Source organism: Mirounga angustirostris, unplaced genomic scaffold (assembly GCF_029215605.1).
Source record: "Mirounga angustirostris isolate CCGP_5_RB_7025 unplaced genomic scaffold, mMirAng1.0.hap1 SCAF_15, whole genome shotgun sequence".
Lineage (NCBI taxonomy): Eukaryota > Metazoa > Chordata > Mammalia > Carnivora > Phocidae > Mirounga > Mirounga angustirostris.
The window spans coordinates 38,080,246-38,152,334 of NW_026991723.1; the positions used below are offsets into that span (position 1 = coordinate 38,080,246).

Below are 72,089 nucleotides of genomic sequence, written 5' to 3' on the forward strand. Positions count from 1 at the left end.
ATATCTGTTGATTGATGCTGTTATTGAGTTTAACTATTTCCTTATGGATACTCGACCTGCTGGATCAGTCCATTTCTGATAAGCTGGTGTTAAGTTTACACCCTAATAGTAGATTCACTTATTTCTTCTCAAAGTTCTATGCACCCAGTTTTTGCCTCACATATTTTGACACTCTTGTTAGGTGCATATATTTCAAAGGTGTTAGGTGCATATACTTCAATGTCTTTTTGGAGATTTGATGTCCTTACCATTATGTGGTGCTCCTCTTTTCCTGGTAACTTTTCTTTCTTTGAAGTTGCTATATCTGAAATTAATAGAGCTATTTCCACTTCCTTTTGGTTAGTATTAAAATGATATATTTTTCTCCTTCCACTTACTTTTTTATCTTATATTACTTGATAGTGTTTTGTTTTTGTTTGTTTTTTGTAAACAACATACATTTGGGTCTTGATTTTAGATCCATTCTAACAATCTCTGTCTTTTAATTGCACACTTACGTCATTGATGTTCAAAAGTTATTGATATAGTTGGATAAATAACTACAGCATTTATTATATATTTTTTAATTTGTTGCCTTTGCTCTTTGTTCTTTTAATTATCTTCCTTTTTTTAAGTCTTTTGTGACTATAATCAAATATTTAATATGATTCCATTTCCTCTCCTTTCATAGCCTATATGTTACACTTAAAAAAAAAAAAAAAACTTTTTCAGTGGTTGCCTAGAGTTATCAATATAATGTTTACAATTTGTCCAACTCCAATTTCAAATAGCCAGACATGATGTACTGGGTAAAAGGAACTACTGTAAATAGCCTTTGTAATGTGGAAATGAGGTGTCAGAGTTGGAAATGTTCTGTATTACTATTGATTAGGTCTTAGTCTTTAAGTGAACCGGTCCTCTGGACTATAAGCTTCATATATGCTTATGAGGTTTTTCCCCCCCTTCCTTTCCTTCAGTGGAACAGGTTGGCTAGAGTAGGCTGGAGTTGGGTATTTCCCTTCCCTCATATAGAAGGCTAGAAGGGGGGCTGAAGTAGGGCACTTCTATTTCTCTATGTAGAAGGTTAGCCACATATAGTTGGATAATTCCCCTCCCCCTGACCAATTAGGCTCTGATAATAACCCAGTAGGCACAGGTTAATTAGTCTCCTCTGAAGGCTTCTTATTGAGAAGAACGGAATAATTGAACATTTTAAATGGTTCATTTTCCCTTCCATATGCTGGAAAAATCTGGAGGTGATTTTTCTCATATTTGGGCTATGATAACTGGTTAGAGCTCCATGAGGTAAAATTCAACAAAGTGTGGAGGGTCCCCGTGGATTTTTTAACACTTAGATGAATCTACTCTGAGCCTCTAGCTACTTGTCAATTATAGTCTGGTTTCCCTTCCTAGCACTGGTTATGGGATGTTTCTTCTCTGGTAAGCTGTGATTATCTATATTTGCCTGTCTGGCTCTCCAATTATATAGTCAGTGGTTTGCTTTGTGACCTCCCTTCTTTTAAAACTAAGGTGAGTTATTGATTTTCAATCTGTTCAGCTTCTTATTTGTTGTTAAGACAGCTTGGCAACCTCAAAGCTTCCTATGGGCCTGGCATATAATCTTTTTAAATTGACAAATTTTATTAAAATAAGTATAAATAACAATGAGGGCCAGAGAGGACCAAAACTCAGTATTCTCATTTTCTCCTTATTTAATACTTTGAATATATTTGAGAGTTGCATATAATTTGAGAGGTGGGAAAGGATTTGGCAGTAATAGACGCTCATTGTCATAACAATTTATTTTCTTTCATGTTTCAGATATAATACATTAATATAAAATATGTTACATTTTTATTATATTCCATTATTATTCCATTTCCCAAATTGGAATTTGGGAAATGTTCATACATTAAAATAAGAGTCTCACACATAGGCTCACACACACACACACACACACACACACAAGAACATGCAAATCAGGTAAAGATGAAACACTGTCAAAATCTTCTTAATAAGTAGAAAGCCTTTGGAAATCTAAGTTTCTCATCTTATTAAAATTAACTGATATTCATAAAGTCCAATGGAGATTGTTAAAGTAGCAGCAGTACCATTGAGATAGAAAATTTTTTAAAGAAAATCTGGGTGGCTCAGCTGGTTAAGCATTTGCCTTTGGCTTGGGTCATGATCCCAGAGTCCTGGGATTGAATCCCCCATTGGGCTTCTTGCTCAATGGGGAGCCTGTTTCCCTCTCTGCCTGCCACTCCCCCTGCTTGTGCTCTCTCCCTCTCTCTGACAAATAAATAAATAAAATCTTTAATTTTTTTTAAGATTTATTTATTTTAGACAGAGAGAGCATGAATGGGGGTGGTAGAGAGAGAGAGTGAGAGAATCTCAAGCAGACTTCATGCTCAGCATGGAGCCTCACATGGGGCTGAATCCCATGACCCTAAGATCATGACCTGAGCTGAAACCAAGAGTCGAACACTCAACTGACTGAGCTACCCAGGTACCCCAAGACAGAAACTTTTAATAAATGTCTGCTCTTCTAAAACCAACTTAAATTTTAACATCAATAGGTTAATAGGACAGAAAGAGTGGAAAAGCATGTTCAGGATTGGAAGGACTACTGATGATTCCTCTCCATATTCTACCTTTACACATTAAGAGAAGAGATTCCTGTTAAGACTCTATCTTGTTAACTCATCCTCCCCAAAGGAGAAAGTATGTAACCTGATTAATTGGTATATGACCTTTAATAAAATATCACCTTTTATTAATTTGTTTCAAAGAAGGATCCAGAAAAATTTTATAACCTCTTTCACTCAAATGCAATATTCTATCTTCCTCTCTCTTCCAGGTCTAGACACAATCTTCCCTGCCAATATTCATAACATTCCACAGGCACAAGGTGAAAACTTTGATCTATTTTTCTAAGAGCTCTTGACAATTCAAAGGCAAAATTTATGATGAGGATTTAGGCAAAGTAAAGGACTTAATCTGCCTCATCCAACTGAATTTTTAGTATTATGTCTTTCATAGAAGCATACATTTTTTACATAGATTAATAGAACTGATAATTATGTATTTGGATTATCAGTGCTTCATTAGCAAAAATTTTGAGGAATCAGTGGTGACTTTTCAGAACACCCGATATTTCTAGTTGGGAGGATTCTATGAATGAAAGTACAAAAATAATACATCAAATTTGCTTTTGTAAGACAATATTTATATGTATGTTTATTGCAGTTGTTAGTTATAATTGGATTATATCTAAATATAATATTGAGGTTATGCTACTGTAGTTCATATATTTGTTTTTCAATGCAAAGTTGATATTATTTATTACATAAGTAAAATAATATTAATAATTTAATTAAAAATTATGCTTGTTTGTATTTAACTTTTCCCCTCAGTGCTCACAAGTTTCTTAATATTTCTACTGGAAATTTAATTATACACACCTGTTTATCAGCAACATTTGTCTTAACACATACTATGTCTCCATTTCTTTCTGATTGCCTCAAGTGGGATGCATATAGAAAATGTCAAATATGTCTTAAGAGCTATCTCCAAATATTTTGGATTCTTCTGTATTCCTTAAGTGATGTATTTTTGTTTGTTTGTTTATCATAGCTCAAGTTTTCTCAAAGAGTACAGTTCAAGCTACAGAGATGCTTTTATCATTAAAGTCACCATTACAGTCCCATAAAAAAACTTGTAAACTATTTATTTTTCCAAATATTCATGATAGTGTGTCAATAACATGAAAATTGTTATTCACACATTTCTTTATATTTGAATTTTAAATAAAAAAAAAAACCCACGATAGAATTCATCAACCTAAAATAGCTTGAGATGAAGAAATTAAAAAAATAGCCCACTCATGGTTTTGTGATTACCCAAGTATTTTTGAAGCTTTTATGTTACAAAAGGGAAGAAAAGTGAGGAAAAGATGAAGGAAATGAATCTATGATGTCTATTAGCATTAATTTAATGAAACAAGAACAGGTGTCACATCAAAAGTGTGATATAACTATTAGTATATTTCCCTTCATCCCCTAAACTAGAGAGCTTATTTTTCATGGAGACTGACTATATTGTCAGCTTTGAGTTTTGCTTGAAATTGCTTAAAATGCTACTCAGAAATATTCACACAAAAGAGAAAAAATGCATAGGTAACATTAAATGCACAAAGCTTGAATCACCGAAATAGAGCCAGGTATGAGAAGTTTTTTTTTGTTTGTTTGTTTTGTTTTATTTTGTTTTGTGTTTGTTTTTATTTTTTTCTAATATTGTGTCTTTAAATTGAAAAATGATTTGAGGTTTGTGTTAAATGATGAAAGCCAAACTAATGTTGATAGGCAACTGAAAAAAAAAAAAAAAAGATTGCACTTATTCATGATTCTATAAGCCTCAATAAGGAAACTGCAAATTTTTAAAATGTTTGAAGTTTTTGCTTTATGAGTGTTAACCTGAAACAGAAATGCTAAGCCACCTCATAAGAAGGGAAAACTTTCAAATAATATTGAACTGATTATAATCAAAACAAATATAGAAGACCAGCACAAACCCCTTCCCACACCATGTCTTCAAACCATAGAGTTCTGCAGGGCCAGTGTTCTGGTGGAGTTGGTGTCAGGTCTCATTTCACAAGCAGAACAGAGCACACCTAGTTAAAACACACCACATTCAGACTAGGGACCTAACACTGCACACAGAAGGCAAGGAGAACCTCTGCAGATGACTGGCCTGAAGGATAGACCAACCACAACATAGTAGCATAATGAATGTTGTACGCACTGGAGACACTGCCTGAAGCACCAGGCCCAGGGCACTACATGACTTCTTCATGAGGCCATTACTTTCTGGGTCAGGAGACATAACTACCTTTTCTAACACAGAGAAGAATAGAGACTTAGACAAAATGCCAAGAGGAATTTATCCCAAATGAAAGAACAAGATGAGGCCACAGCCAGAGTTCTAAGCAAAACAGATATGAGTAACAGGCCTGATGGAAAATTTAAAGCAACAATCATAAGAATACTCACTGGGCTTGAAAAGAATAGAAGACATGGGGAGACCTTTACAACAGAGATAAAAAGTAAAAAAGAATCACAAATGAGGAATGAAATAAATGAGATTGGAAACAAGCTTGATGCAATGAACAGCAGGCTGAAAGAAGCAGAGGAAAGAAATAGTGACCTAGAAGACAAAATAATGGAAATTAATGAAGCTGAAAAAAGGAGAGAAGAAATATGCAACATGATAATAGACATAGGGAACTCAGTGACTCCATTAAATATATTAACATTCGTATTACAGGAGTCCCAGAAGAAGAAGAGAGAGAAGGAGCAGCAAATTTAATGAGGAAATAATAGCGGAAAACATCCTTAATCTGGAGAAAGAAACAGACATCCAGATACAAGAGATACAGAGAACTCCCACTAAAATCAACAAAAGCAGGCCAACACCTGTATTGTAGCTAACTTTCCAAAATATACTGAGAAAGAAAAAATCTTAAAAGCAGCAAGATGAAAGAAGTCCTTAACTTAGAAGGGAAAACCCATAAGGCAAGCTTGAGATTTTTCAAAAGAAATTTGGCAACCCAGAAGAAAGAGGCATGATATAGTCAAAGTTCTGAATGGAAAAGATCTGTAGCCAGGAATACTTTATCCAACAAGGCTATCTCATTCAGAATCAAAAGGGAGATAAAGAGTTTTGTTTTGTTTTTCCCAAACAAAAACTAAAAGAATTCATGACCACTAAACCAGCCTTGTAGGAAATATCAAAGGCGCTTCTTTGAGTGCAAAGGAGAGACCAAAAGGGACAAAGACAGGAAAGGATAAGAGAAAATGTCCAGAAACAACAACAGAACAAGTAATAAAATGGCAATAAATACATGCTTATCAATAATTACTTTGAATGTGAATGGCCTAAATGTTTCAATCAAAAGACATAGTGAATTAGAATGTATCTAAAAAGAAAAAAAAAATTTTTTTTCATCTATATCCTGCCCAAAAGAGACTCATTTGAGACCTAAAGACATCTGCAGATTGAAAGAGAGGGGGTGGAGAAACATTTATCATGCAAATGATGTCAAAAGAAAGCCAGAGTAGCAATACTTTTTTTTCGGACAAACCACGCTTTTAAACAAAGACTGAAAAGAGGTGCCTGAGTGTCTCAGTTGGTTAAATGTCCAACACTTGGGTTTGGCTCAGGTCAGGATTTCAGGGTCATGAGATTGAACCCCACATTGGGCTTCACCCTCAGTGGGAAGTCTGCTTTACTCTCCCTCACCCTCTCCCTCCCTCTCCCTCTGCATTGCCTGCTCATGCTCCCTCTTTCTAAAATAAATCTTTAAAAGAAAAAAAAAAAAAGACTATAAAAAGAGACAAGGACATTATATAATCATGAAGGGGAAAATTCAAAAAGAAGATGTAAGAATTGCAAATATTTATGCCCCCTACATGGGAGCACCTAAATATGTAAAATAATGACAAACATAAAGGAATTCATTGATATTAACACCCCATATACATTAATGGGTAGATCATCTAAACAGAAAATCATCAAGGAAACAATGGACCAGATGGACTTAACAGACTTATTCAGAACATTCCATGCAAAAACAGCAGAATACACATTATTTTCACATGAGACATGCACATGAGACATTCTCCAGAATAGATCACATATTAGGTCACAAAACAGACCTCAACAAATACAAAAAGATTGAGATCACACCACGCACCTTTTCTGACTACAGTGCTCTGAAAATGAAGCCAACTACAGGAAAAATTTAGAAACACCACAAATATGTCAAAGTTAAAGAATATGCTACTAAAGAATTAATGGATCAACCAGGAAGTCAAAGAAGAAATTAAAAAAAACAAAACAAACATGGAAACAAATGGAAATGAAAACAGGACAGTCCAAAACCTTTGGAATGAAGCAAAAGTGGTCCTAAAAGGGAATTATATAACAATACAGTCCTACTTCAAGGAGCAAGAAAAATCTCAAATAAACAACTTAAGCTTACACTTAAAATGGCTAGAAAAACAACAACAAACCAAGCCTAAAACCATCAGTAGAAGGGAAATAAAATTAGAGCAGAAATAAATGATATAGAAACTTAAAAAAAAAAAAAAACAGATCAATGAAACCAGGAGCTGTTTATTTCAAAAAAATCAATAAAATTGATAACCCCCTAGCCAGAGTTATCAAAAAGAAAAGAGAAAGGACCCAAAATAAATAAAATCACAAATGAGAGAGGAGAAATAACAACCAATACCATAAAAATACAAACGATTATAAGAGAAGATTATGAAAAACTATATGCCAACAATTTGGACAACCTGGAAGAAATGGATAAATTCCTAGAAGTATATAACCTACCAAAATGGAAACAGGAAGAAATAGAAAACTTGAACAGACCAATAATGAGCAAAGAAATTGAATCAGCAATCAAAAATCTCCCAACAAACTGAAGTCCAGGGCCAGATGGCTTCACAGGTAAATTCTACCAAACATTTAAAGAAGAATTAATACTTACCATTAGACTATTCCAAAAGTAGAAATGGAAAGAAAACTTCCATATTCATTCTATGAGGCCGGCATTACCCTGATACCAAAACCAGACAAAGACTTTGCTAAAAAAAACAAACTACAGGCCAAGATCTCTGATGACCATGGAAGCAAAAATTCCCAATAAAATACTTGCAAATCAAATATGATAGTACATTAGAAGGATCATTTTCTACGATCAAGTGGGATTTATTCCTGGGCTGCAAGGTCGTTCAATATTCACATATCAATCAAAGTGATACACCACATTAATAAAAGAAAGATAAGAACCATATTATCTTCTCAATAGATGCAGAAAAAGCATTTGGCAAAGTACAACATGTATTCATGATAAAAGCACTCAACAAAGTCGAAATAAAGGGAACATACCTCAACAAAACAAAGTCCATATATGAAAACCTCAGAGCTAATATCATCCTCAATGGAGAAAAACTGAGAGCTTTTTCTCTATGGTCAGGAACAAGACAAGGATATACCCATTCACCAATGTTATTGATTGATTTAATTTTTATTTTTTAAAATTATATTTCTTTTTTTTTAAAGATTTTATTTATTTGACAGAGAGAGAGAGACAGCAGAAGCAGGGGGAGGGGCAGAGGGAGAAGGAGACTGAGTGGGGAGCTGAGTGGGGAGCCCTACGCAGGACTTGATCCCAGGACTCTGGGATCATGACCTGAGCCAAAGGCAGACACTTAACTGATCCGAGCCACCCAGGCGCCCTCACAGCTGTTATTTAACATAGTACTGGAAGACCTAGCCACAGCAATCAGACAACAAAAAACAATAAAAAGTGTTATATGCAAACAATGAATCATGGAACACTACATCAAAAACCAATGATGTAATGTATGGTGATTAACATAACGTAATAAGATAAAAACAATTTTTAAAAAAAGCATCCAAATTGGCAAGGGAGAATTCAAACTTTCACTATTTGCAGATGACATGATACTCTATGAGAAAACCCAAAAGACTCCACCAAAAAATTGTTAGAACTGATACATGAATCCAGTAAAGTCACAGGATACAAAATTAATGTAAAGAAATCTGTTACGGGCACCTGGGGGGCTCAGTCAGTGGCATCTGTGTTTGGCTCAGGTCATGATCTCGGGGTCCTGGGATCAAGCCCTGTGTTGGGCTCTTTGCTCAGCAGGGAGTCTGCTTCTCCCTCTCCTCCCTGCTCATGCTCTCTTTCACTATCTCTATCTCTCTCTCAAATAAATTAATAAAATCTTAAAAAAAAAAAAAGAAATCTGTTACATTTCTATACACCAGTAATGAAGCAGCAAAAGAGAAATCAAGGAATCAATCCCATTTGCAATTGCACCAAAAACCATAAGATACCTAGGAATAAACCTAACTAAAGAGGTAAAAGATCTGTACTCTTCAAACTATAAAACACTGATGAAAGAAATTGAAGATGACACAAAGAAGTGGAAAACCATTCCATGTTCATGGCTGGAAGAACAAATATTGTTAAAACGTCTCTACTGCCCAAAGAAATTTACACACTTAATACAATCCCTATCAAAATACCAATAGGATTTTTCATACAGTTAGAATAAGCCATCCTAAAATTGTTGGGAACCAGAAAAGCCCCCAAATAACCAAAGCAATCTTTGCTATTAGCAAAGCAAAGCTGGGGGCATCACACTTCTGGCCTTCAAGTTATATTTCAAAGCTGTAGTGATCAGGAGAGTATAATGCTGACACAAACACAGACACATAGATCAATGGAACAGAAAAGAAAACCAGAAATGAACCCACAACCATATGGTCAATTCATCTTTGACAAAGCAGGAAAGAATATCTAAAGGAAAAAAGTCTCTTCAACAAATGGTGTAGGGAAAACTGGACAGCAACATGTGGAAGAATGAAATGACCACTTTCTTACACCATACACAAAAAGTAAATTCAAAATGGATTAAAGACCTAAGTGTGAGACTTCAGAACATAAAAATCCTAGAGGAAAACACAGGCAGTAACCTCTTTGATATCAGCATAGCAACATCTTTCTAGATATTCTCCTGAGGCAAGGGAAACAAAAGCAAAAATAAACTATTGGGATTTCATCAAAATAAAAAGCTTCTGCACAGCAAAGGACAAGAAAATCAACAAAACTGAAAAGCAACCTATGGAATGGGAAAAGATATTTGCAAATGACATATCTGATAAAGGGTTAGTGTCCAAAATCTATAAAGAACTTATAAAACTCAACATCCCCAAAACAAATAATCCCATTAAGTAATAGGCAAAAGACATGGATAGACATTTTTCCAAAGAAGACATCCAGATGGCCAACAGACACATGAAAAGATGCTCAATGTCACTGATCGTCAGAGAAATACGAATCAAAACTACAATGAGATATCACCTCACACCTGTCTGAATGGCTCAGATCAATAATACATGAAACAACAGGTTCTGGTGAGGATGCGGAGAAAGGGGAACCCTCTTACACTGTTGGTGGGAAAACAAATTGGTGCAGTCACTGTGGAAAAGTATATGGAGGTTCCTCAGAAAGTTAAAAACTACCCTATGATCCAGCAATTTCCCAATTATGTATTTACCCCCAAAATGCAAAAATACTAATTTAGAAGGATATATGCAGGCCGATGATTTAGCAACATTATCTACTTTAGCTAAATTATGCAAACAGCCCAAGTGTCCATCAACTGATGAATGCATAAAGAAGATGTTGTATATGTGAACAATGGATTATTACTCAGACATAAAAAAGAATGAAATATTGCCATTGCAATGACATGGACAGAGCTGGAGAGGAATACACTAAGCAAAATAAGTCAGAGAAAGACAAATACAATATGATATCACTCATATGTGGAATTTAAGAAACAAATGAGCAAATAGGGAAAAAAAGAGACAGGCAAATCAAGAAACAAACCCTTAACTATAGAGAACAAACTGATGGTTACCAGAGGGGAGGTGGGATAGGGGATGGGTGAAATGGGTGATGGGTATTAATGAGTGCACTTGTTGTGATGAGCACCAGGTGTTGTATGCAAGTGTAGAATCACTATTTTGAACACCTGAAAGTGATATTACATTGTATGTTAACTAACAAGATGTATTTATTTTAGAGAAAGATATTGCTGGTGGGAGAGCAGAAGGAGAGTGAGAGAGAGTATCTCACGCAGACTCCTCACTGAGCTGAGAACCTGCTGTGGGCAAATCTCATGACTGTCAGATCATGACCTGAGCCGAAATCAAGAGTCAGATGCTCAACTGAGCCACCCAGGCACCCCTATCTAACTGGAATTTAAATAAAAACTTAATAAATAAATATATCGGGCGCCTGGGTGGCTCAGTTGGTTAAGCGACTGCCTTTGGCTCAGGTCATGATCCTGGAGTCCCTGGATCAAGTCCCGCATCGGGCTCCCTGCTTGGCAGGGAGCCTGCTTCTGCCTCTGACCCTCCCCCCTCTCATGTGCTCTCTCTCTCTCATTCTCTCTGTCTCAAATAAATAAATAAAATCTTTAAAAATATATATATATAAATAAATAAATAGATATATCATGCAAACATGCAATAACTTTCACCCTCTGAAGCAAAAGAAAGAAAGTTTGTCAGAACAAAAACTGGATGGGTATTAAAGAGGGCACATATTGAATGGAGCACTGGGTGTTATATGCAAACAATGAGTCATGGAACACTACATCAAAAACTAATGATGTAATGTATGGTGATTAACATAACATAATAAAAAAAAACTGGTTGGAATAGAACATCAGCCTCTAGTTCTAAAGCCTCTATAGTTCTATTTCACAGATTTTTCTCACTTGGGAAGAGTAGATCTTGTATGTGGGGCAGATTATTTTATATTAAGACTTCCTCTGCTATCTTGACTGGCTTCTATTAAATATACAATTCTTTAATTTTCTTACTTAGCTAACAAAAGCAAGTGATCTAATCAACATGATCTAATCAACACCAGTGCATGTACAAGAACAAACTGCTGACATTTTTTCCCCCAATCGAATATTTTTTTTCTAGTTTTATTGAGCTAAAATTGACATACAACATTGTGTAAGTTTAAGGTATGTAATATGATGATGCATGTACATATTGCAAAATTATTAGCACCCTAAGGTTGGTTAGTTAATATCTCCATCACCTCACATAATTACCTCTTTTTGGTGTGTGTAGGGGGAGGGCATTTAAGATCTACTCTGATAGCAATTTTCAAATATATAATTCAGTCCTGTTATCTATCATGACTATAAAATAATAAAGAGCAAACATACAAACTTGAAGAAAACAATGAAATTACTTATGGTATTCATGGAGTGTATTCTGAAGTAAAAGGAGAAAACCTCTTCACAAGTTCTATTGTTTTATTTGTAATTGCTAGAATGAGGAAACAATGATAATGTTCATACTATCCTCAAGCAAAGAAGATGTAACATCCATTTCATTATTGATGTAGATTTACATACCTCATGTTTCTTCACTTGAATTTGTTATTGTACCAAAACTACACAGACATACTATTAGTAGGTGTTTCCATTGGTTTTTCTTCCCTGTCATGTATACCTGTATCCTGGAGGTTGTTTTACAGCCACTTCTTTTGGTATATTAATCCCATCTCTTGATAACACATTTATACTTTTATTGCTTTATATTTTAGATTTAGGCATTATCCTGGCATTTACCATTACTAAGGTTGAAAATATAACTTTTTTGTGTGCAAAGAAGGCCATTTTATGAAAGCATGGGGACAGGACCATGGGCAGAAAGAGCAGCAATGGGGTTGGGAAGAGTGAGTGATTATATACTTTCAAGTAGGGAGAAGGTTAAGGGTAGTGTTAGTGTCTAAGGAATTTGGGTGGCTCAGAGACTGATTCTTGGTTTCAGCTCAGGTTGTGATCTCAGGGCGTCTTGAGATTGAGCTCTGTTTGAGGCTCTGCACTCAGCAGGGACTCTGCTCTGTATTCTCTCTCTCTCTCTAATTCCTCTCCCTCCCACTCTGTTCCCCCCCTTGGGCTCTCTCTCATTCTCTCAAATAAATAAATAAATACATAAAATATTTTTTTTTTAAAAAAAGGGAATTTGGAAGCAAGTTTTCCCAGACTTTGAGGGGTCATTTACTACTGTCTAGTAAAACCTTAGTTTTACTAGACCCTTCAGACAAAATCTCAGCATAGGTACGCATGACTGCTGTCCTGTTAAAGTAATCGTGAATGAAACTAATAGGCACAGCTAAATCATATACTACTTGGCACACATAAAGGAGTGTGTGTGTGTATTTGGTAAAAATAGTAATGCTAAACTCAAACTTGAAACATAAATGTGAATTTTAAAGAATTTAAATGTCCTTTAGGAAAATTATATATGTAAGTATATTAGTAAGGTATTTAGATGTATAGTACATTAAATTTATCATGTAGAAAATCATTGTATAGTATCTAGCTTTCTAAACTCATATTAGAGCAATAATTTCAAACATTCATCTTTAACCAATCAACACAAATATAAAATTTATACATTTATGATTTAGAGAGTAAAGGATCATAAACACTGATCAAACAGTACAACTTTAAATGCTATTTGTTTTTTTTCCATTTTTGTAACCTATGTAATTGTTTGAAACACATTTTGAGTGATCTTGAAATAACAAAATAACAAAAATAAAATTTCTATCCTTAAAAACCAACAATTTTATTAATCTATTTGAAGTATTTATCTCCTTCTCAAGATAATTATCTGGCCTTAGTCTCTCATACACAAGTTCTTTTTAGCATTTCTTCTTTTAGAATTTTTTCAAAGAAACTTTTTTCATATCTATTTTCCCATTTCTTTTTTTTAAGATTTTATTTATTTATTTGACAGAGAGAGAGATAGGAACACAAGCAACAGGAGTGGGAGAGGGAGAAGCAGGCTTCCCACCTAGCAGGGAGCTCAATGAGGGACTCGATCCCAGGACCCTGGGATCATGACCTGAGCTGAAGGCAGACACTAAACTGCTGAGCCACCCGGGCACCCTATTTTCCCCTGTTTCTTTATTGAATGTATTTTTCCCCATTTCTAAAAATGTATTTGGCATGATTTTTTCATCATTAGGCCTCTGCAGTGTAAAATCAACATTTAGTATTTCATGCAAGCATCATCTTATTGATGGTGTTAGAAAAGTTACTTGTGTAATTGTTTCTCAGTTTTCAACAAGCCAAAAATTATAGGTATAACCGGTAATTTAAAATTTAGTCAAATAACTTGGTTATGTTATCGTTTATATAGAGTGGGTTTGGGTGTTTTATTAAGATAATGTTGTTGTTTCTATAATGAAATTTTGAAAATTAATAGTTCTCCTTAGCTATTCAATTATTACAGATGTAAAAGTAAAGAAGGTATCTTATTTGTTCTGTTATCTATTAGAGACATCATTAATGTACACAAGGTAACATATCTTAGGAAGAAGGGGTGGATATTACAATGATCTTTTTATGCCCAGTGTATCCTCTGATATGAGGGGAAAAAAAAAAAAGTATCTTATTTTAGAGTAGGAGTGCTGATTAACAGACGCTCAGCATCAAGATAGCCAAAACCCAAACCTGCTTAATAATGAAGTTGGGAGGATAGTAACCTGAGGAATGAATAAAGTGTACTCTACACCTAGGTGAGATTGTGGAGAAAGCAAGCTGTCACATGATAGAAAACATTTTTTTGTTCTTTAAAGTTTTACATTTGACATCTAAACTGATTTAGTTCTGATTAAATCTTCATTGAGATTTTAAAAAATATTTTATTTATTTATTAGAGAGAGAGAGGCAAGAGCCAGGGAAAGGGAATAGGAGAAATAGATACTCCACTAAGCAGGGACCCCAGTGTGGGTCTAAATCCCAGGACCCTGAGATCATGACCTGAGCCGAAGGTGGACACTTAACTGACTGAGCTACCCAGGCACCCCTTGATTGAGAGTCTAATACAGGCTGCAGACTTTAACATACTTATTTGGATGAAAGGAAAACTCACTTGAACCTGTAATTACAAAATTTAATATACTTTTTAATAAGCCAGTGTAACTAATTCAGTAATATCTAATCATAGAAGACTGGTTAATCAATAGCCACTGTGTTGTAGTAGAAATCTTATTTCTTTTGTGCTAACAATGATTTTGATGTAAATATTTGGATAAAATTTTGTTCATTTTGAGAATATTGATTAATTAAACATAACTATGTTAGTAATAGTTTTCAAATAAGCTATAATGAATAAAATTCTTATGATGGGCAGCAAAATATTCTTAGGTATAGTTAGTATTAATATTATTAAGAAATAATATTTTATTCCTAGATATAACTTGCATTGATTTTTAAATATTATTTGTATTTGATCAGAGGGACACAGTTTGGATAAAAGGGGCCCATACTATAGACCCAGTGTCTTCTCAAAAGATTGGCAAACATTTTTTTTTAATATCCTTGCTCTAAAATTTGCACAGTAAGTGTAAATGTCAGAACTTAATTCCAGTTCATTTCTGTGATTAGACTAAAAAAGACGTTTTAAAAAATTATAAGCACATACCTCAATATCATAAAAGCCATCTATGAAAAACCCACAGTGAATATCATTCTCAATGGGGAAAACTGAGAGTTTTCCCACTAAGGTCAAGAACATGGCAGGGATGTCCGCTATCACCACTGTTATTCAACATAGTATTAGAAGTTCTAGCCACAGCAATCAGACAACAAAAAGAAATAAAAGGCATCCTCGTCAAAGAAGAAGTCAAACTCTCACTCTTTGCAGATGATATGATATTTTATGGGGAAAATCCAAAAGACTCTGCCCCAAAACTGCTAGAACTCATACAGGAATTCAGTCAAGTGGCAGGATATAAAATCAATGCACAGAAATCGGTGGCATTCCTATACACCAACAACAAGACAGAAGAAAGAGAAATTAAGGAGTCGATCCCATTTACAATTGCACCCAAAACCATCAGATACCTAGGAATAAATCTAACCAAAGAGGCAAAGAATTTGTACTCAGAAAACTATAAAATACTTATGAAAGAAATAGAGGAAGACACAAAGAAATGGAAAAACATTCCATGCTCATGGATTGGAAGAACAAATACTGTGAAGATGTCAAAGCTACCTAGAGCAATCTACACATTCAATGCAATCCCCATCAAAATACCATCCACTTTTTTCAAAGAAATGGGACAAATAATCCTAAAATTTGTATGGAACCAGAAAAGACCCCAAATAGCCAGAAGAATGTTGAAAAAGAAAAGCAAAGCTGGTGGCATCACAATTTCAGACTTCAAGCTCTATTACAAAGCTGTTATCATCAAGACAGTATGGTACTGGCACAAAAACAGACACATAGATCCATGGAACAGAATAGAGAGCCCAGAAATGGACCCTCAACTCTATGGTCAACTAATCTCCAACAAAGCAGGAAAGAATGTCCAATGGATAAAAGACAGTCTCTTCAACAAATGGTGTTGGGAAAATTGGACAGCCACATGCAGAACAATGAAACTGGACCATTTCCATGCACCACACACAAAAATAAACTCCAAATGGTTGAAAGACCTCAATGTGAGACAGGGCTCCACCAAAATCCTAAAGAAGAACACAGGCAGCAACCTCTTCGACCTCAGCCACAGCAACTTCTTCCTAGAAACATTGCCAAAGGCAAGGGTAGCAAGGGCAAAAATGAACTATTGGGACTTCATCAAGACAAAAAGCTTTTGCACAGCAAAGGAAACAGTCAACAAAACCAAAGACAACAGATAGAATGGGAGAAGATATTTACAAATGACATATCAGATAAAGGGCTAGTATCCAAAATCTATAAAGAACATATTAAACTCATATTAAACTCAACACCCAAAGAACAAATGATCCAATCCAGAAATGGGTAGAAGACATGAACAGACATTTCTCCAAAGAAGGCATCCAAATGGCCAACAGACACGTGAAAAAGTGTTCAACATCACTCGGCATCAGGGAAATCCAAATCAAAACCTCAATGAGATACCACCTCACACCAGTCAGAATGGCTAAAATTAACAAGTCAGGAAATGACAGAAGTTGACAGGGATGCGGAGAAAGGGGAACCCTCCTACACTGTTGGTGGGAATGCAAGCTGGTGCCTCCACTCTGGAAAACAGTATGGATATTCCTCCAAAAGTTGAAAATAGAGCTACCCTATTACTCAAAAATTGCACTGCTGGGTATTTACCCCAAAGATACAAATGTAGGGATCCGAAGGGGTATGTGCACCCCGATGTTTATAGCAGCTATGTCCCCAGTAGCCAAACTGTGGAAAGAGCCAAGGTGTCCACTGACAGATGAATGGATAAAGAAGAAGTGGTATATATATACAATGGAATATTATGCAGCCATCAAAAGGAATGAATCTTGCCGTTTGCAACGATGTGGATTGAACTGGAGGGTATTATACTGAATGAAGTAGGTCAATCAGAGAAAGACATTCATTTTTTTTTTAAGATTTTATTTATTATTTGACAGAGAGAGACACAGTGAGAGAGGGAACACAAGCCAGGGGAGTGGGAGAGGGAGAAGCAGACTTCCCGCGTTGCAGGGAGCCCAATGCGGGGCTTGATTCCGGGACCCTGGGATCATGACCTGAGCGGAAGGCAGACGCTTAACCGACTGAGCCACCCAGGCACCCCAGTATGAGGAATTCTTAATCTCGGGAAACAAACTGAGGGTTGCTGGAGTGGTGGGGGGTGGGAGGGATGGGGTGGCTGGGTGATAGACTTTGGGGACGCTATGTGCTATGGTGAGCACTCTGAATTGTGTAAGACTGTTGAATCACAGACCTATACCTCTGCAACAAATCATACATTATATGTTAAAAAAAAAAGAAGAAGATAGCAGGAAGGGAAAAATGAAGGGGGGGAAATCGGAGGGGGAGATGAACCATGAGAGACTATGGACCCTGAGAAACAAATTGAGGGTTCTAGAGGGGAGGGGGGTGGGAGATGGTTTAGCCTGCTGATGGGTATTAAAGAGGACACATTCTGCATGGAGCACTGGGTGTTATATGCAAACAATGAAATCATGGAACACTACATCAAAAACTAATGATGTAATGTATGGTGATCAACATAACATAACAAATCTTAAAAAATTATGGGCACACAATAACAATTTATTTGTTCATTTTAAATTTATCAATAATAATAATTTATTTCTTTTATAATTTTTAACAACATGCTTTCATAAATAATGCAATGTAATTAGTTGCTTCTTTGTTTTCATAAACAATGCAATGTAATTAGTTGCTTCTTTGTGATGGTAATAAAATTGTTCCTGGTTTTTTAAATAATTATTTTATTATTTTAAAAAATACGCAAGCTTATTTGTATACCTCAATTAACCTGAAAAAAAAATGTACACTCCTTAATACCCATCACCTATTTCAACCATACCCTCCAACATTCCCCCAGATAACCATCAGTTTTTTCTCTAGAGTTAAGAGTCTATTTGTTGGTTTGTCTGTCACTGTTGCTCTTTTTTTTTTCTTTTTGTTCATTTGTTTTGTGTCTTTAATTCCACATATGACCGAACTCATATACTATTTGTCTTTTGCTGATTTATTTCCCTTAGCATTATACTCTAGCTCCAACCATGTTTTTGTAAATGGTAAGATTTCATCATTTTTATGGCTGAGCAATAAATATTCCATTATATGTACTCACACAAACCACATCTTTTTAAAAAGATTTATTTACTTAGAGAGAGAGCATGCATGAGGGTGGAGAGGGGCAGAAGGAGATGGAGAGAATCTCAAGCAGATTCCCTGCTGAGCATGCAGCCCAAAATGGGGCTCAATCTAATGACCAAGAGATCATGACCTGAGCTGAAACCGAGTCAGATGTTCAACTGACTGAGCCATCCAGGTTCCCCCAAACCACATCTTCTTTATCCATGCATCAGTTCATGGACACTTGGGCTGTTTCCATAATTTGGCTAGTGTAGATAATACTGCTATAAATATCGGGCTAAATGTATACCTTTAAATTAATGTTTTCTGTATTCTTTGGGTAAATACTTAGTAGTGCAATTGCTGTATTATAAGGTAGTTCTATTTTTAACTTCTTGAGGAACCTCCATACTGTTTTCCACAGTGGCTGCACCAGTTTGCATTCCCACCAACAGTGCAAGATTGTTCCCCTTTTCTCCACATCCTGACCAGCACCTGTTGTTTCTTGTGTTGTTGATTTTAGTCATTCTGACAGGTTTGAGGTATATCTCTTTGTAGATTTGATTTGTACTTCCCGGATGATCACTGACGTTGAGCATCTTCTCATTTGTCTGTTGGTCATCTCTATTGTAAAAAATATTTTAAAACAAAACATGTTATTCATTAGCCCCTTTTCATAGAACTATATTTTTTCTCTACACTCCAATTTGTTTTCCTTTTCATAACTTCTTTTTGTTTTTGTTTTTTAAACTATCATACAGTTTATAGGATATTTTTCTTTACACTTTTAGCTTTATTTGTAAACTAGTAGTTGACAAATTTTTTATTCTTGCATTTGAAAATTATGTTCTCTTTCTTGGTGGCAAAATTCTAACCATATTTTTATTGAAAAATCTAATTTTCTTATTCAAATTTCTAATGTATTGATATTCTTTTTCCTTTTTATTTAAATATTTTATTTATTTATTTGACAGAGAGAGACACAGTGAGAGAGAGAACACAAGCAGGGGGTGTGGGAGAGGGAGATACAGCTTCCCACCGAGCAGGGAGCCCGATGTGGGGCTTGATCCCAGTACCCTGGGATCATGACCTGAGCTGAAGACAGATGCTTAATGACTGAACCACCTAGGCACCCCTACTTTTTCCTTTTTTTAATCAACAGGATGTCTCACGTTCTAATATAGACGTGTTAGCATTTCCATTATAACCATTAATTTGTTAGTCTGTCTCAGTAATTTTGTCACTTGATTTTTATGTGGGAAGGCCCTCTCACTTGTAACATGCAAGGGCTATTTTGTTGTACATTTTTTTTTTTTTTGTTAGAACAACTCAGCAAAATAAAATTCCGGTTTATTGTTGGACAACATTGTTTCACACATACATCAAACAGGCCAAAAAAAATAAACAGCAAAAAAAGGACAAAAAAGGAAAAAAAGAAACCTTTTATCTTTGGCCTTTTTAACCATCTCATACAAACCCACTACTTATACTACAGCTAAGTACATACACAAAAAAAGTTACTGGAATGCTCAGAATAAGATTGTTTTTTTTGTTGTTGTTTTTGCTTTTTTTACAAGGTTTTTTTTCTCCTTTGAGATTATAATGAACATGGTCACACCACAAGTAAAGTTAGAAGTAGGACAGAGAACGCTCCAAAGGCTGGTTTGGTCATCCGAGATCATTAAAAATGGCTGACCCCTAACAATATGTACAAAAGTTTAAAATGTAAATAAAAAATACAAACAAATTTTCCTTTTTAAAGTACTTTTAAGAAAAAAAGCAGGGCCTTGGAAGTTTTGGTTCTTTTTTCCTCCCCTGTTGCAAATTCACACTGTGGTTTTGGCTGGGTGGCGGAGAGCGTGTGTCATCTGCGGGTGGCGCTGCCCGCGTTGGGCAGGCGGGCGGGACTCTACTCGAAGGTGACCACGTTTAGATTCTGAGACGGGAAGTGGAGGGTGAACAGGTCATGGCGGCCTTTTTTTTTCGTTAAGTTTAACTTTTCCTTTTTTGCTGTCCATTCATCCTCATCAGTCTTCTGCTTCTTGGTGTCGACATCATCATCCTCATCATCTTCAGCTGCCCGTTTGCCCGTAGCTGCCTCGGCCTCCTCATCTTCATCTCCATCCTCTTCCTCACCATCGCCTTCCTCCTCCTCCTCCTCTTTTTCTCCCCCTTCTTCATCTACCTCATTGTCAGCCTCCTGCTCCCCATTTTCCTCATTAGCGTTCCCATTAGCAGGCGTGTCTCTTCCATTCTCTGCCTCCTCCACAACTTCCTTCTTCTCCTTTAAGTCCTTGGTGGTGATCTCGGAGCTGGTGTCCACGGCCGCGTCTGACACGATGGGGCACGCCGGTGATCCGATGCAGCGGATTACAAAGAAAGCAAGAGTTGGGGGACTCTGGCGAGAAAGCTGCCGGAGTCCGCGGCGGCGGAGGTGGTTGCGGCGAACGCGGAGCCGGGCACGGGAACAATGCAAAGATGGCTTTTCAGAGCAGCCAGTGGGCTACATGTTGCTTTATTAATCTTTTATTATCTTTATGGCTATTTATTACTTAAAATATTTTATTTTGTCTGATATTAAAATTGCTACATTAGCCTTATTTTTGTATTTATCTATGTATTTCATCTATTCTCAATTTTTACATTTTACACTTTTTAAGTTATTGTGTTTATTCAAAAGCAGTCTTCTGCATACCAGGTTTAAAAATAAAATGAGTTAAAATGTATATTATTTATGCCACCAAACAGCTGAAATAGGGTTTATAAACATTTTATTAAAGTAAATACAAACAGAAAAATGCACACAACATAGCTGTAACCTTGATGAACTTTCACTGACCAAACACACCTGCACAATTGGCAGATATCAGATATTACCAGCTGCAAAAACATAGCTAATGCTCCCTTTCAGACAGTACCAGCCCCTTCCTCAAGGGCAACCACTATGCTCCCTTCTAACAGCATAGATTTCTCTTGCTGTATTTTTTTTAGTTCTTAGCAGTAGAATTAGTGGGTGATGTATACTCTTCTACTTGGCTTTTTTTTTTTTTTTTTTTTTAAGATTTTATTTATTCATTTATTTGACAGAGAAAAACAAAGCCAGAGAGGGAACACAAGCAGGAGGAGTGGGAGAGGGAGAAGCAGGCTTCCCGCTAAGCTGGGACCCTGATGCTGGGCTTGATCCCAGGACTCTGGGATCATCACTTGAGCCGAAGGCAGAGGCTTAACCAACTGAGCCACCCAGGCACTCCATTTGGCTCCTTTCACTCAATTCAAGTTTGTGAGATGCATCCATGTTGCAAACTGAATATTTATGTTCTCCCCAAAGTCATATGTTGAAGCCTAACCAATAAAATAACCAGCTTTTCATTTTTACTTGATTTAAATAGCAGTTTTAGGTTTACAATAAAATGAGAGGAATGTATACAGATTCCCCATATAGTGTCAGCCCCTGCATTTGCATAGGCTCACCCATTATCAAAATAACTAATCAGAATGGCACAATTTTTATCAAGGATATACCTAGATTGATACATAATAATCACCCAAATTCCAATATTTACCTAAGGGTTCACTGCTGTGTTGTACATTCAGTGGATTTGGACAAAAGTATAATAATATATATTCATCATCATAACATTATATAGAGTATTTTCACTGCCCTAAAATCCTCTCTGCTCTGCCAATTCATTTTCTCCTCCCCCCCCCGCCCCCAGCAACAATTGATTCTTTTATTGTTTCTGTAGTATTGCCTTTTTCAGAATGATATGATAGGTAGCCTTTCATATTGGTTTCTCTCACCTGTTAATATGAATTAATTTTCCTTCATTTCTTTTAATGGCTCAGTAACTCCTCACTTTTAAGTGCTGAATAAAAATCCATTGTCTAAATGTACCTGTTTGTCTATCCATACACCTACAGAAGCATATCTTGGTTGCTTCACATGGACATAAGTTTTCACGTCCTTTGGGCAAATACCAAGAAGCACTACTGGCCATATTATATAGCAATGTTATGTTTTGTAAGAAGCTGTCAAACTGTCTTCCAAGTGGTTGTACTGTTTTTCATTCCTACCATCAGTGAATTAGATTTCCTGTTACTTCACATTCTCATAAGACTTTGGTGTTGTCAGTATTCCAGATTTTGGCCATTCTAATAGGTATGAAATGGTATCTCATTATTATTTTAATTTGCATTTCCAAATGTCATATGCATAGCATCTTTTCATTTTTTTTTTCCATCTGCTCATCTTCTTTGATGAATGTCTGTTAAGGGTTTTGGCTCATCTTTTTGTTGTTGTTTTGTTCTTATTGTTGAATTTTAAGAATTCTTTCTATATTTTGAGTAACAGTCCTTTATTAGGTGTGTCCTTTGCAAATATTTTCTCCTAGTCTGTGTCTTGTCTTCTCATTTTAAAAATTATAATGAAACTTTTAATTATGATGAAGTCCAGCTTACTATTTCTTCCATGAATCATGTCTTGTATCAAAAAGGCATCATTATACTCAAAATAATCTAGTTTTCTCCTTTGTTATCATCCAGGAGTTTTATAGTTTTACATTTGTCTATGATCCATTTTGAGTTAGGTTTTTGTGTTTTGTTTTGTTTTGTTTTTTAGGTGTAGTTCTGTGTCTAGATTGATTTTTTTTTTTTTTGAATGTGGATATTCAGTTACTTCACTTGTTGAAGAAACTACTATCTTTTCTCCAATGTGTTGTCTTTGCTCATTTATCAAAGATCACTAGTCTATATTTATGTGGGTCTATTTCTGGACCATCTATTCTGTTTATTGACCTATTTGTCTATTTATTTACCAATGCTACACTGTCTTGATTAGCTTTTGTTTCTCCTTAATTAAGCTCCATGTTCAGCATGGAGCCCAATGTGGGGCTTGAACTCAGAACCCTGAGATCAAGACCTGTGCTGGGATCAAGAGTCAAATGCATAAGTGACTGAGCCACCCAGGTACCCCTTGATTAGCCTTTCTGTAAGTTTTGATGTTGGGTAGTGTCAGTCCTCCAATTTTGTTCTATCTCTTCAATATTGTCTGAGCTATTCTGGATCTTTGCCTCTCCATATAAATTTCAGAATGGTTTGTTGATATGCATAAAATAACTTGCAGTGATTTTGATTGAGGTTGCAAAGGTTTATACAATAATTGAGGAAGAACTTGTCTGATAATATTGCATATTACTATTTATAAATATGGAATATTGGTTTATTCTCTGATTTCATTTATCCTCATGTAGTTTTCCTCATATAGAACTTGTACACATTTTGTCTGTTTTATACCTAAGTATTACATTTTTGGGGAGCTAATATAAAAATAATTGTTTTTAATTTCAAACTTACTTGGTATATAGGAAAGCATTGACACTTGTATATTAATCTTTTACCCTCCAACTTTGCTATAATTGCTTATTAATTCCAGGAATTTCTTTGTTGATTCTTCCATATTTTCTACATAGACAATCATGTCACCTGCAAACAAAGATAGTTTTACATATTCCTTGACAATCTATATACATTTTCCCCCTTTTCTGGCCTTATTGTATTATCAAGGACTTTTAGTGTTATGCTAAAAGGAGTGATGAGAGGAAGATTCTTGTCTTGTAACTGATCTAAATGGAAAAGTTTTGAGTTTCTCACCATTAGGTATAATGTTAGCCATAGGTTTTTTGAGGATAGTCTTTATCAAGTTGTGAATGTTACACTGGATTCCCACTTTTCTGAAAGTTTTTATTATGAGTGTGTTGGAATTTTGTCAAATGCTTTTTTTTTTTTTTTTTTTTGCATCTCTTGATGATCATGTGATTATTCTTTTCTGGTGTGTTGATATGTGATGGATTATATTAATTGATTTTTGAAGGTTAACCAGCCCTGCATGCCTGGGATAAATCCCACTGGCTGGTGGTGTATAATTCGTTTTGCCTTTTTTAGATTTGACTTGCTAATAGTTTATTAAGGATTTTTGCATCTGTGTTTATGAGAGATAATGATCTGCAAATTTTTTGTAATATCTTTATCTGTGGTTGTGTTTATTTGTTTGTTTTGTATCAGGATAATATTGACCTCATTGAAATTGTGGATAATTGGCATTATTTCTTCCTTAAATGTTGAGTGTGGAGTGCCTGGGTGGCTCAGTTGGTTAAGCATCTGACTCTTGGTTTTGCCTCAGGTCATGATTTCAGGGTCTGAGCTCGAGCCCTACATCAGGCTCCACACTCAGCAGGGAGTCTGTTTGGGATTCTCTCCCTTTCCCCTGACCCTCCCCCATGCTCATGTGCATTCTCTCTCTCTCTCTTTAAAATAAATAAATAAACCTTTAAAAAATGTTGGGTGGAATTCACCAGTGAACTCGTTTGGGCTTGGTGCTGTTTGGGGAAATTATTAATTGCTGATTAAATTACTTTAGTAGAAATAGTCTTATTGAGATTGCCTTTTTCTTCTGTGAATTTTGGCAGATGTACCTTTCAGGAAATTGGTCCATTTCATCTAAGTTATCAATTTTGTTGGCATAGAGTTATTCATAGTATTCTTTTATTAGCCTTTTACTTTCCATAGGACCTGTACTCATGTTGTTTTTAGTTCCTGATATTAGTAATTTGTATCCTCTTTCTCTTTTCTTATTTTTTCCTTTTTTTTTCCTTTTTTAGTTTTTCTATGAGGTCTTTCATTTTATTGATATTTAAGAACCAGCATTTGATTCATTGATTTTCTCTATTGGTTTCCTGTTTTCAATTTGATTTCTGCTTTAATTTTTATTACTTATTTTCTTATGCTTACTTTGGATTTAATTTGCTTTTATTTTTCTGGCTCTAAGGTAGAAAGTTAGATTATTGATTTTATATATGTATTTTCTTTTCTTTTCTTTTTTTTTTTTAAGATTTTTATTTATTTATTTGACAGAGAGAGATAGTGAGAGCAGGAACACAAGCAGGGGGAGTGGGAGAGGGAGAAGCAGGCTTCCTGCCGAGCAGGGAGCCCGATGTGGGACTCGATCCCAGGACCCTGGGATCATGACCTGAGCCGAAGGCAGACGCTTAACGACTGAGCCACTCAGGTGCCCTATATATGTATTTTCTAATCTATGCATTCAATGCTACAAATTTCCCTGTATGTACTTGTTTTGCAGAATTCTACAAATTTTGACAAATTGTACCTTCATTTCCTTTTAGTTCATATATTTTCAATTTCTCTGGAGACTTCTTTGACCCATGTGTTTTTTAGAAGTGTGTTGCTTAATCTCCATCTGTTTTAGGATTTTCCAGTTATCTTTGCATTATTGCTTTCTAGTTTAATCCCATGATTGTCTGAGAAAGACATTGTATAACTTCTATTCTTTTAAATTTCTTAAGGTGTGTTTTATGACCTAGAATGTGTTCTATCCTGGTAAATGTTTTACATGGATGAGGTAGTCTATAGATACTCATCATATTCACTTAAGATATTGTGTTAAACTATGTCCTTATTAATTCTCTGTCTGCTGTGTCTTTCCATTTTTAAGAGAGATCAATTGAATTCTCTAATTGTGAGGGTGAAGTCATCTATATCTCCTTATAATTCTTTCAGTTTTTGCTGCCTGTAGTTTTTTTTTTTTTTTTTTTTTTTGCTCTGTTGTTATACACATCCACGTTGAGAACTGTCATTTCTTATTGGAGAATTAGCCCCTATATCATTATGTTGTGCCCCTCTTTTTTCTTGACAAATTTCCTTACTTTGAATTTCCTTTGTCTGAAATTAATAAAGCTAATCCTATATTCTTTTTATTAATGTTAACATGGTATATATATTTTTTCATCCATTTACTTTATAAAGTAAATTTAAAAGTGGTTTTCTTATAGACAGTGTATACTTGGGTCATGTTTTTCTGATCCACTTTGAAAATTTCTGTCTTTTAATTTGTGTACTTAAACTATTGACATTCAAACGGAGTATAGATATACTCAGAATAATATTTATCAAATGTATTACTGGTTTTTAATTTGTTGCTCTTGTTCTTTGTTCCTATTTTTGTCTTCCACTATTTTTCTGCCTTTTTTGGTTTTAATTGAATATTTTATATGATTCCATTTTCTCCCTTTCTTAGCATATCAGTCGTACTTCTTTATATACTTTTTTTAATGGTTGCCCTAGAGTTTGCAATAATATTGACAACTACACAAGGCCACTTTCAAATAACAGTATACCCTGCATAGGTAGTGCAAATACTTTATAATAACAAAGTATTCCTCATTCCCTCCTCTCATCTTTTGCATCATGACTGTCATTCATTTCACATATATAAGAATAAATAAATATATATATGACCTATACATAAGCATATATAATCAAATGCCTTGTTTCTATTTTGAATAAACTATTATCTATGAGATCAATTAAGAATAAGAAAAATTGAAGTTTATTTTTAACTTATTTCTTCTTTGAAGCTCTTTTGTTTTTTAATGTAGATCCAAATTTTTGACCTATATTATATTCCTCTTCCCTAAAGAAAAATTGTTAACATCTCTTGTAAGGCAGGTCCCTCCATTTTTGTATTTCTGAGAAAGTGTTTGTTTCTCCTTCATTTTTGAAAGATAATTTCACAGGGTACAGAATTCTACATTGGTAGGTTTTTCCTTCAACACTTTTTTTTCCCTTCAACACTTTAAATATTTCATATCATCCTGTTATTACTTGCACGTTTCCTTTTCCTTTTTGCCATTTTTTATGGTTTTAGGTTTTTTGTTGTTGTTGTTCTGTTTTGTTTTGTTTTTTCCCTCTCAGTTCACATTGTCCTTATGCTTTGAAAACATTTATTTTTACTAATTTATGTGTTATTCATCTAAACCAACTGACAGTCATAGTTACACATTTATTCTACTTCTAGATAATATATGAACTTTAAAATATCTACAACTTTATTATTCCACTCCCAAATCACATGCTATTGATTTTCAGTATTTTTTTTAAGATTTTATTTATTTATTTGACACAGAGAGAGAGATAGCAAAAGAGAGGTAACACAAGCAGGGGGAGTGGGAGAGGGAGAAGCAGGCTTCCCGCTGAGCAGGGAGCCTGACCTGGGGCTGAAGGCAGACACTTAATGACTGAGCCACCCAGGCACCCCTTATTTTCAGTATTTCTTTAGACCATTTCTAACCTAGATTAGACTTTTAATATCACTCTATGCATTTAATGATTTTTCAAATATTTTCTTATTGTATTAAATCCCCCCTCCCCATATTAGAGCCAAAGCAGGAACTTAAGCTCAGTTTTCTTAGGAGATAAATCCAACAAGTATAAGTAAAGGAAAGGGAGGAAAAGATTATATATTGGCCAATGTTGTGGGCAGTGTGGACTTAGTCCTGCTCAGAATCCACAGAAGAAATCTCCATGGTTTTCTTACTAGTGCTTAAGGGATTGAAGCAATGACCACTAAAACAACACTGTTTAATCAAAGGAATCCACAGAGATATTAATTAACTCCACAGTTCATCTAAGTTGTGACGAGTGTGAAGGAAAGGCCTTCTGAAGCTTTGGAGAAAAGCTTGAGGCGTCAAATTAGTTGGACAGGAAGAAGATATTTGATGTGACAAGATGGTAAGGCATATGAATTGTCCAAACATTATACTCAGATTGAGTGTTTGAGGATTAAGGACAGTATATCTCCAGCATCAGCCACTACTTCATATTTATAATATGTTGCTCACCATTTGATCTTGCAGTTCAGATATGCCATCTGGGATTTTCATTCTACCTTTAATACTTCTTTTATAATTCTTTTCAGAGAGGTTCCATTGCTGGGTGATATATTTTTAGTTTTCTTTAAATAAATTTCCCTACTTTGCACCAAATTATATATTTTTCTTTGATAGTGAGTTTATTCTTATTCTATCCATAAAGAACATGTCATTTTCATCTAGAGATAATCTTCCTCTTATTACGTTTCTGACCAAAGCACTCAATTTACACTATTTATTTGGTTTTCCTTCAAAACAAACTCTGAGATGGGGCTTCTCTTATTATCAAAGAGGTTGTTCCAAGACACAACTGTAAAGAAGAGGGTAGGTGAGAGAGCAAAGAAATGGGGCATGGGGGGAAGTGTAAAAACGTAGTTCACAATTATAGCACCTGAGTGGTATAGGAACTGATCTATGTGTACTGCAGTTCTTGACATTGGAGAATAAGGACCATTAATTCTGAGCTCATCCAGCAGGCAGGTATGGTGGACTTTGGCAGAGAGACATCAGAGAAAAAGAAAAAATCATGCACGTGCTATCATTTGAAATTTGGCCTAACACACAGAGAAGGGGGATATGGGTGGGGGCATTTGCAATGTCAACTATATCTGTGTTTTCCCTAAGGATACACTTAGGCTACTACAGCCCTCATTTTTGGAAGAAATGTTAGACAAAAAATTATCAAAACCCCAAAAAAATGACCTCAAGACTGGCAGATAAATCTCCACAACTAAAGGTAGAGGAGGCCACATCAAAGAAGGTAGGAAGGGTGGAGACAAGTTTTGGGAATGAAAGGGACAATGGGTAGCTATGGTCAGGAGAGAGCCAGTGGCACAGAGAAGGGCAAGAAACAGACTATCACACTAGGGAGCTCGCTTGGGAAGACAAATCCCTGTAACATTTGGCTTTGAAAGCAAGAGGGGCTGAATTTCATGAGTTCTTATAACAAGCAGAACTTAAAGCCTGGAATTTTAAAAATCATCAGGCTCAGCTCTGGGAGAGCCTGAAGGACATTCAGAAGCTGAGTCCCCACCCTTAAACAGATAACATGACAAATAACTCATGCAGATATAGCATAGAAGCAGCAGTTTTGAAAACATCTGGAGCATGTAAGAGGGAGAGTTATTTACTCATCTCAGAGCATGTCCTGGAGAGGCAGGGATTGCAGGAAGACCCTTCCCAGAACAAAAGGAGCTGGCAAGTGCCATTTCCTTCCCCTGCCCCCCAGCATAAACACACAGCCACCTGTAGGAACCAGTGTGGCGCCAGCACTCACTACCTAATTTGCTTACAATAAGCCCCAAACCCCCTGGTTTGGTGGATCTGCCCTTCCCAGTCACACTTGCCTCAATCCTGATCTCTTCCCTCAAAAGACTGGTACAAACCCCACCAATACACAACTCCAACTCACACATTTTAAGGGACCCCAGCTCTGGTGGCAGCAGCAGCAAGTCTCATTTTGCAAGCAGACCAGCACACACCTTGTTAAAATGCACTCCACCCTTGCTAAAAACAAGCATTACCCACAATAGGCAAAGAGAACCCCTACAGACAACTGGCCTGAAGGATAAAATGTCTAGGACACAATAGTAAGCGATAAGCTACACATATATGAGACAGTCTCTGAAGTGCCAGATCCTGGAAAATAGGGTCTCTGCACTGGAGGACGCTATAGGATCTCTTCTTCATAAGACCATTACCTTCAAGAGCAGGAGAGGTAGCTGAATTTCCTAACACACAGAAACAGACACAGAGAGGTAGACAAAATGATGAAACAGAGGAATATGTCCCAAAGGAAAGAAGAGGGCAAAACCACAGTTAGAGACCTAAACAAAACAGATATAAGTAATATGCCTGATAGAGAATTTAAAGTAATGATCATAAAGATACCCACTAGACTCAAGAAAAGAGTGGAGGACACCAGTGAGACCCTTAACAAAGAGGTAAAAAATAACCCATCAGAGATGAAGAACATAATAAATGATGTTAAAAATGCGATTGATGGGGAAAAAAGTAAGCTAAAAGAATCAGGGGAATGAATGAATGACCTGGAAGACAGAATAATGAAAAGCAATCAAGTGGAGCAAATGTAAGAAAAAATTATGTAAATTGATAATAGACTTAGGGAACTCAGTGATTCCATCAAGCATGATAACATTCACATTATAGATATCCCAGAGAAAGGAGAGATAAAAAGGGGCAGAAAATGTATTTGAGGAAATAATAGCTGAAAACTTCCCTAACCTGGGGAAGGAAACAGATGCTCAGATCCAGGAGGTACAGAGATTGCCCAATACAATCAAACCAAGGAGGTCCACACCAAGACACATAATAATTAAAATGGAAAAACTAGTGATAAAGAAAAAAAATTAAAGAAACAAGAGAAGACAGTTACATATAAGGGAAAAATAACATAAGGTTATGGGCTCATTTTTCAATAGAAAATTTGCATGTCAGAAGGGAGTGACATGATATATTTAAAGTGCTGAGAGGGAAAAATCTGCAACCCAGAATACTCTATCCAGCAAGGCTATCATTCAGAATGAAAGAGAGGTAAAGAGTTTCTCAAACAAAAACTAAAAGAACTCGTGACCCCTAAACCAACCCTGCAAGAAATATTAAAGGGGACACTTTGAGTTTAAAGGCAAGACCATATGTGAGAGTATGATGAGTAGGAATCACAAAAGTGGTAAAAATAAGTAAATCTGTAAAAATCAGTCAAGGGTTTCAAAGAATAAAGTGATGTAAAATATGAAACCATATACCTAAAATATGGCGGTGGGGGAGTAAAGAATGGGTACAAATTTAAACAACCATCAATCTCATATAGACAGCTATTTGCAGAAGGTGTTATATACAAATGTAAAGGTAACCACAAATCTAAAACCATAATATATACACAAAGAATAAAGACAAAGGAATCCAAGTATATCACCAAAAAAAGACAGCAAACCATGAAAGAGAGAAAGAGAAGAAAGGATCAGAGGAAAAACTACAAAAATAAGAAAAAACAAGTAAAAAAATGACAATAAATACATAGCTATCAATAATATTTCTGAATGTAAATGGACTAAATGTTCCAATCCAAAGACATAGGGTGACAGAGTGGATAAAAATAAGACCTGTCCATATGCCTTAAAGAAACTCATGTTAGACCTAAAGACATCTGCAGATTAAAAGTCAGGGTATGAAGAAACATTTATCATGCAAATGGATGTCTAAAGAAAGCCAGAGTTGCAATACTTATATCAAACAAACTCAAAAGGGACAAAGGACACTATATAATAATGGGAACAATCCCAAAAGATCTAGCATTTGTACATATTTATGCCCCCAACATGGGAGCACCCCAAAACATAAAAATAGTTAATAACAAACATAAAGGAAATAATCAATAGTAATACAATATAATGGCACCTGGGTAGTGCAGTCAGTTCAGCCTCCAACTCTTGGTTTTGGCTCACATCATGATCTCAGGGCTGTGAGATCAAGACCTATGTCAGGCTCCACACTCAGCATGGAGTCTGCTTAGGACTCTCTCTCCCTCTGGCCCTACCCCCATGCTTCCTCTCTCTCTCTCAAATAAATAAATCTTTAAAAAAAAAAAATAGTAGGGGATTTAACACTCTACATCAATGGAAAAATTAGCCAAACAGAAAATCAAGGAAACAGTGGCTTTGAATGATACATGGACTAGATGCACTTAACATATATATTCAGAACATTCCATCCTAAAACAACAGATTACACATTCTTTTCAAGTACACATGAAGATCTCCAGAATAGATCACATATTAGGTCACAAAACAGGCCTGAACAAATTAAAAAAGGTTGTAATTATACCATGAGCTTTGAGATAAATTCAAAATTGAAGTTGAAAGAAAGGTAAAGTTGAGAGCAAAGGTGTAAATATACTTTCCTCTTTATTCGTTTCTATCTAAGTAATTGGTCTGAGAATTCTACTTGTAAATGAAAAAATTAATTTAAAAATATTTAAGATTTTTAATTATTTCTGTCTTGTTCTTACTGATTTTCTTTGATCTTTATTTTAAATTATCTTCAGTAATAATTATCTGTTTAAGAAGTGTAAAGCCAAGTTTTTATTTAATATATAAAGGTTTTTCCCTTATTTATTATTGATTGATTGATTGATTGATGTGTTCCATGATTAATTGTTTGTGTATAACACCCAGTGCTCCATGCAGAATGTGCTCTCTTTAATATCCATTACCAGGCTAACCCATCCAACAATACCCCTCCCCTCTAGAACCCCGTTTGTTTTTCAGAGTCCATCATCTCTCATGGTTCTGCTCCCTCTCCAATTTCCCCCCTTTCATTCTTCCCCTCCTGCTATCTTCTATTTCTTTTTTAACATATAAAGCAAGACTGTTGAATCACAGATCTGTATCTCTGAAACAAATAATATATAAAGTTTTAATAATTTGTATCAGTATTTCTTTGAAAAAAATTACTGTGTTCCACTTGCTCCATCTGTTATATATAGCTCCATATAGCATCTGTAAATAAACCTATCACAGGCAATTCTACAGAGTAGATTTTGATGTTTTGCAAATTGTTTAGTTTCAAACATAGCTGATTCCTAAAACATTATGTTGATTTATAATTCTTGGAATAGATTTACAGTGAAGTAAATCCTCTATTGACAAATTACTTTAATGATTGCTATAATTGGGATTCTCATGATGGACTCATCAATCAACATTTTAAAGCTTTGCTTCAAATTTCAGTTTATGAAATCATACATACTCCAACAGAAAGAAAAGTTCTCAGACAAATCTATTGCATATTGCACAGTATTTTTAAAGACGAGACATCCTTCATATAATTCATATGATCATGCAGTCAAGACAATTTTCAGCCATCACTTGGAGATATTTTAATTCTGCTTGTCCTGTAACATACCTCATAGAGTTGCCTATTGAAAAAGCAGCTCAATATGCAAGTTTGTGTAGATATACTACCATTTTTTCTATTTTTATTTATATTTGGGACCTCATTCTGTTTACTTTTGTGCATTGAGATCATTTGTCTCTCATATTTTAACACTGGCTGCTCTGAAATATGAGTTCCTAGCAATTTTAAACTTCCTTAGCTCAATTTCCCTTCTATAGTTATTTATTCTTTATTTGAAGTGAGTCCACTCATTTTTTTTAAAAGATTTTATTTATTTGTCAGAGAGAGAGAGAGAGCGCAAGCAGGGAGAGCGGCAGGCAGAAGGAGAAGCGGGCTCCCCACTGAGCAAGGAGCCCACTGTGGGACTTGATCCCAGGACTCTGAGATCATGACCTGAGCAGAATTCAGATGCTTAACTGAATGAGCCAGTCAGGCATCCCTGAAGTGAGTCCATTCAAAATATTTTTCCAAGTTAGTGAGAATCCTTTTAGATTCCCTTTCATGATACATTAATAGACAGTAGACAAATCACTCTGTTATATTGATAATGCTAAAAGAGAATATAACATAGCTTATAAAATCATCTGTATATTTGGTAAATACATATAAGATTCACATTTCTCACAGTGACCTCTCCTCAATATTTGCTATTGTTTACCTATCTCATCTTGAGAAAAATCTTTGTTACATTTGGTTAAAGGGTTTTGTTGTTTTATCTTTTTCATTCTGTTTTGTGTTTCTAGCTAAGATCTCTCCATGTACCTTTTAAATATTGCTGTCACTCACATATTTTTTTAAACCATCTTTATCTTTTTGTTGAGGCAATCTTCTTGCTGATAGAATCCACTTGTATAGTTTCACTTGTCACCCATTTCTCTTATGAATCCTAAATATATCCATAATCTCATTCTTGAGCCTCCAATCTTATATCATTTTCAAAGTGGTCACCTGGTCATGGATGTTTCACACAAACGCAAAATAGTATTTATCCTCTGCCTGTAGCCCTATCACCTGTTTCTACCCCATTGGTCTCTGACTCCATCCATGTATGATACCCCAATCCAGTCATCCATGGCATCCTTTACAGTTGCATTTCTTGCACTATCATTGGCACACTAACATAGTTCATGCCACTACCACCTCTTTTTAATTACCATAACGGCCTTACTAATGGTCTCTCTTCCCCTGCCTTGCCCCAAATTTCTTGAAACAAGAGTGAAAACTTGTTAAATGCCAAACTAATACAGTGGAAATTGAACCGTAGCGCTATTAATAGTAAAAATAAAAAAAAAAATACTTGTGATGTTAATTTACTGTAGGTTATACTAAATTGTTTTATATGAAAAATAATTTCAGGTGGGCACAGAATAAATTATTTATAAAGTATGAATATTACAGAAATAGGAGAGAAGGAAAATGGGATGGAGGAATAATGAAATACACCACACTTAGTTAAACTTATAGATTCTATTTTTGAAAAAGCAACATGATTTATATATATATATTTTTTTAATTTTAAGGAAAGAGGTTTGTTAAGGACATGGATTTTGGAAACATACTGACTGTATTCAAGTTATGTTCACAACTTATAGTTACAATAATATTTTTTTCTAGCAGATAAAGAAATAAAGTCCAGGGTAGCTAAAAAGCTTTCCAAGATAACCTAACAAGTTATGGGGCGCCTGGGTGGCTCAGTTGGTTAAGCAACTGCCTTCGGCTCAGGTCATGATCCTGGAGTCCCGGGATCAAGTCCCGCATCGGGCTCCCTGCTCAGCAAGGAGCCTGCTTCTCCCTCTGACCCTTCCCCCTCTCATGTACTCTCTCTCATTCTCGCTCTCTCAAATAAATAAATAAATCTTAAAAAAAAAAAAGATAACCTAACAAGTTATATAACAAGTTATGACTTCTCATGTTATCTTGTTGCTAAATAATAATGATAATAATAACAGATCAGGAAACTAATCTTAAGGGACTGATAATGAAAGTGTGATCTAACTCCCAGAGGAGGTGATATTATTATTGCATTAAAGGGAATGATATTTTTATTCCTTCAGTTTATCCTGAATTAGTAGAGAAATTAATACAGTTAAAAATTGTTTATAAAATCTTGACTGACACCTAAATATGGCCCATCAACTTCTGTATTTAACATAAACTTTTATAATAAATGAATAAATAAATAATAAATAAATAAATAAACAATTAAATAATACATCGATTTGGGTGTATTGTGCTAAAATTGTGTTACGTTACAACCCACCCTTACCCTTAATCATCTCCCCAACATTAGATACTCAGTACCCAGTATCCAGGAGTTTTCTTGGGTTGGATGAGATTAAAGATGATGTGTTTCTTCTCTGATTGCTATTTGGCTGCTACCAATTCCAAGACCTAAATAGAGCATCTGAACTAACAGACCATAAGCCATAGCTTCCTGGGTTCACTTCTCTTATCATTGATTTTGTATTTCGTCCATCAGACATGGACCTGTTCTTCAACGATCCTTCTCAAGAACTTATAAGAATGGACAAAAAATTAATTGGATAATTTATTCCTAAATCCTACTCATTAGTAGCAGCAGCAGCATACTTAATATCACTGAATTGTTTATTTTACCAGAAAACATAATTAACAGAGATAAAACATGTCTGTGTCTTTGCTTTCTTGCTAGTCTGTAATTATTTTACAATTCTTGTGGTTTATAAACTGACCACTTATTTCTTTTCCTTATTATCAAAGTCATAATATTCACAAAAACATCTGAACACTAGGGTAATTCCCTAAGACAGTTATCATGGCAACTAGGTATGTAGAATATCATTCTTTTAGAATCTATGCAAAAGCAAATTGCATGTGGAGAGTTCCTCATAGCATTAATCAATAAAGGAACCACTTATGGAACACATATTGAGAGTAAGAACCCATCTATGTATATCTTGATGTGAATTTTTCACAGAATATAGTTTATGACAGTAAGTATGTCTAGTCAGTCATATATTAAAACAACCATAAAACAACCATACCATCCCAAACAATTTCTGAGTGATAGAAAGTTAAATCTGGGAGTATTCCAACAGTTTACTTCAGTCTGGTTAGATAATGAAATGCCTTGAAAACTGTTGATTTATAGGAACAAAATATATTGAATTGAAATTAACACATAATGCTCATGGTCATTGGAAATTTCACTGGAAAGTTGCAAAAAGGAGCCAAGAGCAGTTTCACAGGAGCATGGGTTTACTTGCATTGATATGAGAGATTTTGAACACATTATTTGTCATAGTACCTAAAACTCCACTTTTAAAATTCGTATTTTAGATTTGGAAAGTTTTGATGTCAGTATCCTATTAAAAATATACATGTTCCTAGTAAAATTAACCCTAATTTAAAATAATCTTTAAAGGGGCGCCTGGGTGGCTCAGTTGTTAAGCATCTCCCTTGGGATCAGGTCATGATCCCAGGGTCCTGGGATTGAGCCCCGCATTGGGCTCAGCAGGAAGCCTACTTCTCCTCTCCCACTCCCCCTGCTTGTGTTCCTTCTCTCCCTGTGTCTTTCTGTCAAATAAATAAATAAAATCTTAAAAAAAAATAACCTTTAAAGAAACTCCTATTTACATGAATATTCTTTAGTCATTTTCTAAGACAATTGTTATATAAAATATTTCTTTGTTTCATTTACATAGCAAATGAAGAGGATAAAAATTCCACAGTTTACTAAAGTATTATGTAATTGTTTTGCTTGTAATATCTACAATAGATTTTATGGTAAATGATTCATTCGTAATTAATTTTTTAGAAGAAAGTTTCCTTATTAAAAAAAAATAATAAATATCAGTAAACTTAAATGACATTGTGGGTAGCAATGTTACAGTACCAAATTTTAGTTTTCTCATAATAGAATAAAAAAATAGGTTATGAGATTGTGTTTGAATTTATAATTTACTATATAAGGCATGTACTAATATTTAAATTTAGAACATTTTATTTTATTTTATTTTTTTAACAGATTTTATTTATTTATTTGAGAGAGAAAGAATGAGACAGAGAGAGCAAAAGGGGGGGAGGGTCAGAGGGAGAAGCAGACTCCCCGCCGAGCGGGAGTCTGATGCGGGACTCAATCCCAGGACTCCAGGATCATGACCCAAGCTATAGGCAGTTGCATAACCAACTGAGCCACCCAAGCGCCCTAAATTAAGAACATTTTATATAAAAAACATTTCTATATCTTAATTCCTAGATATAATCTTGCATTTCTTAATATATACATATCTTTTAACATTCAAAACAGAATAGTCATGCTTAAAAGAAAAATAAAAAGATCTTCCTTTCCCACTACTAAGGTTCTCTCCTCAAATTTAAGCATGTTAACTTTCTTGTATTGAAGAATTACAGACCAATATCCTTGATGAACATGGATGCAAAAATTCTCACCAAAATATTAGCCAGTAGGATCCAACAGTACATTAAAAGGATTATTCACCATGACCAAGTGGGATTTTTATTTATTTTTTAATTTTTTTATTCTTATATTATCCGCATACATCACATCATTAGTTTTAGATATAGTGTTCCATGATTCATTGTTTGTGCATAACACCCTGTGCTCCATGCAGAATGTGCCCTCCTCAATACCCACCCACCAGGCTAACCCATCCTCCCACACCCCTCCCCTCTAGAACCCTCAGTTTGTTTTTCAGAGCCCATCATCTCTCATGGTTCGTCTACCCCTCCGATTTCCCCCCCTTCATTCTTCCCCTCCTGCTACCTTGTTCTTCTTCTTTTTTTTTTTTTTCTTAACATATATTGCATTATTTGTTTCAGAGGTACAGATCTGAGATTCAACAGTCTTGCACAATTCACAGCACTTACCAGAGCACATACCCCCCACAGAGTCTATCACCCAGTCACCCATTCCCTCCTATGCCACCCCCAACTCCAGCAACCCTCAGTTTGTTCCCTGCGATTAAGAATTCCTCATATCATTGAGGTCATATGATACATGTCTTTCTCTGTTTGACTTATTTCACTCAACATAATACCCTGCAGTTCCATCCACGTCATTGCAAATGGCAAGATCTCATTCATTTTGATGGCTGCATAATATTCCATTGCATATATATATATATATATACCATTTCTTCTTTATCCATTCATCTGTCGATGGGCATCTTGGCTCTTTCCACAGTTTGGCTATTGTGGACATTGCTGCTATAAACATCAGGGTGCACGTACGCTTTCGGATCCCTACTTTTGTATCTTTGGGGTAAATACCCAGTAGTGCAATTGCTCGATTGTAGGGTAGCTCTATTTCCAACGTTTTGAGGAACCTCCATACTGTTTTCCAGAGTGGCTGCACCAGCTTGCATTCCCACCAATAGTGTAGGAGGGTTCCCCTTTTTCCGCATCCCCGTCAACATCTGTCATTTCCTGACTTATTAATTTTAGCCATTCTAACTGGTGTGAGGTGGTATCTCATTGAGGTTTTGATTTGGATTTCCCTGATGCCAAGCGACATTGAGCACTTTTTCATGTGTCTGTTGGCCATTTGGATGTCTTCTTTGGAAAAATGTCTGTTCATGTCTTCTGCCCATTTCTTGATTGGATTCTTTGTTCTTTCGGTGATGAGTTTGATGAGTTCTTTACAGATTTTGGATACCAGTCCTTTATCTGATATATCATTTGCAAATATCTTCTCCCATTCTGTCGGTTGTCTTTTGGTTTTGTTGACTGTTTACTTTGCTTGCAAAGGCTTTTTATCTTGATGAAGTCCCAATGGTTCATTTTTGCCCTTGTTTCCCTAGCTTTTGGTGATGTTTCTAGGAAAAAGTTGCTTCGGATGAGGTCGAAGAGGTTGCTGCCTGTGTTCTCCTTTAGGATTTTGATGGACTCCTGTCTCACATTGAGGTCTTTCAACCATTTGGAGTCTATTTTTGTGTGTGGTGTAAGGAAATGGTCCAGTTTCATTCTTCTGCATGTGGCTATCCAATTTTCCCAACACCATTTGTTGAAGAGACTGTCTTTGTTCCATTGGACATTCTTTCCTGCTTTGTCAAAGATGAGTTGACCATAGAGTTGAGGGTGCATTTCTGGGCTCTCTATTCTGTTCCATTGATCGATGTGCCTGTTTTTGTGCCAGTACCATGCTGTCTTGATGATGACAGCTTTGTAATAGAGCTGGATGTCTGGAATTGTGATGCCGCCAGCTTTGCTTTTCTTTTTCAACATTCCTCTGGCTATTTGAGGACTTTCCTGGCTCCATACAAATTTTAGGATTATTTGTTCCATTTCTTTGAAAAAAGTGGATGGTATTTTGATGGGGATTGCATTGAATGTGTAGATTACTCTAGGTAGTATTGACATCTTCACAATATTTGTTCTTCCAATTCATGAGCCTGGAACATTTTTTCATTTCTTTGTGTCTTCCTCTATTTCTTTCAAGAGTATTTTATAGTTTTCTGAGTACAGAATCTTTGCCTCTTTGGTTAGATTTATGCCTAGGTATCTTATGGTTTTGGGTGCAATTGTAAATGGGATCAAATCCTTAATTTCTCTTTTTCTATCTTCTTGTTGGTGTATAGGAATGCCACTGACTTCTGTGCATTGATTTTATATCCTGCAACTTTACTGAATTCCTGTATGAGTTGTAGCAGTTTTGGGGTGGAGTCTTTTGGGTTTTCCACATAAAGTATCATATCATCTGCAAAGAGTGAGAGTTTGACTTCTTCTTTGCAGATTTGGATGCCTTTGATTTCTTTTTGTTGTCTGATTGCTTTGGCTAGGACTTCCAATACTATGTTGAATAGCAGTGGTGATGGTGGACATCCCTGCCGCGTTCCTGTCCTTAGGGGGAAAGCTCTCAGTTTTTCCCCATTGAAATTGATATTTGCCCTAGGATTTTCATAGATGGCTTTTATGATATTGAGGTATGTACCCTCTATGCCTATACTCTGAAGAGTTTTGATCAAGAAAGGATGCTGTACTTTGTCAAATGCTTTTTCTGCATCTATTGAGAGGACCATATGATTCTTGTTCTTTCTTTTCTTAATGTATTGTATCACGTTGATTGATTTGCGGATGTTGAACTAACCTTGCAGCCCAGGAATAAATCCCACTTTGTCGTGGTGAATAATCCTTTTAATGTACTGTTGGATCCTATTGGCTAATATTTTGGTGAGAATTGTGGCATCCATGTTCATCAGGGATATTGGTCTGTAATTCTCCTTTTGGATGGGGTCTTTGTCTGGTTTTGGGATCAAGGGAATGCTGGCCTCATAAAATGAGTTTGGAAGTTTTCCTTCCATTTCTATTTTTTTGAACAGTTTCAGAAGAATAGGTATTAATTCTTCTTGAAATGTTTGGTAGAATTCCCCTGGGAAGCCATCTGGCCCTGGGCTTTTGATTTTTGGGAGATTTTTGATGACTGCTTCAATTTCCGTAGTGGTTATAGGTCTGTTCAGGTTTTCTATTTCTTCCTGGTTCAGTTTGGGTAGTTGATACATCTCTAGGAATGCATCCATTCTTCCAGGTTATGTAATTTGCTGGCATAGAGTTGCTCATAATATGTTCTTATAATTGTTTGTATTTCTTTGGTGTTGGGTGTGATCTCTCCTCTTTCATTCATGATTTTGTTGATTTGGGTCATTTCTCTTCTCTTTTTGATAAGTCTGGCCAGGGGTTTATCAATCTTGTTAATTCTTGCAAAGAACCAGCTCCTAGTTTTGTTGATCTGTTCTACTGTTCTTTTAGTTTCTATTTCGTTGATTTATGCTCTGATCTTGATTATTTCTCTTCTCCTGCTGGGTTTAGGCTTTATTTGCTGTTCTTACTCCAGCTCCTTTAGGTGTAGGGTTAGGTTGTGTTCTTGAGATCTTTCTTGTTTCTTGAGAAAGGCTTGTATTGCTCTATAAATTTCCTCTTAGGACTGCCTTTGCTGCATCCCAAAGATTTTGAATAGTTGTGTTTTCATTTTCATCGGTTTCCATGTATTTTTTTAATTCTTCTTTAATTTCCTGGTTGACCCATTCATTCTTCAGTAGGATGCTCTTTATCCTCCATGTATTTGAGTTCTTTCCAACTTTTCTCTTGTGATTTTCTAGTTTCAAAGCATTGTGGTCTAAAAATAGGCAGGGAATGATCCCAATATTTTGGTACTGGCTGAGACCTGATTTATGACCTAGGATGTGATCTGTTCTGGAGAATGTTCCATGGGCACTAGAGGAGAATGTGTATTCCATTGCTTTGGGATGGAATGATCTGAATATATTTCTAAAGTCATTTGGTCCAGTGTGTCATTTAAAGTCTTTATTTCCTTGTTGATCTTTTGCTTAGACGATCTGCCCATTTCAGTAAGGGGGGTGTTAAAGTCCCCCACTATTATTGTATTGTTGTCGATGTGTTTCTTTGCCTTTGTTATTAATTGCCTTATATAATTGGCCGCTCCCATGTTAGGGGCATAGATATTTACAATTGTTAGATCTTCTTGTTGGATAGATCCTTTAAGTATGATATAGTGTCCTTCCTCATCTCTTATTACAGTCTTTGGTTTAAAATCTAATTTGTCTGATATAAGGATTGCCACCCCAGCTTTCTTTTGGTGTCCATTCGCATGGTAAATGATTTTCCACCCACTCACTTTCAATCTGGGGGTGTGTTTGGTTCTAAAATGAGTCTCTTGCAGACAGCATATTGATGGGTCTTGTTTTTTAATTAAATCTGATAGCCCGTGTCTTTTGATTGGGGCATTGAGCCCATTTACATTCAGGGTAACTATTGAAAGATAGGAATTTAGTGCCATTGGATTGCCTGTAAGGTGACTGTTACCGTATATTGTCTGTGTTCCTTTCTGGTCTATGTTGCTTTTAGGCTCTCTTTGCTTAGAAGACCCCTTTCAAGATTTCCTGTAGGGCTGGTTTTGTGTTTGCAAATTCCTTTAGATTTTGTTTGTCCTGGCAGCTTTTTATCTCTCCTTCTATTTTCAATGACAGCCTAGCTGGATATTGGATTCTTGGTTGCTTATTTTTCTCATTTAGTGCTCTGAATATATCCTGCCAGTCCTTTCTGGCCTGCCAGGTCTCTGTGGATACTTCTGTTGCCAATCTAATATTTCTACCCTTGTAGGTTACATATCTCTTCTCCCGAGCTGCTTTCAGGATTTTCTCTTTGTCTATGAGACTCGTAAGTTTTACTATTAGATGTCGGGGTGTTGACCTATTTTTATTGATTTTGAGAGGGGTTTTCTGTGCCTCCTGGATTTTGATGCCTGTTTCCTTCCCCAAATTAGGGAAGTTCTCTGCTATAATTTGCTCCATTATACCTTCTGCCCCTCTCTCTCTTTCTTCTTCTTCTGGGATCCCAATTATTCTAATGTTGTTTCATCTTATGGTATCGCTTATCTCTCGAATTCTGCCCTCGTGATCCAGTAGTTGTTTATCTCTCTTTTTCTCAGCTTCTTTATTTTCCATCATTTCATCTTCTATATTACTGATTCTCTCTTCTGCCTCATTATTCTAGCAATTAGCGCCCCCATTTTTGATTGCACCTCCTTAATAGCCTTTTTGATTTCAACTTGGTTAGATTTTAGATCTTTTACTTCTCCAGAAAGGGTTTCTCTAATAACTTCCATGTTTTTCTCAAGCCCAGCTAGAATCTTTAAAGTGATGATTCTGAACTCTAGGTCTGACATCCTACTAATGTCTGTATTGAGTAGGTCCCTGGCCGTCAGTACTACCTCTTGTTCTTTTTGTTGAGTTGATTTTTTCCGTCTTGTCATTTTGTGCAGAGGAGAATAGATTAATGAGAGAACAAAATGCTAGCAGAGTAACAACGTCCTCAGAAAATATACTCTAAACTAATCAGAAAAGACCTGAAGCAGTGGGAAAAGAAAGGGAAAGAGAGAAAGAAGAAAAAAAAAGAAAACAAAAAGATAAAGTAAAGATAAAAACAAACAAAAACAGAACAAAACAGAACAACAACAACAAAAAGCCAGAATGTGATCAAATATGATCAGGCTGGTATATAGTTCAGTGCCACACACTAGAATGGGGTGTATTTTGGTCTGTTAGAAGAAAGTGCCTCCCAAATTTTAAAGAGAGAAAAACTTATATATGTATTAAAATAAGGGTTGATATGATGAAGGGATGGAATATGACTGTAAAGATGGAAATTATAAAAAAATTGTTAAAAGGAATTGATAAGAAGTTGTTTGAAAAAAGAAAGAAGAGGATTTAAAAAAAGAAAAAAGAAAAAAAAGGGAGAGAATGTGATCAGGCAGGGGAGTAGAAAAAAAACCATATATTAGAGATTTAGGGTATATTTTGATCTGTTCAAAGAAACTATCTCAAAATTTTAAAGAGAGAACAACTTATATATATATGCCAAAAATAAGGGTAATTACTATGAAGGGATAAAATATGACTCTAAAAATGAAAAATATTTTTTTTTTAAAAAAAGGGATTGATATGATGTTGGTTGAAAAAGGGAAAAAGAAAAATTAAAAAAAAAAAGAAAACAAGACAGTTAAAAAAAATTAACTTTGAAAGATTAAAGAATCATGGTAAAAAAGCCATTAATTCTATGTATAGTATTCCCCTAGCGCTGAGTTCTGCCATTCTCATTGATCGGTAAACTTCATCTTGGCTGGCTGTTCTTACTGATCTTCTGGGGAGGGGCCTGTTGCCATGGTTTCCAAATGTCTTTGCCAGAGGGGAATTGGCCTTCCCCCGCCCCCTCCCTGGTAAGTAATCTGCTCGTGTTTGCTCTCTGGAGCTTTTGTTCCCTGCGAGCTTTCCGTACAGCTTCGGAGGCGGAGAGTGAAAATGGCGGCCTCCCAGTTTCCCCCCCGGAGGAGCCAGGAACTCAGGGCCCTGCTCCTCAGTGAGCCCCCAGAGAAAAGCAGTCAGTCACTCCCGTCTCCCCTGTCTCCAACCATGCTCACCCAGCCTATGACCGCACATATCTGTCTCCGGCACTCGACCCTGTGTGGAGTCTCCAAACCCAGCAGATCCCTGCGGTGCGCTTCTGCACTGCTCCTCCCGGGGGTGGAAGGTGAGTCTCCCTGGATCTGCCACTTGTTGGGTCCCTGCTGGAGGAGCAGTGGCCCAACTGTGCCGCGGATCACGGTTTATGGCCACCCTGAGCTGAGAGCCCATGCCTTGGCTCCACCTCTGCAGCCGGCTTCCCCACTCTGATACCTGGGAGCTCTGTCACACTCAGGCACCCCCGGTCTTTCTGTGACCCCGAGGGTCCTGAGACCACACTGTCTCAGCGAGGGTTCCACCCCCCGCTTAACCACCAGAATGATGTCCCTCAGCGGAGCAGACTTTTAAAAGTTCTGATTTTGTCCTCCGCGGCTCTATCACTTGCCAGAAGCAGCTTATGGAGTCCTCTCCCCCGTCATCTATCCTCCCAAATATCACCTCGGATTCACTTCTCCGCACGTCCTACCTTCCAGAAAGTGGTCGCTTTTCTGATGAGAGAGTTGTTGCTATTCTTTTCTTCAATCTCCTGTTGAGTTTGTAGGTGTTCAGAATTGTTTGATCCCAATCCAGCTGAATTCCTGAGAGAAGACGAAATCCAGTTCTCCTACTCCTCCGCCATTTTGCTCCACCACCTCGACCAAGTGGGATTTATCCCTGGGCTGCAAGGTTGGTTCAACATCTGCAAATCAGTGTGATACAATACATTAATAAAAGAACAAACAAGAACCATATAATCCTCTCAATCAATGCAGAAAAAGCATTTGACAAAGTACAGCATCCTTTCTTCATCAAAACTCTTCAGAGTATAGGGATCGAGGGTACATACCTCAATATCATAAAAGCCATCTATGAAAAACCCACAGTGAATATCATTCTTAATGGGGAAAAACTGAGCTTTCCCCCTAAGGTCAGGAACGTGGCAGGGATGTCCACTATCACCACTGCTCTTCAACATAGTATTAGAAGTCCTAGCCACAGCAATCAGACAACAAAAAGAAATCAAAGGCATCCAAATTGGCAAGGAAGAAGTCAAACTCTCACTCTTTGCAGATGATATGATACTTTATGTGGAAAACCCAAAAGACTCCACCCCAAAACTGCTAGAACTCATACAGGGATTCAGTAAAGTGGCAGGATATAAAATCAATGCACAGAAGTCAGTGGCATTCCTATACACCAACAACAAGACAGAAGAAAGAGAAATTAAGGAGTCAATGACATTTACAATTGTACTCAAAACCATAAGATACCTAGAAATAAATCTAACCAAAGAGGCAAAGGATCTGTACTCAGAAACTTATAAAATACTCATTTAAGAAATAGAGGAAGACACAAAGAAATGGAAAAATGTTCCATGCTCATGGATTGGAAGAACAAATATGGTGAAGATGTCAAAGCTACCTAGAGCAATCTACACATTCAATGCAATCCCTATTAAAATACCATCCACTTTTTTCAAAGAAATGGAACAAATAATCCTAAAATTTTTATGGAACCAGGAAAGTCCTCAAATAGCCAGAGGAATGTTGAAAAAGAAAAGGAAAGCTGGTGGCATCACAATTCCAGACTTCCAGCTCTATTACAAAGCTGTCATCATCAAGACAGTATGGTACTGGCACAAAACAGACATGTAGATCAGTGGAACAGAATAGAGAGCCCAGAAATGGACCCTCAACTCTATGGTCATCTAATCTTTGACAAAGCAGGAAAGAATATCCAATGGAAAAGATGTTGTTGGGAAAATTGGACAGCCACATGCAGAAGAATGAAACTGGACCATTTCCTTACACCACACAAAAAAATAGACTCCAAATGGTTGAAAGACCTCAATGTGAGACAGGAGTCCATCAAAATCCTAAAGGAGAACACAGGCAGCAACCCCTTCAACCTCAACCCCAGCAACTTCTTCCTAGAAACATTGCCAAAGGCATGGGATGCAGGGGCAAGAATGAACTACTGGGACTTCATCAAGATAAAAAGCCTTTGCACAGCAGAGGAAACAGTCAACAAAACCAAAAGACAACTGACAGAATGGGAGAAGATATTTCCAAATGACATATCAGATAAAGGGCTAGTATCCAAAATCTATAAAGAACTCATCAAACTCAACACCCAAAGAACAAAGAATCCAATCAAGAAATGGGCAGAAGACATGATCAGACATTTTTCCAAAGACATCCAAATGGCCAACAGACACATGAAAAAGTGCTCAACATCTCTCGGCATCAGGGAAATCCAAATCAAAACCTCAATGAATTACCACCTCACACCAGTCAGAATGGCTAAAATTAACAAGTCAGGAAACGACAGATATTGGCGGGCATGTGGACAAAGTGGAACCGTCCTACATTGTTGGTGGGAATGCAAGCTGATGCAGCCAGTCTGGAAAATAGTATGGAGGTTGTTCAAAAAGTTGAAAATGGAGCTACCATATGATCCAGCAATTGCACTATTGGGTATTTACCCCAAAGATACAAATGTAGGGATCCAAGTGGTATGTGCACCCTGATGTTTTTGGCAGCAATGTCCACAATAGCCAAACTGTAGAAAGAGCGAAGATGTCCATCAACAGATGAATGGATAAAGAAGAAATGGTATATATATACAATGGAATATTATGCAGCCAGCAAAAGGAATGAAATCTTGCCATTTGCAACGACGTGGATGGAACTGGAGGGTGTTATTCTGAGCAAAATAAGTCAATCAGAGAAAGACATGTATCATATGACCTCACTGATATGAGGAATTCTTAATCTCAGGAAACAAACTGAGGGTTACTGGAGTGGTGGGGGGTGGGACGGGTGGGGTGGCTGGGTGATAGACACTGGGGAGGTTATGTGCTGTGGTGAGTGCTATGAATTGTGCAAGACTGTTGAACCTCAGATCTGTACTTCTGAAACAAATAATACATTATATGTTAAAAAAAAAAAAAGAAGAAGATAGGGAGGGGAAAAATGAAGGGGGGGAAATCGGAGGGGGAGATGAACCATGAGAGATGATGGACTCTGAAAAACAAACTGAGGGTTCTAGAGGGGAGGGGGTGGGAGGATGCATTAGCCTGGTGATGGGTACTAAAGAGGGCACATTGTGCATGGAGTAGTGAGTGTTATATGCAAACAATGTGTCATGGAACACTACATCAAAAACTAATGATGTAATGTATGGTGATTACCATAACATAATAAAAAAATAAAAATAAATTTCTTGTATTGATTATTTTAAAATATTTTAATGCTTACATTAATATTGTCACTTAATATTACCTTCCATATCAAAATAATTATTTTGCCTCATGCCTTTAAAACAAAGTTCACTATATTGTATGAATACATCATAATTTTTGTAACCAGTTCACTATTAAATCAAGTTCTTTGCATTACAAGTTTATATTTAAAATTTTAATCACATGGTTTCAAGAAAAGGCAAACTTCCATAGTGAGAATCATATTTTGTTTTTCTTTTTGATCCTTATAATTTTGAGTTCATTTCATAATAGAATAAGTATGATTGGATTATAATTTCGGGAAGCAGTTAGCCAACCTCATATCATATGTTACACAAAAGTATAAAACAATATTTTGTTCAGCGTTTTCTACCCTGAGACTAATAATTTAGAAATCTAATGGGTTGCAAGCAAAAGTATATGAAAATGTCTTATTCCATGTTTTAGTATCACATCTCCGTAAGAATGCAAAGTAAAATGAATGTCACTTTTGACAGACTCTACTCCACATCTAAGGTCTTGGTCTTCTGCCACTGAAGGGAGCAAGGTCAAAGGGGTTATGACAGTGGCTCACCTTGGGTACAAACTTTACCACCTAATTGCAAGCTGTTATTCAATGCTGGACATTTGTCACAGGCTGGCAAATATGTGTCCCACATTCACATTTAAATGTGCATACAAAGCATATAAGAATTGGCAAAATCTAATAAATTGATATTCTGGAGAACAAAATTATGGTTATTAGCATAGGTAGGAGAGTCATTCATTTAGCAAAGAATTTAAGACATCAATGATCCAGATGACAGAGATGAGCTATCAACACACTCATTTTCAGACTTACAATTTTGATACAATGAATATTTGTTTCAACTTATTAGTCTAAAGCAACATTTTAAGATTGTTCATTCTTTTGCAATGGTAAATGATGGTAAATTACCAAATAGAAAAAAAAATTAAAATCTTATTAAGAAATGGTTTGATTCACTAATGCATAGTTTCCTGTGATGGGGAAAACTGTAACGCAGCCACTCTGAGTTTTGAAGTAGATGAACTGCCAAGGGAATGATAAAATTTATATCCATATAATTGGTATTTACCCATGAAAGAAGTAAACTTAAAAATCAGATCACAGGCACAAACCTTCCCAGGACCGTTCTCCGGTTCTATGTAAGAGTGTAAATAATCTTGTTCATTTTCTTAACTGATACTTACTATTCTTGAATTTTGGGATATATTCTGTTTTTCAAATTTCATCCATTTTATATAATTGCTTCATTTTATAATATGGAATATATATTTTAGGAACAGCAATGTCCTTAACATTTTTTTTTAACTAGATTTGCTAGGAATGAGCATTGGAAAGGCAGAAACTGCTCTCATCCTTACAAACAGCTCCTTAACTGAGATTCAGTTTAAACAGTAAACTAATTTTTACTTTTAAGAAGATGGAAGAGTTGAAAGAGAACTCAAATTCCCTCTTTTCTGAAATCTGCAAATTAAATCCCTGAGAATACTTTCAACATCCTCTTATATAAGAAATTCTCATGTAAAACATATTTATACATGAAGTCCAAAGAGAACTGTTTGCTGTACAATCTATCTTATAGACTAATCATATTTTGCCACCAAAATGAATAATCTTCTAAATATTTCTAATACTAAATCACAAGAAAATCTAAGCAACCAGTTAAATTGGTATGATTGCAACAGACTTTCATTCATGTTTTAATTATGTCCCCTCCATGTAAGTTTAAAAATTTAAGTCAAATCGTAATCCAGCTGTGTAATACAGAGAAATGAGAACAGAAGGTTCATCAACTAACTGAGAAACTTATAACCTTATATGCTCAGCTATGTTTAAATAAACCAATTACAGCCAAATTGAAAGCATTCTAAGTGTAATGTGTGTATATATATATATATATAATGTGTGATATAACTTAAAAAGACTATGTGCAGAAGTAATGTTTGTATTAAAATCTGGCATTTGTTCAGTATTTAAAGTTAATGGACAGTATTTAAAGTTAATGGACTGTAGAACTGCAAGGAGGAAGGAAATCAGTACTTCCAATAGACTTTCTTCTGTCAAATTTATCCTCTCATCTCATACTTCACTTTTGTCAGTTTAAATACAGCATTTACTATAAATTCATTCTAAATTTCTACAGCTAAAGAAGAGAAATAATGTTAAAATGATTTATTTTTTTCTGTCCATTTGGTGATTATCTTTAGATTGTTTTTAGGTTTAATTCTTGCTTCTCTCACTACAAATAGGTCATTTTTTCCACCCAATTGCAAATACATTGACTAATAATGAGCCTGCTCAATCTATTTAATAGAGTGTTTCTCCTAACAAAGCTTCAGTACCCAAGATTAAATCTTGTGAATCTCTATTTGCAATGCTCCTTTCTCAGAAATAAAGAGTAATTTTAACATAAGCCAGTATACAGTATTTGAAGGTAGTGACAGAGTTAATAATTTCTTCAATGCTCAGTGTTTTTTTTTTTAATGTTTTATGCTAGTAACACCATCCTTCAAAACATGAAAATGTTTTCTCTAGTATCATATTGTTAATCCTCAGTGTTAATTCTGAAAAACAGTTTTAATCTCTCCGCTATTATATGTTTCCCATCCCCCTCTTAAAAATTGTAGACTATTTTCATTATTGACATATAAGTTACTCATTGTTGATACTTTTGCCAATAAGCTCTTTCTCCATTTCCACTGCGCAGCATTTGATATATCCTCGTGATTTCTTACATATTTATACCCCACTCAACTTCTATTTTTTTTTCCCACCTAAGTCTTACCTGATGCACTCAGTAACCTTTTTTTCCCCCAATTTCCACTTCTCTAAAATGCATTACCTTTTCTATGCTATGTTAATGTTTTGAACTACCAAATTAGCTCTTTTTGTGGGATTGTCTCCATAATTTTTTCATGTTTTAAAACTTTGGTTGGAGATACTCCATAAGTACATTTGTGGAATTGAGATATAAATAAATTTATCTATTTATTTTTCATTAATTTATTTGAGGGTATGATAGCATCTCTGTGATCTTTATTTTTACAAAGTAAGGAATGGCAAATCAATCATGTTTTTAGAGCTTTCAGCTATAAGGTCCAATCTCTTTTTATAGCAAATAAAGTTAGGACATGATTTTACATGTTAGTTAACATTTATTTAACAAATATTTATTTTGCCAACAGTTGTAGGTTTGGGGAATACAAAGAATTATGCAATACTCCCTGAAAAGAAAAACAGAAAGCAGAGTAATTTAGAAAGTAAAGAGACAAATACAAGAAAATCATTAAACATTATCATGTAGTTAAGCACACTATGCTCCCTTGTTCTATAGAAATTAAAACTAATCCAAATTGACTTTTTTAAAGATTTTATTTATTTATTTTAGAGAGAGAGAGAGAGCATGAGAGGGGTGAGGGGCAAAGGGAGCCTGATGAGGGACTCCATCCCAGGACTCCAGGATCATGACCTGAGCTGAAGGGAGTCACTTAACCAACTAAGCCACACAGGTGCCCTCAAATTGACTTTTGTTTTGGACAAAGAAAGATAGGGGAAAGAAATTTCCAGGCTATGAGAACATAGAAAAGACATAAATGAGAGGTTCAGTATCACTTTTTAGGAAGCTGTATATATCTAGTACCAATAGAGGAAGGTAGGTATCTGTTTCTGTGTGTGTATATGTGTATACGTATATGTAATACAATACTGCTTACTTTAAGAATATGTAAAGACTCACCAATAATTCTTAAGAGATAACTCTGGGGAACATAAATGGGAGTGGAATATGGGTACTTTTATTTTATATACTTTTAAAGTTATATACATAACTTTAAATTTGTAAAAGAAAATGTGAAGTAATAGTTATAAATATGTACACTTTAATGGCAAGATATTGATTGGGTATGACAAATAGTTTAAGAACAATGAGTGGTATGTTTATAGCTATATTGTGGTGAGCATGTAGGTTTTTTTTTTTTTTAAGATTTTATTTATTTATTTGAGAGAGAATGAGAGAGAGAGAGGGGGAAAGCATGAGAGGGTCAGAGGGAGAAGCAGACTCCCTGCTGAGCAGGGAGCCCAATGCGGGACTCGATCTTGGGACTCCAGAATCATGACCTGAGCTGAAGGCATCTGCTTAACCAACTGAGCCACCCAGGCACCCAAGCATGTAGGTTTTATCAAGAGTGACCAATTTATATACTTAAAACTGGTGAATGATATGTAAATTGTACCTCAAAAGAGGAAATTTAATCATATTAATTTGATAAATTACAATGGATAATTATTTAATATTGAAATAACCTTTACTTTGGGATAAACATGTTGTCATTTATATGATTTCTTTAATATCAGGCATAACTAAGATATGGGGAAGAGAAAGTAGCTTCTGGGTTGAGGGTATTGATTAGATGCATTTTGAATTTTACTAGATACATTTATGTCTAGAGATAGTAAGAAATCTTGATGGATAGACCCTTTTTATAATTATAAAATGACCCTCTTTATGGCTGTTAACACTGCTTGTTTTGAATTCTGGTTTGTCTGTAATTAATATAGCCATACCAGCTATCTTGTGCTTACTATAAATATAAATAGGTGTTACACTCCCCCCACCCCATAATCTTTACCTTTCAAATTGCTAATGTCTTTACACTTAAAATGCTTCTCTTCTATGTAGCTTATAGATTCATTTTGCTTTTTTAATCTTGTTAGACAATCTCTGCTTTTGATTTGAGGTTTTATTTCACTTGTATTTAACATAATTCTTAGTAAGTTTGGTTTTATGTTTGCCTTTATAGTACACACTTTCCATTTTCCTCTTCCTTCTTCCATTGTGTTTTTCTTCTGTCCTCATTAAAATCAAATATTTTTTTTTTTTTTTGTTAAGCCATTCTATCTTCCCTATTGAAGTTTCAGTTATATGGTTTTTTGTTATTTTTAGGGATTTCTTCAGGGAATAACCCATAGTTTATCACCCTCTAATATTTGTTGCTTCACTTATAATGTAAAATTCTTACAATATAGTATCATTCCAATTTAAAAATCCTTTTTTTTTAATTCTTATGTTAATCCCCATACATTACATCATTAGTTTTAGATGAAGTGTTCCATGATTCATTGTTTGTGCATAACACCCAGTGCTCAATGCAGAATGTGCCCTTCTCAATACCCACCACCAGGCTAATCCATGCTCCCACCCCCCTCCCCTCTACAACACTATTTGTTTTTCAGAGTCCATCGTCTCTCATGGTTCGTCTACCCCTCCGATTTCCCCCGCTTCATTCTTCCCCTCCCGCTACCTTCTTCTTCTTCTTTTTTTTTTTCTTAACATATATTGCATTATTTGTTTCAGAGGTACAGATCTGTGATTCAACAGCCTTGCACAATTCACAGCACTTACCAGAGCACATACCCTCCCCAGTGTCTATCACCCAGTCACCCCATCCTTCCCACGCCACCCCCCACTCCAGCAACCCTCAGTTTGTTTCCTACAATTAAGAAATCCTCATATCAGTGAGATCATATGATATAAGCCTTTCTCTGTTTGACTTATTTCACTCAAGATAATACCCTCCAGTTCTATCCACGTCGTTGCAAATGGCAAGATCTCATTCCTTTTGATGGCTGCATAATATTCCATTGTAAATATATACCACCTCTTCTTTATCCATTTATCTGTTGATGGACATCTTGGCTCTTTCCACAGTTTGGCTACTGTGGACATTGCTGCTATAAACATCGGGGTGCATGCACCCCTTGGGATCCCTACTTTTGTATCTTTGGGGTAAATACCCAGTAGTGCAATTGCTGGATCATATGGTAGCTCTATTTTCAACTTTTTGAGGAACCTCCATACAGTTTTCCAGAGTAGCTGCACAAGCTTGCATTCCCACCAATAGTGTAGGACGGTTCCCCTTTCTCCGCATCCCCGCCAACATCTGTCGTTTCCTGACTTGTTAATTTTAGCCATTCTGACTGGTGTGAGGTGGTATCTCATTGAGGTTTTGATTTGGATTTCCCGATGCTGAGCGATATTGAGCACTTTTTCATGTGTCTGTTGGCCATTTGGATGTCTTCTTTGGAAAAATGTCTGTTTATGTCTTCTGCCCATTTCTTGATTGGATTCTTTGTTCTTTGGGTGTTGAGTTTGATGAGTTCTTTATACATTTTGGATACTAACCCTTTATCTGATATGTCATTTGGAAATATCTTCTCCCATTCTGTCGGTTGTTTTTTGGTTTTGTTGACTGTTTCCTTTGCTGTGCAAAAGCTTTTTATCCTGATAAAATCCCAATAGTTCATTTTTGCCCTTGCTTCCCTTGCCTTTGACGATGTTTCTAGGAAAAAGTTGCTGCGGCTGAGGTGGAAGAGGTTGCTGCCTGTGTTCTCCTTTAGAATTTTGATGGACTCCTGTCTCACATTGAGGTCTTTCAACCATTTGGAGTCTATTTTTTTGTGTGGTGTAAGGAAATGGTCCAGTTTCATTGTTCTGTATGTGGCTGTCCAATTTTCCCAACACCATTTGTTGAAGAGACTGTCTTTGTTCCATTGGACATTCTTTCCTGCTTTGTCAAAGATGAGTTGACCATAGAGTTGAGGGTCCATTTCTGGGCTCTCTATTCTGTTCCATTGATCTATGTGTCTGTTTTTGTGCCAGTACCATGCTGTCTTGATGATGACAGCTTTGTAATAGAGCTGGAAGTCTGGAATTGTGATGCCGCTGGCTTTGTTTTTCTTTTTCAACATTCCTCTGGCTATGAGGGGTCTTTTCAGGTTCCATACAAATTTTAGGATTATTTGTTCTATTTCTTTGAAAAAAGTGGATGGTATTTTGATGGGGATTGCATTGAATGTGTAGATTGCTCTAGGTAGCATTGACATCATCACAATATTTGTTCTTCCGATCCATGAGCATGGCACGTTTTTCCATTTCTTTGTGTCGTCCTCAATTTCTTTCATGAGTAGTTTATAGTTTTCTGAGTACAGAATCTTTGCCTCTTTGGTTAGATTTATGCCTAGCTATCTTATGGTTTTGGGTGCAATTTTAAATGGGATCGCCTCCTTAATTTCTCTTTCTTCTGTCTTGTTGTTGGTGTATAGGAATGCCACTGACTTCTGTGCATTGATTTTATATCCTTCCACTTGACTGAATTCCTGTATGAGTTCTAGCAGTTTTGGGGTGGAGTCTTTTGGGTTTTCCACATAAAGTATCATATCATCTGCAAACAGTGAGAGTTTGACTTCTTCTTTGCTGATTTGGATGCCTTGGATTTCTTTTTGTTGTCTGATTGCTTTGGCTAGGACTTCCAATACTCTGTTGAATAGCAGTGGTTATAGTAGACATCCCTGCCGCGTTCCTGACCTTAGGGGGAAAGCTCTCAGTTTTTCCCCATTGAGAATGATATTTGCTGTAGGTTTTTCATAGATGGCTTTTATGATATTGAGGTATGTACCCTCTATCCGTATACTCTGAAGAGTTTCGATCAAGAAAGAATGCTGTACTTTGTCAAATGCTTTTTCTGCATCTATTGAGAGGACCATATGATTCTTGTTCTTTCTTTTGTTAATGTATTGTATCACGTTGATTGATTTGCGGATGTTGAACCAACCTTGCAGCCCAGGGATAAATCCCACTTGGTCGTGGTGAATAATGCTTTTAATGTACTGTTGGATCCTATTGGCTAGTATTTTGGTGAGAATTGTGGCATCCATGTTCATCAGGGATATTGGTCTGTAATTCTCCTTTTGGATGGGGTCTTTGTCTGGTTTTGGGATCAAGGAAATGCTGACCGCATAAAATGAGTTTGGAAGTTTTCCTTCCATTTCTATTTTTTTGAACAGTTTCAGAAGAATAGGTATTAATTCTTCTTGAAATGTTTGGTAGAATTCCCCTGGGAAGCCATCTGGCCCTGGGCTTTTGTTTTTTGGGAGATTTTTGATGACTGCTTCAATTTCCGTAGTGGTTATCGGTCTGTTCAGGTTTTCTATTTCATCCTGGTTCAGTTTGGGTAGTTGATACATCTCTAGGAATGCATGCATTCTTCCAGGTTATGTAATTTGCTGGCATAGAGTTGCTCATAATATGTTCTTATAATTGTTTGTATTTCTTTGGTGTTAGGTGTGATCTCTTTCATTCATGATTTTGTTGATTTGGGTCATTTCTCTTTTCTTTTTGATAAGTCTGGCCAGGGGTTTATCAATCTTGTTAATTCTTTCAAAGAACCAGCTCCTAGTTTCGTTGATCTGTTCTACTGTTCTTTTAGTTTCTATTTCATTGATTTCTGCTCTGATCTTGATTATTTCTCTTCTCCTGCTGGGTTTAGGCTTTATTTGCTGTTCCTTCTCCAGCTCCTTTAGGTGTAGGGTTAGGTTGTGTACTTGAGACCTTTCTTGTTTCTTGAGAAAGGCTTGTATTGCTGTATACTTTCCTCTTAGGACTGCCTTTGCTGCATCCCAAAGATTTTGAATAGTTGTGTTTTCATTTTCATTGGTTTCCATGTTTTTTTTAATTCTTCTTTAATTTCCTGGTTGACCCATTGATTCTTCAGTAGGATGCTCTTTAGCCTCCATGTGTTTTAGTTCTTTCTGAGTTTCCTCTTGTGATTGAGTTCTAGTTTCAAAGAACTGTGGTCTGAAAATAGGCAAGGAATGATCCCAATCTTTTGGTACCGGTTGAGACCTGATTTATGACCTAGAATGTGATCTATTCTGGAGAATGTTCCATGGGCACTAGAGAAGAATGTGTATTCCGTTGCTTTGGGATGGAATGTTCTGAATAGGTCTGTGAAGTCCATTTGGTCCAGTGTGTCATTTAAAGCCTTTATTTCCTTGTTGATCTTTTGTTTAGACGAGCTGTCTATTTCAGTGAGGGGGGTGTTAAAGTTCCCCACTATTATTGTATTTTTGTCATTGTTTCTTTTCTTTTGTTATTAATTGCTTTATATAATTGGCTGCTCCCATGTTAGGGGCATAGTTATTTACAATTGTTAGATCTTCTTGTTGGATAGATCCTTTAAGTAGGATATAATGTCCTTCCTCATCTCTTATTACAGTCTTTGGTTTAAAATCTAATTTGTCTGATATAAGGATTGCCACCCCAGCTTTCTTTTTGTGTCCATTAGCTTGGTAAATGGTTTTCCACCCACTCACTTTCAATCTGGGGGTGTGTTTGGTTCTAAAATGAGTCTCTTGCAGACGGCATATCGATGGGTCTTGTTTTTTAATCCAATCTGATATCCCGTGTCTTTTGATTGGGGCATTGAGCCCATTTACATTCAGGGTAACTATTGAAAGATAGGAATTTAGTGCCATTGGATTGCCTGTAAGGTGACTGTTACCATATATTGCCTGTGTTCCTTTCTGGTCTATGCTGCTTTTAGGCTCTCTCTTTGCTTAGAGAACCCCTTTCAAGATTTCCTGTAGGGCTGGTTTTGTGTTTGCAAATTCCTTTAGATTTTGTTTGTCCTGGCAGCTTTTTATCTCTCCTTCTATTTTCAATGACAGCCTAGCTGGATATAGGATTCTTGGTTGCATATTTTTCTCATTTAGTGCTCTGAATATATCCTGCCAGTCCTTTCTGGCCTGCCAGGTCTCTGTGGATAGGTCTGTTGCTAGTCTAATGTTTCTACCATTATAGGTTACATATCTCTTCTCCCGAGCTGCTTTCAGGATTTTCTCTTTGTCTATGAGACTCGTAAGTTTTACTATTACATGTCGGGGTGTTGACCTATTTTTATTGATTTTTAGGGAGGTTCTCTGTGCTTCCTGGATTTTGATGCCTGTTTCCTTCCCCAAATTAGGGAAGTTCTCTGCTATAATTTGCTCCATTATACCTTCTGCCCCTCTCTCTCTTTCTTTTTTTTCTGGGATCCCAATTATTCTAATGTTGTTTCATCTTATGGTATCGCTTATCTCTCGAATTCTGCCCTCGTGATCCAGTAGTTGTTTATCTCTCTTTTTCTCAGCTTATTTTCCATCATTTCATCTTCTATGTTACTGATTCTCTCTTCTGCCTCATTTATCCTAGCAGTTAGTGCCCCCATTTTTGATTGTACCTCCTTAATAGCCTTTTTGATTTCAACTTGGTTAGATTTTAGTTCTTTTACTTCTCCAGAAAGGGTTTCTCTAATAACTTCCATGCTTTTTTCAAGCCCATCTAGTATCTTTAAAGTGATGATTCTGAACTCTAGATCTGACATCGTACTAATGTCCATATTGAGTTGGTCCCTGGCAGTCAGTACTACCTCTTGTTCTTTTTGTTGAGGTGATTTTTTCCATCTTGTCATTTTGTGCAGAGGAGAATAGATTAATGAGAGAACAGAATGCTAGCAGAGTAACAACATCCCCAGAAAATATACTCTAAACCAATCAGAAAAGACCTGAAGCAGTGGAAAAAGAAACGAAAAGAGAGAAAAAAGAGAAAGACAAAAAAGAAAAAGATAAAGATAAAAACAAACAAAAACAAACAATACAAAACAACAAGAACAAAAAAACCAGAATGTGATCAGATATGATTAGGGTGGTATATAGATCAGTGCCACACACTAGATTTGGGGTGTATTTTGGTCTGTTCGAAGAAAGTGCCTCCCAAAATTTTAAAGAAAGAAAAACTTAAATATGTACAAAAATAAGGGTTGATATAATGAAGGGATGGAATATGAGTGTAAAGATGGAAATTATAAAAAATTTTATAAAAGGACTTGATAAGAAGTTGTTTGAAAAGAGAAAGAAGAGAATTTTAAAAAAGAAAAAAGAAAAAAAAGGGAGAGAATGTGATCAGGCAGGGGAGTAGGAAAAACCATATACTAGAAATTTAGGGTATATTTTAATGTGTTAGAAGAAACTATCTCAAAATTTTAAAGGGAGAACAACTTATATATATATATGCCAAAAATAAGGGTAACTACTATGAAGGGATAGAATATGACTCTAAAAATGAAAAATAAAAATGTTTTTGAAAAAAGGGATTGATAAGATGTTGGTTGAAAAAGGGAACAAGAAAAATTCAAAAAAAAAAAAAAAAGGAAAGAGAAAGAAAAAAAGACAGTTAAAAAAATAATTAACTTTGAAAGTCTAAAGATTCATGGTAAAAAAGCCGTGAATTCTATGTGCAGTAGTCCCCTAGCGCTGGAGTTCTGCCGTTCTCATTGATTGGTATACTTGGTCTTGGCTGGCTGTTCTTGCTGATCTTCTGGGGAGGGGCCTGTTGCCGTGGTTTCCAAATGTCTCTGCCGGAGGTGGAATTGGCCCGCCCTTGCCCCCTCCCGGCTAAGTAATCTGCTCGGGTTTGCTCTCTGGGCTTTTTTTCCCTGCGAGCTTTCCGTACAGCTTTGGAGGCGGAGAGTGAAATGGTGGCCTCCCAATCTCTGCCCCAGAGGAGCTGAGAACTCGGGCCCCGCTCCTCAGTGAGCCCCCAGAAAAAAGCCGTCAGTCACTCCTGTCTTCCCGGTCTCCGGCCGCACTCTGTGCTCACCTGGCCTGTGACCGCGCATTTCTATCTCCGGCACCTGACCCCGGGTGGAGTCTCCGAACCCAACAGATCCCTGCGGTGCACTCCCGCACCGCTCCCCCCGGGGGAGGAAGGTGAGTCTCCCCAGATCTGCCGCTTGTTGGGTCCCTGCTGGAGGAGCAGGGGCCCGACTGTGCCGCGGATCATGGTTTATGGCAACCCCGAGCTGAGAGCCCGCGCCTGGGCTCCGCCTCTGCAGCCGGCTTCCCTGCTCCGTTACCTGGGAGCTCTGCCACACTCAGGCACCCCTGGTCTTTCTGTGACCCCAAGGGTCCTGAGACCACACTGTCCTGGAGGGTTCCACCCCCCCGCTTAGCCACCAGAGTGATGTCCCTCAGCGGAGCAGACTTTTAAAAGTTCCAATTTTGTGCTCCGCGGTTCTATCAGTTGCCAGAAGCGGCCGACGGAGGCCCCTCCCCCGCCGTCTATCCTCCTGAATATCGCCTCGGATTCACTTCTCCACACGTCCTACCTTTCAGAAAGTGGTCGCTTTTCTGATGAGAGAGTTGTTGCTATTCTTTTCTTTGATCTCCTGTTGAGTTTGTAGGTGTTCAGAATGGTTTGATCCCTATCCAGCTGAATTCCTGAGAGGAGACGAAATCCAGGTTTCCTACCCCTCCGCCATCTTGCTCTGCCCCCCCATTTATCCATTATTTTATTGTCTCTACAGCTGTGCCTTTTCAGAATGCCATGTAGTTGGGATCATTTTACAGGTAGCTTTATAGGACTGACTTATTTGTCTCATCAATACGCATTTATGATCCATCCATGTCTTTGCATCGCTTATTAGCACTTTGATTTTATTACTAAATAGTATTTGATTGAATTATAATATCATTATTAGTTTATCCATTTAGCTGTTGAAGTTCATTTTAGTTACTTCAAGTTTTTTAGTAATTGAAAAGTTGTCAAAAAAATAAAGTTGTCATAAACAATTGTTTGCAAGTATTTGTATAGACATAATTTTTTGCTATTAGTTGGGTAAATATGTAGAAATGATATTGTTTTATCATATATTAAAGCAATATTTAGTTATTAAGACCCTGCCAAACTGTCTTTTTACATTCATTCCAGTTTACATTCACAGCAGAACAAATGAGAATTTCTGTTGTTTCTCATCCATACCAGCTATTGGTGTTATCACTGTTTGGGATTATAGAGATTCTGATAGCTGTGTTCTTACTGAAATTTCCTAAAACTATATGATGTTAAGCATCCTTTCATATACATACTTGAAGACACTGCATATATTGTATATATTCTTAGGTGAGATGTCTGTTCAGATACATTGTCCATATTTTAAATGGATTGATTTTATTATTGAGTTTATGAATTCTTTGTGAAAACACTAATTTGAAAAGATATATGCAGTCATATGTTTATTACAGCATTATTCACTATAGCCAAGCCAATATGGAAGCAACCTAAGTGTCCATTGAGAAAGATGAATGGATAAAAAAGATGTTGTGTGTTTGTATGTGTTTGAGTGTATGTATATATGTATATGTGTGTGCAAATTATATATATAATTTATATAAATATATATAAATTTGTGTTTAATATATAAAAATATATAAATGTATGTTTAAATTATATATATAATTTGTATAAATAATATATAATCTGTATAAATTATATTTATATAATTTATATTATATAATTTATATATTATAATATATAATAATATAATATATAACATATATATAATTTACACAAACACACATGTATATATAATAGAATATTATGCAGCCATAAAAAGGCTGAAATCTTACAATTTGTGGCAACATTGACAACATTGATGGACCTAGAATGTATTCTGCTAAGTGAAATAAGTCAAACTAAGAAAGAGAAATGTCGGGTGATTTCACTTACATGTGCAATCTGAAACACAAAACAAATGAATAAACAAATACAAAAAGCACAATCAGATCCATAAATAGAGAAAACAAACTAATGGTTGAAAGGAAGAAGGAGGGGAATAGGCAAAATGGGTGAAGGCAAGTGGGAGATACATGTAGGCTTCCAAAAAGAAAACAAAAATAATTTTTGTATGTTTTTATGTATTTTACAAATGTAAAATAAATGGCACCATGTAAGTGGATCCTCTTTTGAGTCTCTTAATACTGTCTTTAACAGAGCATATTTTATTAATTTCTTTCTTCCCAAGTTTTTGTTTAAATTCTAGTTACTTAAGATACAGTGTAATATTAGTTTCAGGAGTAGAATTTAGTGATTCATCACCTACCATACAACAGCCAGTGCTCATCGCAACAAGTGCCCTCCTTAATCCCCATCACCTATTTAAACCATCCCCCTGCCTACCTCTCCTCTGGTAACCACCAGTTTTTTCTCTATAGTTAAGAGTTTGTTTCTTGGTTTGCCTCTCCTCCCCGCCACCCCCCCCCCCGTTTCATTTGTTTTTTTTTTTTTTTTTCTTAAAGTCCACAATTGAGTGATATTATATGGTATTTGTCTTTCTCTTACTGATTTACTTCACTTAGCATGATACTCTCTAGCTCCATCCGTGTCATTGCAAATGACAAGATTTTGTTCTTTTTTATAGCTGACTAATATTCCATTTTAGATCTATAGACATTATCTTTATCCATTAATCAGTCAATGGACATCTGGATTAATTCCATATTTTTGCTATTGTAGACAATGCTGCTATGAATGTTGGGGTGCATTATCCCTTTGAATTAGTATTTTTATATCCATTGGGCAAAAGCCTAGTAGTGCCATTCCTGGATCATAGGGTAATTCTATTTTTAACTTCTTGAGGAACGTCCATACATTTTCCACAGTGACTGCACCAATTTGCATCCCCAGCAACAGTGTAAGAGGGTTCCCCTTTCTCCACATCCTCACTGGCACCTGTTTCATGTGTTGTTGATTTGAACCATTCAGACAGGTGTGAGGTGATATCTCATTGTAGTTTTGATTTGTATTTCCCTGATGATCAGTGACATTGAGCATCTTTTCATGTGTCTGTTGGCCATCTGGATGTCTTCTTTGGAAAAATGTCTATTCATGTCTTTTGCCTATTACTTAATGGGATTATTTGTTTTGGGGATGTTGAGTTTTATAAGTTCTTTATAGATTTTGGATACTAACCCTTTATCAGATATGTCATTTGCAAATATCTTTTGCCATTCCATAGGTTGCTTTTCAGTTTTGTTGATTTTTTTTTCCTTTGCTGTGCAGAAGCCTTTTATTTTGATGAAATCCCAATAGTTTATTTTTGCTTTTGTTTCCCTTGCCTCAGGAGAATATCTAGAAAGATGTTGCTATGCTGATATCAAAGAGGTTACTGCTTGTGTTTTCCTCTAGGATTTTTATGTTCTGAAGTCTCACACTTAGGTCTTTAATCCATTTTGAATTTACTTTTTGTGTATGGTGTAAGAAAGTGGTCATTTCATTCTTCCACATGTTGCTGTCCAGTTTTCCCTACACCATTTGTTGAAGAGACTTTTTTCCTTTAGATATTCTTTCCTGCTTTGTCAAAGATGAATTGACCATATGGTTGTGGGTTCATTTCTGGTTTTCTTTTCTGTTCCATTGATCTATGTGTCTGTGTTTGTGTCAGCGTCATACTCTCCTGATCACTACAGCTTTGAAATATAACTTGAAGGCCAGAAGTGTGATGCCTCCAGCTTTGCTTTGCTATTACAGATTGCTTTGTCTATTTGGGGTCTTTTCTGTTTCCCAACATATTTTAGAATAACATAATAATAATAAAAAAAAAAAAGAATGGTTTGTTCTGTGTGAAAAATCCTTTTGGTATTTTGATAGGGATTGTATTAAGTGTGTAGATTTCTTTGGGCAGTAGAGACTTTTTTTTTTTTTTAAGATTTTATTTATTTATTTGACAGAGAGAGACACAGTGAGAGAGGAAATACAAGCAGGGGGAGTGGGAGATGGAGAAGCAGGCTTCCCGCTGAGTGGGGAGCCTGATGCGGGGCTTGATCCCAGGACCCTGGGATCATGACCTGAGCCGAAGACAGATGCTTAACGACTGAGCCACCCAGGTGCCCCCAGTAGAGACATTTTAACAATATTTGTTATTCCAGCCATGAACATGGAATGGTTTTCCATTTCTTTGTGTCATCTTCAATTTCTTTCATCAGTGTTTTATAGTTTGAAGAGTACAGATCTTTTTCCTCTTTGGTTAGGTTTATTCCTAGGTATCTTATGGTTTTTGGTGCAATTGTAAATGGGATTGATTCCTTGATTTCTCTTTCTACTTCTTCATTACTGGTGTATAGAAATGTAACAGATTTTTTTTATAAAAAGATTTTATTAATTTATTTGAGAGACAGAGATAGTGAGAGAGAGCATGAGCATGGAGGAGAGGGAGAAGCAAGCTCCCTGCTGAGCAAAGAGCCCAACACAGGGCTTGATCCCAGGACCCTGAGATCATGACCTGAGCCAAACGCAGATGCTTAACTGACTGAGCCCCCCAGGTACCCTGTAACACATTTCTTTACATTAATTTTGTATCCTGTGACATTACTGGATTCATGTATCAGTTCTAACAATTTTTTGGTGGTGTCTTTTGGGTTTTCTACACAGAGTATCATGTCATCTGCAAATAGTGAAAGTTTGAATATTTCTTGCCTATTTGGATGCTTTTTATTTCTTTTTTTGTCGGATTGATGGGGCTAGGTCTTCCAGTACTATGTTAAATAACAGTGGTGAGGGCGCCTGGGTGGCTCAGTCAGTTAAGCTTCTGCCTTTGGCTCAGGTCATGATCCCAGGGTCCTGGGATCAAATTCTGCATAGGTCTCCCCACTCAGAGGGGAGTCTGCTTCTCCCTCTGCCCCTCCTTGTGCTTGTTCTGTCTCTCTCTTTCTGTGTCAAATAAATAAAATCTTTAAAAAAAAGAAATATAACTTTAAAAATAATAAATAAATAGATAAATAGATAAATAAATAAATAAATAAATAAATAAATAAATAAATAAATAACAGTGGTGAGAAGGGACATCTCTCTCTTGTTCCTGACCATAGAGGAAAAGTTCTCAGTTTTTTACCATTGGGGATGATATTAGCTCTGGGGTTTTCATATATGGACTTTTTTTGCTGAGGTATGTTCCCTTTATTCCTACTTTGTTAAGTGCTTTTATCATGAACACATGTTTACTTGGCCAAATGCTTTTTCTGCATCTATTGAGAGGATCATATGGTTCTTATCCTTTCTTTTACTAATGTGGTGTATCACGTTGAATGATAATATGAATATCAAACCACCTTTGGAGTCCAGGAATAAATCCCACTTGATCATAGAAAATGATCCTTCTAGGGGCACCTGGGTGGCTCAGTCTTTAAGTGTCTTCCTTCAGCTCAGGTCATGATCCCAGGGTCCTGGGATTGAGCCCTGCATCGGGCTCCCTGCTCCATGGGAAGCCTGCTTCTCTTTCTCCCACTCCCTTGCTTGTGTTCCCTCTCTGGCTGTGTCTCTCTGTCAAATAAATAAATAAATAAATAAATAAATAAATAAATAAATAAATAAATAAAATCTTTATTAAAAAAAAAAAGAAGAAAATGATCCTTCTAATATACTGTCATATTTGATTTGCAAGTATTTTATTGAGAAATTTTGCATCCATGGTCATCAGAGATTTCAGCCTGTAGTTTGCTTTTTTTTTTTAGCAAAGTCTTTGTCTGGTTTTGGTATCAGGGTAATGCTGGCCTCATAGAATTAATTTGGAAGTTTTTTTTTTTTTTCACTTCTACTTTTGGAATAGTCTGAGAACAATAGGTATTAACTCTTCTTTAAATGTTTGGTAAAATTTACCTGTGAAGCCATCTGGCCCTGGACTTTGGTTTGTTGGGAGATTTTTGATTGCTGATTCAATTTCTTTGCTGGTTATTGGTCTGTTCAAGTTTTCTATTTCTTCCTGTTTCCATTTTGATAGGTTATATACTTCTAGGATTTATCCATTTCTTCCAGGTTGTCCAATTTGTTGGCATGTAGTTTTTCATAATCTTATAATTGTTTGTGTTTTTGTGGTGTTGGTTGTTATTTCTCCTCTCTCATTTGTGATTTTATTTATTTGCGTCCTTTCTCTTTTCTTTTTGATAAGTCTGGCTAGGGGGTTATCAATTTTATTGATTATGTTTTTGAAATAAACAGCTCCTGGTTTCATTGATCTGTTCTATTTTGTTTTAAGTTTCTATATCATTTATTCTGCTTTAATCTTATTTCTCTTCTCCTGCTGGTTTTAGGCTTGGTTTGTTGTTGTTTTTCTAGCTGCTTTAAGTGTAAGGTTCAGTTGTTTATTTGATATTTTTTTTTGCTTCTTGATGTAGGACCATATTGCCATATATACTCCCCTCTTAGGATCACTTTTGCTGCATTCCAAAGGTTTTGGACTGTCTTGTTTTCATTTCCATTTGTTTCCATGTATTTTTTAATTTCTTCTTTGATTTCCTGATTGACCCATTCGTTCTTTAGTAGCATGTTGTTTAACCTCAATATATTTGTGTTCTTCCTAATTTTTTTTTGAAGATTTTATTTATTTATTTGAGAGAGAGGAATGAGAGAGAGCAAGCACATGAGAGGGGGGAGGGTCAGAGGGAGAAGCAGACTCCCCGCCAAGCAGGGAGCCCGATGCGGGACTCGATCCCGGGACTCCAGGATCACGACCTGAGCCGAAGGCAGTCGCTTAACCGACTGAGCCACCTAGGCGCCCCCATTTTTTTTTTTCTTGTGGCTGCCTTCAAGTTTCACAGTTTTGTGATCGGAATATGTGCATGGTCTGATCTCAATCTTTTTGTACTTGTGGAGGCCTGAATTGTGACCTAGTATATGATCTCTTCTAGAGAATTTCCCATGTACACTTGAAAAGAATGTATAATCTGCTGCTTTAGGATGGAATGTTTTGAATGTATCTGTTAAGTCCATCTGGTCCAGTGTCTCATTCAAAGCTCTTGTTTCCTTGTTGATTTTCTGCTTAGCTGACCTGTCCATTGTTGGAAGTGGGGTCTTAAATTCCCTTACAATTATTATCAATGAGTTCCCTTATTTTTGTTAATAATTGTCTTATATATTTAGGTGCACCCATGTAGGGGCATAAATATTCACAATTCTTAGATCTTGCTGGATAGTCCCCTTTATCATGATATAGTATCCCTTTTTATCTCTTGTTACATTCTTGTTTAAAATCTAGTTTGTCTGATATGGGTATTGTTACTTTGGCTTTCTTTTGACATCCATTTGTATGATAAATGTTTCTCCATCCCCTCACTGTCAATCTACAGGTGTCTTTAGGTCTAGTGAGTCTAGTGTAGGCAACATATAGATAGAGGCATCTTTTTTTTTTTTTTTTTAAATCCATTCTGACACCCTGTGTCTTGATTGAAGCATTTAGTTCATTTACATTCAGAGTAATTATTGATGGATATGTATTAATGCCATTTTATTACTTGTTCTGTCATTATTTCTGGAGATTTTTTCTGTTTCTTTCTTGTCTTTGTCACTTTTTGTCTCTCCTTTGCATTCAGAACCCCCTTTAATATTTCTTGCAGGGCTGGTTTAGGTGGTCATGAACTCCTGCAGTTTTGTTTTGCCCCTCATTGTATACTGAATGATAGCCTTGCCTGATAGAGTATTCTTGGCTGCAGATTTTTCCCATTTAGCACATTGAATATGTCATGTCTCTCTCTTCTGGCTTGCCAAGTTTCTGTTGAGAGATCTGCAGCTAGCTTTATGGGTCTTCCCTTGCAAGTTAAGGACTTCTTTGAGCAGATTTTAATTCTAGTCAAGTTCAAATTATCTTTCTTTTATGGATCATGATTTTGTGTTGTATCTACAAATTGATTATTAAACTCAAGGTCATTTAGATTGTCTCTTATGTTTTCCTCTAGATTTTTATTTATGTTGTATATATAGGTCTGTGATCCATTTTGAGTTAATTTTTATGAAAGGCATAAGTTCATTATCCAGGCCATTTTTTTTTTCTTTTTCTTTTGTACCTTTTTTTAAAATTTTAATTTATTTATTATTTTTGCATATGAACATCGTTTTCTGAGAACCATTTATTGAAAAGTCTATCATTTCTCCATTGCATTATCTTCATTCCTTTTTCAAAGACCTGTTAACTATATTTGTGTGGGACTTTTTCTGGCCTCTCTATTTTGTTCCATTGACCTATAGGTCTTTTCTTTCACCAGTACTGTGACATCTTTATGATTTTCTACATAGACAATCATGTCATGTACAAGTAAAGCCAGTTTTTATTTCTTCTTTTCCAATTGGTATAAGCTATATTTTCTTTTACTCTTTTATTGCACCACTGGAACATCCACTGTGATATCAAATAAAATTCATAAGAAATTACATTATTCTTGTCTTTCTGATCTTAGGAGAAAAGTGTCCAGTTTCTTAGCATTAAGTATGCTGTGGCTGTAGTTTTTTGTTGATATACTTTATCAAGTTAAGAAAGTTCTTATTTATCCCTAGCTTGCTGAGAATTTTTATGATGAATGAATGTTGGATTTTTTCAAGTGTTTTTTCTTCATGAATTGATATGATCATATGCCTTTTGTTCTTTAACCAATTATGTGGTAAATTGTACTGATTTTCAAATGTTGAAATACCCTTACATACCTGGAATAAATTCCACTTGATTGAGTTGTACAATTTTTATACATTGTTGGATTTGATTTCCTGAGACTTGGTTAGGATTCTTATATATATGTCTGTGAGAGTTATTGATCTTTACTTTCTTGCAATGTTTTCATCAGATTTTGGTATTTGAGTAATACTAAACTTATAGGTATGTTTAGAAATGAGAACCGTTATCTCTACATCTGTATTCTGGAAGAGAAATATGGTTTCTTTTTTTTTTTTTTTTTAAAGATTTTATTTATTTATTTGCGAGAGAATGAGAGACAGAGAGCATGAGAGGGAGGAAGGTCAGAGGGAGAAGCAGACTCCCTGCTGAGCAGGGAGCCCGATGCGGGACTCGATCCCGGGACTCCAGGATCATGACCTGAGCCGAAGGCAGTTGCTTAACCAACTGAGCCACCCAGGTGCCCCGGTTTCATTTTTAACAGCTATTAATAATTGACTTATTTAATAGATAAGGGCCTATTTTGATCATTTATTTCTATTAATTTGAGTGTGAGTGTTGATAGTTTGTATCTTTCAAGGAATGGATTTAATTCTTTAAGTTATCAAATTTGTGGACAAAGAATTGTTTACAGTAAGGTGTAATTATTCCTTTAATGTCCATGGGATCACTATAGATAATTTCTTTAATTTCTTACAAGGATTGTTTCCTGTATTTCTCTCTGAATTTTATTAGTTTTACTGATCTTTTCAAAGAAACATCTTTTAATTTTTTTCATTATGTCTATTGTTTCCTGCTTTTAATTTCATTAATTTCAGCTCCATTCTTATAATTTCTTTTTGTCTACTCACTTAGACTTAAATTTCTGTGTTTTTTTTTCTAGTTTCCTAAAGTAGAATCTTCCTTATTGATTTTAGATTTTTTTAAATATATAAATACAATGCTATAAATTTCCCATGAAACACTGCTAACACTGCACCCCCCCAATTTTTTATCAGTTGTGTATTCAGTTTAATATGCTTATACTTTTATTTCCTTTAAAATTTCGTCTTTAATCCATGTGCCATTACAAATGTATTGTTTAATTTCTAGGTATTTGAGGGTTTTCCAGTCATCTATTCTTGAGTCCAGTTGAATTCATTGTGACCTGAGAAAAGATTTTGTATGATTTCTTTTAAATTTATTGGGTGTGTTATATGGCCCCAAATACAGTCTATCTTGATGAATATTAGATATGAGCTTTAGAAGAATGTGTATTTTACATTTGTTTGGATTATTCTCTAAATATCTATTAGATTAATTTGATTCTGATAAGGCTGTTAAATCAACTATATCCTAAATAAGTTTCTGACTGCTTGATTTATTAATTGTTGAAACTGAAGTGTTGAAATTCCAACTATAATAGCAGATTTGTCTATTTCTCCCTGTAGTTCTATCAGTTTTGCCTCATGAATTTTAAAGTTCCATTGTTAGGTGAATATGCATTTAGGATAGTTATGGCTTCTTGAAGAACTGACCCCTTTATCCTAATGTAATTCTGTTAATTACCATAATTGTCCTTTTTCTGAAGTCAAATTTGTCTGAAATTAATATAGCTACTTTAGCATGGCTTTGATTAGTTTTAACATTGTATGTCTTTCTCCAGCCTTTTACTTTTAATATACCTGAGTCTTTATAATTAAAGTGTGTCATTTTTAGACAACAGATACAGTTAGGTCTTGGTATCCTCTCTGACAAATCTATGCATTAAATCAGTGTATCTAGATCATTCACATTTAAAGTGATAATTATTGTAGTTGGATTAATGTCTACCATATTTATAACTGCTTTCTCTTTGTTAACTTCTAGTTTCTTTCACTTCTACTCTTTCTCTCCTTGCTTTGGTTTTAACTGAGGATTTTATGATTCCAATGGTCTCTTCTTCAGCTTATCAATTTTGTATTTATTTTACTACCTGTAATTGTTGCCATAGATTTTGCAATATACGTTTTAACGTCTTCAAAAAAGTTTATCTTAAAATAACACACTTCTATTTCATATGCGGTGGAGGTACTCTGTAACAAAGTATTCACAATTTCACCCTCATGTCCCTTGTGACATTGCCATCATTTATTTAATTTATTTACATGTAAGTATTACATATTTATTATAAATATCCAATATATTTTTACTATTTCTTCTTAAACAGTTATTTTGAGATAAATTAAGATTAAGAGAAATAAAATATTTATCTTCATTTATTTATTCTCCAATGCTCTTTTTTTCCCTTTATTTAGACATAAATCTTGGGTATATATCATTTTCCTTCTCCATGGGAATATTTTTAAAAATATATTTCTTTCAGGACGGGTCTGCTAGATTTCAATATCAAGTTTTTCTTCCCCCCTGAGGAAAAAAAAAATCTTTATTTCTGAAAAATAGTTTTCCTGGACATAAAACTCTAAATTCATGGGGTTTGTTTGTTTGTTTTTCCTTTCACCACTTTAAACATTTCAACCTTCTCTCATCTTGCTTGAATGGGTTATTGACATGAAGTCTACTATGACTCTTATCCTTTTTTCACAATAGGTAGGGTGGTTTTTTACCCTTCTGTCTTCAAGATTTCCCCTCTCTCTGGTTTTCTGCAGTTTTATTGTGATATGCTTGATGTAAGTTTCTTCTCCCACTCCCTGTACAGTTTTATTGTGATATGCTTGATGTAAGTTTCTTCTCCCACCCCCTGTGCTTGGTGTCCCTTGAATTTTGTACATCTGTAGTATGATACCTGTCATTAATTTTGGAAAACTCCTAACCATTATTACTTCTCATACTTCTTCTCCATTCTCTCTTTTCTGGAATTCCAGTTATGTGTATGCTAAGCTTTTGAAATTGTACCTCAGTTTTTAGATGTTTACTTCTGTTGTTGTTTTTCTTTTATTTTTCCTCTTGAATTTCAGTTTGGAAAGCTTCTGTTAACCTATCTCCAAGAACCCTGATTCCTTCCTTGGCCATGTCCAGTTTACTTGACTCCATCAAAGGCATTCTTCCTTTCTGTTACAATGATTTTTTTAAAATTTATTTATTATTTTTATTTTATTGCACTGTTTTGGATTTTTTTTGAGTTCACATATTTTTGTTTAGATTAACTATATATTTTTGCATGGTATGCATTTTTTCATTAAAGCTTTTAACATATTAATGATTGATATTTTCAGTTACTTTTATGATAATTCTTACACCTGTCATATCAGAGTCTGGTGCTTATGTTTGCTTTGCTTCTTCTTTTTTTTTTAATTTTATTTTTTAAAGATTTTATTTATTTTTATTTGAGAGAGAGAGAATGAGAGAGAGGGAGTACATGAGAGGGGGGAGGGTCAGAGGGAGAAGCAGACTCCCTGCCGAGCAGGGAGCCCGATGCGGGACTCGATCCTGGGACTCCAGGATCATGACCTGAGCCGAAGGCAGTCGCTTAACCAACTGAGCCACCCAGGCGCCCTGCTTTGCTTCTTCTTGTCTTTTAACATGCCTTAAAGTTTTTGTTGAAAGTTGGACATGATGACCAAGTAATAAAAACTGAAGTAATTAGGCTTGAGCATGAGGTTTTATGTAAATCAAGTTAAGAGTTCAGCAGTTTTGTTCTTTTTTTTCTTAGCTATTAGCCAGAGGATTCAAATTCTTTTAGTTTCTTTGTTTTTGTCTCCCCTGTTAACTTTGGACTTCTCTAAATAATTATCTTCTGTGTGGGTCTGTGTTTTATTGCCATTTCATCTATAATCAACTGTTATCATGCTGGAGTCTTGATGGTTTGTTTGGTGGTAAGATGTGAGGGCAGGGAAGAATTCTGTAATATTTTGATTTAATCTCATTATTTTAATGGGTCTATGTCTCTTGGCTGTGACCTTCACAAGTGTTTTAGCTTCCCATCTCCCATGGAACTAGAATGAGAGAAATGCACTTTTCATCAGTGGAATAAGACTGTCTTTTTCCTGGAGAGTAGGCCTTTGTTATGAAGAAGGGACTTGGGAGTATTTCATAAGTATTATTTTTCCCTTTCTTGTGACAGAATGACAACGGAATATTAATTACTTGGATTTTGCCATGAGAATCTTTTGGGGTTCCTGGAGGTAAAAGCCATGAAAATGAGTAGAGTCCCCACAAACCTGAAATCACCATGAATTTTCTCTCAAGTTATGCCATTTTCAGCATATAGAATTTCCTCAAAATGACCACTGAAGTGTTGTTACCAGTTGCTGGGTCTAGCAGCTTTTGCTCCAGGTAAGCAGATATTGATTGAGATTCTGTATGTGTCTGTCTCTTCCAGTTTTGAGCCTGAGCATTTCACTATGAAATGTTCTCAGTTCTCTGATGGTTGGAAGAAATATTGTTGCTGTTTTGTTTTTGTTTTTGTTTTTGTTTTTCAGTTGGTTCAGATTTTTGTTGTTGTTGTAAGGACAGAACTAAGAGCTTCCAAGCTTGTACATGTTGGAGCTAAAACAAGAAGTCTCTTTTAGAATTTCTCTTTTTTATTGAATCCAGTCATTTTGGGTAAAAGAACAATGGAATCTGATGTAAATAATATTTATGCCAAGAATTGAGCACATTTTTTTTTTTTTTGCCAGGACTTTATACTGTGGGGTTTAAGTCAATCTAGACTATAGTTGATCTCAGTTTGACTATTATTGCTATAGTTACCTAGCATAAAAAATAAGTCTCAAATACCTACAGAGATGGATGGCCACTGTCTTAGGCTTACTGTGAGGACTGGAATGCCAGAGTTTATCTCAATATGCCTGTTTTCAGATTTAAGCATGCCCAAATCATATGTGTGACTCATCTACCATTCTTGTCTTTCCCTTTGTAATAGATTACAATTGCTTGTCACCTCATTGTAGAAGCAGG

At 35.8% G+C, this 72,089-nt stretch overlaps 1 protein-coding gene across 1 annotated transcript; it reads right to left on the bottom strand.

Moving 5' to 3' along the window:
* Nucleotides 1-19,707: 19,707 nt before the first annotated feature.
* Nucleotides 19,708-23,743, bottom strand: LOC123850259 (eukaryotic translation initiation factor 5B-like). The gene is made up of 2 exons (XM_045883664.3): nucleotides 23,672-23,743; nucleotides 19,708-20,770 (listed from the first exon to the last, which is right to left on the bottom strand). Exons 1-2 carry the CDS (start codon nucleotides 23,741-23,743, stop codon nucleotides 20,177-20,179), a joined length of 666 nt encoding a protein of 221 aa, XP_045739620.1. The 3' UTR covers nucleotides 19,708-20,176.
* Nucleotides 23,744-72,089: the final 48,346 nt, after the last annotated feature.

Excerpts from the sequence above, each read along its gene's own strand:
- LOC123850259 (XM_045883664.3), bottom strand. The coding sequence starts at position 23,743 with ATGATTGTCTATGTAGAAAATATGGAAGAATCAACAAAGAAATTCCTG. Across the intron at positions 20,771-23,671 it reads TAATAAGCAATTATAGCAAA|CCCACTGGCTGCTCTGAAAA; the intron begins GTTGGAGGGTAA and ends AGCAACATGTAG.